The 64,634-nt window shown below is 48.2% G+C and overlaps 1 protein-coding gene and 1 long non-coding RNA gene across 20 annotated transcripts; both read right to left on the bottom strand.

Annotated features, from left to right (window-relative positions):
* Positions 1-14,114: 14,114 nt before the first annotated feature.
* Positions 14,115-60,925, bottom strand: AZIN2 (antizyme inhibitor 2). Of its 19 annotated transcripts, none has more exons than XM_082685701.1 (11): positions 50,259-50,404; positions 50,042-50,167; positions 49,169-49,351; positions 47,458-47,631; positions 40,476-40,648; positions 39,368-39,502; positions 38,455-38,620; positions 36,902-37,064; positions 35,601-35,713; positions 17,157-17,371; positions 14,115-14,602 (listed from the first exon to the last, which is right to left on the bottom strand). In XM_082685701.1, the coding sequence occupies exons 3-11, from the start codon at positions 49,271-49,273 to the stop codon at positions 14,464-14,466; spliced, it is 1,383 nt and encodes a 460-aa protein (XP_082541827.1). In that variant the 5' UTR covers positions 49,274-49,351; positions 50,042-50,167; positions 50,259-50,404; the 3' UTR covers positions 14,115-14,463. The 19 variants fall into 19 exon arrangements, 18 of the variants coding, with proteins under 18 accessions (XP_082541827.1, XP_082541821.1, XP_082541826.1 ...); XM_082685695.1 differs by having other exon boundaries at positions 35,601-35,866; positions 50,047-50,167; XM_082685700.1 differs by having other exon boundaries at positions 50,047-50,167.
* Positions 60,926-61,011: 86 nt separating this feature from the next.
* Positions 61,012-63,484, bottom strand: LOC309842209. Its single transcript, XR_014299559.1, has 3 exons — positions 63,157-63,484; positions 62,740-62,933; positions 61,012-62,020 (listed from the first exon to the last, which is right to left on the bottom strand). It is a non-coding gene; the product is annotated as an uncharacterized lncRNA (long non-coding RNA).
* Positions 63,485-64,634: the final 1,150 nt, after the last annotated feature.

Below are 64,634 nucleotides of genomic sequence, written 5' to 3'. Positions count from 1 at the left end.
AGAAGGGAGAAGTTTCCTGGGAGCACTGGGGGCTGTTTTGGAGTCCTATTGCTCAGCCTCACTCCCTTATGTCAAGAGCCCCAGAGAGGACAGGTAGAGCAAGCTGGCAGGTCCCACATTCTTCCTCACACCAGTACAACCCATAGAATGTGATTCCTGCTGTCTCCCACAAGCCAGCCTCTGCATCTCAGCCTCTCCATCTGGTAGAGGGGAATATCACAGGCAGTTTGCCAGGTTGGAATAGACAACACATAGAAAGCATCTGGTGTTATTAACATCACTTCTTTCACTTAGAGTCCACAAACATGGACCAAGTACCATGAACTTCTAAGTGCCAACCACTGGGGGGGAGGGCGGCTATTGGCTACTTGCCCAAAGTCACTCAATCTCTGGCTCCAAGACTGTTCTTGCCTATACCATGCCTCCTCCAGACCTGGGATCCCAACCTTGTGTGGGCACAGTTACTGAGGGCAGGGGCATAGCTTTGATGCTTCAGTCTCTTTGGCCAGATGCTGGTGGCTTACAGGCTGTAGTGATCATCATTCCCACCCTGTTGTCCTTGTCCACTCTGCTGATCATCAGCTGCATATTATGGAAGACGTGTTGCAAGTGGTCTCGGGTCCCCCACCCCAGCCCACAATCCCCATCGGGAGCCCAGGTAAGCCACTCAAGACTGAAAGACTGGAAAGCTTCCATTCTGTTTTATTCTCAGGCTCCTTGTGCACAACAATGAGAAAAAAGCCTTATCATGTGTGTATTGTCCAAATGTGTGACATGTGACCCTTAAGTCAAGAGAAGAAACCCCTTTACTCTCTTGAGGTAATAAGCAATAATGTATGAGCTAGATAAAGCCACACAGAGGTCACAGCCATGTTGTGTGGCCTCACAGTCTCTGCACCCTTGTCCAGGTTCTGTTGGACATTACTCACAAACTCTTGGCTCAAGGAAGCCCATTCTGCAGCCCCTATAACTGTCGCTCTGGGTGACTGTGAGATCTAGGTTGCCCTTGGCCACACACTGCCCCCTATCTCCCTGAAAATCTCCCTATCCTGACCTGGTGGGACCTCCACAGGGAACCTCACCAAGGAACAGGAAGTCCTGCTCCAGGGACCGGATGAGAGCATGTAGTTTCACTCCAGCTGGGCTGGGGCTTATCACATTACCCAAGGCTTGCTGTCCTTAGAATTTTCCACCTGTCATCTTATTTTTTTAAAGATTTTATTAATTTATTTGACAGAGAGAGAGAAAGCACAGGCAGGGGGAGTGGGAGAGAGTGAAGTAGGCTCCCTCACTGAGCAGGGAACCTGATGGAGGTCTTGATCCCAGGACCTTGGGATCATGGTCTGAAGGTGGATGCTTAGCCAACGGAGCTACCCAGGCACCCCACCACTTGTCATATCTTAAAACACCTCTGCTTTCCTGAGGTCATGGAGTTTCGGCTTGTTACATGGTTCTTCTGGAGAACATGGCCCTAAGCCCCTGACAGGCAAGTCTTGGATGGCATGGAAATTGCCAGGACTCTGAATCCCTGCCCAGCCTGGAGCCTCCCCTCTACCTTACCCACTGACTGATCTCTAGATTCTGAGGGGCAACAAAGGGAGGAAGCAGGTATTACATAGCTAACACAAAAGCCCAGAATTCTCACTAGTGCCCTAAGATCTCAGACATCTGTTCTTTCTGCCCAGCACAGGTTCACGGCTTTTTTCCACCCATTCAATGATAACCAAGTGTGTTGGGTGTTGTGGACAAATGAGACCCAGACAAGTGATCTGGTCTTGGAGCAGAATAAAAATAATGAGAAGTGCTTGGATGGGGTACAGGAGTTTTTAGAAGCATAGAGAAGAGAGACAATTAACCAGGAAGGGAAGGAGAGTTGAGATTTCCAAGAAGTGGCATCTTCACCAAGAACTGAAGAATGACTAGCAAATTGTTGAAAAGAAGGTGGAAAAGGTAACACGAAGAGAAAGCCCAATGTAGGGGTTGGCAAAATATGGCCCACTTCCTGGTTTTATAAATAAAGTTTTATTGGAACACAGTCATATCCATTCACTTGTGTTTTTATGACTACTTTTGTTGTGACAAATAGTTGTTGACTACAAATAGTTGTGACAGAGATATTATGGCTTGCAACACATAAAATATTTACTATCTGGCTGTTAACAGAAAAAGTTTGGTGACTCCTAGAGGTTACAGAACTCAAGCTGCCTTTTAGGAACATAATGGCTGGAGGGTAGAGGGAGGAAATATGCAATAAGCAGCTCACAATGAGTCCTTAATGGTTTGACTAGGAATAGACACATCTGATTTAAACTGTTCTAATCAGGGGCACCTGCGTGGCTCAGTCTATTTAGCCTCCAGCTCTTGATTTCAGCTGGGATCCTGAGATCAGCCCGACATCAGGCTCCGTGCTCAGTGGGGAAGCTGCTTGAGAGTCTCCCTTCCTCTCCCTCTGCCCTTCCCCGACTCATGCTTGCTCTCTCTCTCTTTCAAATGAATGAACAGATCTTTTAAAAAATAAATAAATAAACTGATCTAATCAGATTCTCTCTTCCTAGGAATTTGAAATGTGGAATGTAAGACCCAGAAATGGAGCTAAGTTACAGTATTGTCGTGAACCTCTGCTGATATGGCCCCCAGACTGGTTAATCAACAATTCCTTTGAGTCAAAAGCCCCTTACAATCAATTCCCCTAAGCTTTGAATTTTTGTTTCTTTTCAAAGTCAGTTTCTGTTATTTTTAATAACTTTAACTAAAATTCAGGGAGTGGAGAAAGATGAAACTGGAGGGGTATGTAGGTTTAATCAGCATAGTCCAATGTAAGTATAATATGAACCACATATGCAATTTCACATTCCCTAATAGACACACTGAAGAAGGTTAAAAAAAAAAAGAGTGACTGAAATTAATTTTAATAATATATTTTACTTCACCCAATATATACAAATATTTCAGTGTGTAGCCGATATTTTAAAACTGCCAATGAGATACTTTACATTCTCTTTGAATTACATCTTTGAAATCTGGGGCGTATCTTATATTTATAGCACATCTCAAATCAGACTAGCCACATTTTGAGCACTCCACAGTCACACAACGTTGGAGGTTAACATAATGGACGGCACAGATTTAGATCCTCAGGGCCATGGAGGGGCAGCTGACAAGTCCTGGCTTCATTCTGAAAGCAGTGGGCATCACCCAAAGAGATTCAAGCCAGAAGATTCATTTTAGGAAGATCATTCTGACTTCCTCTTAAAGAAAAGACTGGACAGGAGCTAAGGCTAGTGTTGGCGAGATCAGCTGGGAGGAGTTAAAGTCATCCAGATGAGAGATGAGAGATGATGATGACAGGCTTTGTGAACAGCAGCAGGAATACTGAGATACAACTGAATTCAAGAGATGCTTGGGAGAGAGACACAACATGCCTCATCATCACTGTTACCCTGACACACAAGCGCAGTTTCTTACCCGCACGCTTTTGCATATCTCCTCCCCACCACCCCATCCCAAATATTTCTCCTTTTCTCTCTGACAACCAAAGAAGTAAATCCTCCCAATTTTTAAGGCTGTAGTCTATGTTAATTACACATGCAGAATGGCTCACAGCAGGGAATCAATTAACAAATGTCTCCTTCCTCCCTCAAGAAAGTCTTTTCCAGGGGTGCTTGAATGACTCAGTTGGTAGAGCCTGAGACTATTGATCTCAGATTCATGAGTTCAAGCCCCCACATTTGGTGTAAAGCTTAAAAAAAAAAAATACTGAAAAAAACAAAGAAAGCCTTCTCTGAATGTTCCTGCCCACACCCAACCCCCAACCATGAAATAGTTGAAAGCCGGAAATATCAGTCCCCCTCCCCCAACTAGGTAGGCTAAAGGTCCTGTTCCTGGGAATTGTTGGCAACTCCAAGAGGTGCAGTGATTTCAGCTGCATCAGTGAAGGTAGAGAGTTGTATTGAACCAAGGTTATGGTTTTGCCAAGAGAATACAACAAACAGAAAAGAGACAAGAAGGGCACCTGGATGGCTCAGTCACTAGGTGTCTGTCTTCAGCTAGGGTCATGATCCCAGTATCCCAGGATCTGGTCCCACAACAGGCTTCCTGCTCAGCGGGAACCCTGCTTCTCCCTCTCCCAGGACCCCTGTTTGTATTAACTCTTTCACTGTCTCTCTCTCTTTCTGTGTCAAATAAATAAATAAAATCTTGAAAGAAAGAAAGAAAGAAAGAAAGAAAGAAAGAAAGAAAGAAAGAAAGAAAGAAAAGAGGCAGATTGTTGAGGGTGATTGTAAGGGAATGATGCTAAAGTTTGGCCCTGGGATTTAAGCTGTCACGGGAATCTTTAAGTGCTGTTCATAAATATTCCAATTCTTAAACCCCACCCCTTCACCTCATTTTTAAATGGGAAAATTGCACTTTTCTGTTCACTTGACATTAGGCATGGCCATGTGACTAGTTCTGGCCAAGAGAGAAAGCAGGGAGATTAGAGACCCTAGCTGAAGCATACAATTGACAACAAAACCCTCAGAGTTCTGTTTTCCCTCTGGCATAGTGACCAACATGACTTGAGATGTTGGCTTTTCTGTAAGCCTGGATTTCTGACTACAATAAGCAGGGCCCCCTGTAAACCCACAAGGTTCAAGGTGTATGAGCAAGAAATAAACCTTTATTGAGTTAAAGCTTAAAATGTAAATCTTAAATGTAAGCCTAAAATTTGGAGATTGGTACTCCATTACCACTTGGCCTATCCTGACTGATGTGGCTGGAAGAGAGAACATCAACAAACAGAGGAAATGCAAAGTATGGGATTACTAGATTTCCGTTCCTGGCCTTGAAGGATTGATGGATTCAGAAGAGGAGAGAGAATAACCAAAAAGATATGATGTGCTGCTTAGAAAATCAGATTCATGGCAAGGCCAATGGATGACAATGCGTGAGTGGCTGAGATGGAAAGAAGACAACATCTTTGAAGCAAGAAACTGAGAGGACAGAATGTTGGAAGGACCATCTCTGTGTCTACCGAAACCATCAAAGAATAAAACAGAAGCCGTGTTGGAGAAAGTGACAGCCAGAAACTAACTATGGTTTCTCTTCCCACAAGCAAGACATGAATGCCATGAAGGCAGGGACTTTTCTGCTCATTTTTGTGTCCCTAGTGCCTGGAACAGTGCCTACCACAGAGAAGGCACTTACTAAATATTTGCCGAATGAATGATGAAGATGAGAGTAGCACCCCATACAATTTGACAACGAAATCTAACTCAGGAAAGAGAGTTCCCTCCGGTCCTTGCTTCCTGGACTCTATTTTACTCCAACATTTCTTCCCCAGATCACAGTAGTTGTTTTCTCTTTGTCCATCCCAGAGTCTGCTTGTTGATCTACCTTGTTGTTGCCAGAAATCTTAAGGAACTACTTTTTAAACTCACCCCCATGGCCAACATGCAAGCAACTCTAGCTAATACCATCCCCCATGTTATTACCAAACACTGACACTATTCTCTCTTCTGCCTTCTCCCTCATTCCCACATCCAACTCCATTGCCAAATGTCTGCATTTATTCCCAGACATATCTCAAATTCGTTCCCTGCTCTTCCACCCCACAGCCACAGTCCCGATTCCAATTCTCATCATCCTGGCCTACAACAATAGTCGCCCTCTAATCTCTGTGCTTTCTCTCCTTGCTCCTCATCTTGCTATATTATCTAGTTAGTTATTGCTGCATAACAAAAAACTTTAAAATTTCATTAAAACTTAAAACCACAAGCATATTATCCCACAGTTTCTTTGGTTTGGACACCTGGTAGTGGCTTAGATGGGTACCTCTGGCTCAGGGTCTGTCACATGAATGCCATCAGGTGTTGGCCGTGGCCAAAATCATTCCAAGGCCTGTCTGAGGGCAGATCCACCTCCAAGATCACTCACGTGACTATTAGAAGTCCTCAGTTCCTTGTTAACTATAGGACAAAGACATTGGTTCTTTGATACATAGACCTCTCTACAGGACAGCTCATACCATGATATACGTCTTCCCTAAGAACAAGTGAAAGAGAGAAAAAGAGAGGGTACCCAAGACAAAAGCCATAATTTTTGTAATCTAATCTCAGAAATAATGATCCATCGCTTCTAACCCATTTTATTCGTTAGAATAGAATAGAATCAATAAACACAGTCATGGAATCAATAAACACAGCCCAGGGACGCCTGGGTGGCTCAGTTGGTTAAGCAGCTGCCTTCGGCTCAGGTCATGATCCCAGGGTCCTGGGATCAAGTCCCACATCGGGCTCCTTGCTCAGCAGGGAGCCTGCTTCTCCCTCTGCCTCTGCCTGCCTCTCTGTCTGCCTGTGCTCGTGCACTCTCTCTCCCTCTGTCTCTGACAAATAAATAAAATCTAAAAATAAATAAATAAATAAATAAATAAACACAGCCCATACTTTAGGGAAGGGAATCTCACCAGGGTGTGAATACTGGAGTTCAGGATCATTGGTGACATCTTAGAGACTGTCTACCACATCCTCTTCACTGCCTCCTAGGGAGCCATGTGAAGCACATAGCTGACCGTTTCTGTCTCCTGCTCAGAAACTTCTGTGGACTTGCTGGTACCTCAAGGACATAAGCTTCATAATATGCCCTGACCTCCATTGCATTCTCATCCTCCATCCAGTACTCCAGATCCCAAGAAAGGACTCTAAATTATCACACCGTTATTCCTCTGTACACACCATTTCCCTGGTCTGGAATGCTCCCCTCAACCTCCCCTGACTTTTCTATCTGGCCAGCTCCTACTCATCCATCACAGCCCACTGCTTCTGTCCTAACCTTAGCAGGCAGTTACATCTATCCCTAATCAGACCTCCCTGGGCATCCTGTGCTTTCCACTAACAGCACCTACCACACCTAATCATTATTATCCCCATTCATACATCTCACATGATCTTAAACTTAACATGTTCAGAAGATCATTTTTTAAAAAGATGTTATTTATTTATTATTATTTTAATTTAATTTAATTTTATTTTATTTAAGAGAGCAAGCAAGGAAAGGGAGGGACAGAGGGAGAGGGAAAAGCAGACTCCCAGCTGGCAGGGAGCCCACTGCGGGGTTCAATCCCAGGAACCCAAGGTCATGAACAGAGCCAAAGGCAGCGGCTTAACCGATTTAGCCACCCAGGCCTGCCAGAAGTTCATTTCTGCTGATTTTCATACTAATGGGATTTAGCAGATTCACCCTCTTAATTGGAGATGTACAGAACAAGTTATTGAGCTTCACCATCTTCATTGACGTTATTAAAACGCCCAGAGAGCAGCAATTTGGTAATAGGGTCCTACTAGATACATAGGCTACTGTAAAAGCAATTGTGGTCCCCGCAAGCTTCCACAGGGCTGGGTGAATAGGATTGAGAGTTTCCCCCAGGGCAGGCCGAGATGCTTCCCAGCCTGCCTTCAGGGAATACTATCTGTTCTGCCCAAGCTCTGTCCTATCAAAGACTTAGTCTCCTAAATCGTAAATTGAAGTAACCTAAGGAGTTGCTATATTAGCAAGTCAGATGAAATTTTAAGTGCTTTAAATGTTCGTTAACAACCGTGTAAGATAAGTGCAACTATTCCATTTCACAGACGCAGAAACCGTGGCAAAAAATCTGAACTTGCCCCAGGAAACGGGCAAGAACAACAGAATCATGATTCCAATACAGGCAGTGAGGGGTGGGGATCCGTCAAAATAACTTCACAGGCTTGTGCGGATTAAATGAAATAGAGCGAGTGGGGAGCAGGGGGGAGAGCAGGGCAAGTCACACGGTCAGAACTCAGAAATCTTTATTATTTTAAAACGTAAAAACAGCTGGTCCTCCAGGTCAAGGATGCGTTCAAAGTCCCTGGTTTTCTGCGTGAACTCATCAGGTGTCTCTCAGATATGAAACGGATTGGCAGGGCGGACACCTCAGCGTCCCAGAGCCCTACAGCAATCCGGTCCTTTCCTCTAGGATCCTCCCACTTTGTAAGTGAGGCGGAAGTAGCGGGTGGGTAACAAGCCTACTTCCGGTGTCACTTCGACCCTTTCTCGCCCGGCGGAGACCCGGTCGCCGCCTTCCCACGCCGCTTTCGTCCCGGGCTGACCCCTTTCCTGTGGGAGCCCCGCCCACGACGAAAGTTCGGTTTTCCATTGGTGGAGACTGGTAGCGGCGTCGGTCTTCCAACCAATGGAGTCCGCTCTCTCTTCCGTTCGGTAAAGCCAGTTCGTCCTCCGGGCCGGCAGAGAGCACGAGAGCGCAGGGCTCGAAGCCGAGGAGGCTCTCTGGCACGGAAGAGACGTCACGCTACCGGAAATCCGCGGCCGCCGCGGCTGGAAGCCGAGCGTTTGCGGTTTAATGAGGCCGTGGCGGAGAGAATGGTTTCCGCCCATGGTTTGTTCAGTGAGAAAACCGAGCTCCCGGCGGAAGGGCCTTGCACGAACTCACTTGCACATTCGGGCGAGAAGCTCTCCCGAGACCAGCGCGCTCGCAGGCGACTCCGCAGAGGGACGGCGCCGGGGGCGGGGCGGCCGGGGGGCCGTTGCTCCGTCTGGGGAGCCCTCGAGGCCGGTCTTGCAGAAATAGCCCCGTTTCACAGATGGGGAAAACGAAACCCAGAGACAGGCCGGGTCAGGTTACCAGCATTAGCAAATACAATGCAGGAAGCCCAGTAAGAGCTGAATTTCAGGTAAACCACAAGTAACGACTCTGTAAGAATAGCCCACATATTGTCCGGACATAACGTTCCCTTTAAAAAAAAAAAAAAAAAAAAAAGTCCGTCGTTTGTCTGAATCCGCATCTATCCGACCGGCCTCGGCCAGGATCACCCAGCTGAGTGGAAGAGTAGACGTAGCTACGGAGGCACCCTGTATGCGTTCCCTGCTAAGGCTCACCCGTGTGTCGCCCTCACTCCGGCTGCGTGCGATGCTGAGGTGGCCTGCAGGACCCCCAGCCCGTGCCCGTCCGTGGTCGGCACTCTGCGGGGTCCAGGCTGCTGCGGGGAAGCTGAGCTGAAGGGCCCAGATGCCCAACCTTCTCCCCTCGCCCTCCAAGACTAGTTTATTCAAAAGACACTAAGCTCCTACTCTACCAAGCGTAAACCCAGGCTCCAGGTGACACTGGCAGTTAGGAGAAGCTCCCTATCTTTGTGAGATTAACAAATGCAGAAAAAAATTACCTTGTGATCAGCAGTTCTGTTTCTTGGGGCTTTAAAAATCATTTTATTTGTCAGAGAAAGGAAGAGAAGCAGGCTCCCCGCTGAGCAAGGAGCTGGATGCATCCCAGGACCCTGGGATCATGACCTAAGTGAAAGGCAGACGTTTAACCGCCTAAGCCACCCAGATGCCCCTCAACAGTTTTTTTAATAGGGGTGGGTAGATAAAGGAGACTGTGAATGCTTAAAGAGGCATTACCTAGCCGAAAGGGAGAGAGCTAAGCTGAGACCTGCAGGATTCCTTCACTCAACAGTTACTTATGGAACAGCTATGTATAGAGCAGAGTCTAGGCACTGAGGCCAGGCAGTGAACAAATGTCTGCCTTTAAGAGCTTAATTCTAAATAAAATATATAGTATGTCAGATGGTGAGCTATGGGGCGGGGGTTGGCAGAGGGAGAAGAGTAAAGGAACAAAGGGGTTACAAAATGCTGTGGTGGGAGTGTTTGTTTTAGAGTGATGGTCAGGAAGGCTTCACTGAGAAGGTGACATTTGAGCAAAGACCTGAAGGGGTGACAGTGAGAGATCATGGAGCTATGTGGGGCTCTAAGGACTTTCAGGGATAATCTTGATGCATTTCTTAATCTCAATGCCTTCAAGGGTCTAATTCCTATAAAATGTGACTCCACCTAACATAGATGGGGCTGCCTTGTTAAGGGTATTTAGAAGAGGCCTTCCTGAGAAAGTGACATTTAAGGTGACCTTTAAAATGAGAAGTGAGCCCAGGAGAAGCAGAGAGAAAGCAAGGGCAGAGGCCTAGAGGCAGGAAAGAACTCTGTAAATGTGAGGAACTGAAAAGAGGGTACTAGGCTGGAGCATGGTGAGAGCAGAATGGCATCAGGTGAGATTGGAGAGATGGGCAGAGGTCTCAGGCAATTTCGCTTTTATTGGCATTACAGTGGGAATCAACTGAAGGGCTTTCATGGGAGGACTGACAAGATCAGGGTCAGGTTTCAGTAAGATCCCTCTGACTGCTAGGAGGCTGTATTGGATAATATTGCTGGTTGAATTTACACAGGCTTAGCTGCTCATCCCAGAAGTGCCAGGAAGAGGATTTACATTGGAGCAAAGTGTTGAGTGGGAACTCCCATCCTGTTGCCTTCCCTGTGGTTCCTTTACAACTGCATGAGCTGGCCTGGGCAGGTGGGCTTCCAAAGGGAGGGATGACACCCAGAGAGCCACAGTGTCCCTCCAGAACAGGCATAGACAGAGATGACAACTTGAATTGCTGGGATGTCCATAATGCTCCCTGGCAGGGCCTGCGTTAACCATGCTGGGGTGGGGGGAAGGAAGTACATGCTATCACCAGCCCACCAGCTCTTCTCCTTCTGCCTCTTTTGGCATATACTTCGAATTATCTTCTTAAAGATAGTGTCGTGTTTCTATTCCAGAAGCCTGTGGGGCTCCCTGCTGCCTACAGAATTAAGGTCAGACTCCTTATTCTCATTCAGGGTCCTTTATGACCCCACTGCACTGTGAGATCCTTGAGGACTCAGCTCTGCATCACCAGCGTCTACTACAGGCCACGGCCACTGCAAATGTTCAAGGAATTCCCTTTCATCATCATTTACTTAGCATCTAATAATATTCCAGGCCCTGAGCTGAGTACTTTATGCCAATAGCCCTCTGAGGGGAATATATTTAGCAACCCCACTTTACAAAGGAAGAAACAGATTCAGACAGGTCAGATGCTAGACTCATTCGCTTGTCCATTTGATAGATGCTTTTGGACCACCTACTCTGTTCTGAGTAATGAAGACCTAGCAGTGAAAAAAACTAAAGTTCTAGGTGCCAAACTCACATTCTGGAGGGGCTGACCAATGATGCACAGAAGAACATGTAATAGAGTGTGGTGAGTGCGGATAGGTAAGAAGAGAACCAGTTACGAGAGGAGAGAGAGCCTGGAAAGTGCTGTTTTCTAAAGAGTGATCAGAGAAGCCTTCGCCTGGAGACAACATTTGAGTAGATCTTGGAGTGAGCCCCACTGATAGCCTGAGAAGGTCATGTCAGAGAGAGGGGACCGCAAGTGCAGGCCCAGCATGGGGGTGATGTAGGGCGTGTTCAAGGAATGGAGGGGCCAGTGTGTCTGGGGAGGAGTGAGTAAGGGAGGAGGAGAGGGAGGAGAAGTAGTTGGATGAGGACTTTAAATGTTATTCTCGATGAAATGGGAATCCTGGCGGCGACTGGATCCATCTCTGAGCAGAGTGGGCGGTGGAGGGGCAGGAGGGGGCCAGTCCCTGGGTGAGAGGGGTGGCAGCGTGGTCTGGAAGTGGCCGGAGCAGGTCCGTGAACCTCCCAGAGTGAGCAGGTGGGTCCACAGGAGCAGCCTCAGGAAGCACAGATGGGTTGTGGGGAGGTGTTGAGAGGAGGTTGTCCCTTAGGTGAGGTCCCAGGGCAGGATGGGTCTGGCAGAGGCCGACAGGAAAGTGACCTCTGGGGCAGCCAGCATGGCATTCAAGTTCACTGCCAGTGGCTGGTTAGGGAGGCAAATGCCTGTGCAGCCTGGGCTCCAGGGACCCTGGGTCAGATTCCCCTGTTGAGTCCTGAGGGCCTTAACATCCTCCACCTGTTTAATACCCTTCTCCTCACAAAAAAATGGAAATGACAAACCAAAACAACTGAAATGACTGTTTATTATTCTCAAGCAAGTTACAGCAACTTCTGTGTTTCTCAGAAAAGTATAAATTTCACACTCTTGCTGCAAATGGAACGTGAAACATTTGAAAGGCTCCAGTGATAAATCTGTTCCAACTCTGTGCCAGCTGCTGTCACTTTAAAAGCCACAGAAGCCTCTCCCCAGCGAACTGGTCGTGGACAAGGCAATGAGTTATGCCTGGATCTCCCTGCAGCCAGCGCTCTTAGCAGCACATCTGCTGCCTTTGGAAGCAGATGGCCAGTTCCGGCAGAACCTGTGTCTGCCCTCCTTCCCTCTCCACCAAACAAGCATGAGCGGGTCCCGATCTGCTTGGCATCAAAAAGGCATCAAAACATGAGAAGTCTTCAAAACAGCCTCACGCACGAGGCCAGAGCCTGGCATGGTAAGATGCAAAACCTGGTGGTGCGTTGAGAACCAGCGGGCAATACAGGGACCCTGGCTGCTTGGTCCCTGTGTCTCTTGGGGTCCTGACCATTCAGCCTGCTTATTGTCAAAGTACCACAAACTAGGCTCAGCCCAGAAAAGGCATCTCTGATTTTGACAAGCACCCAGTTCACTCAGAACATGTTGCCTTGTGAGGGGACCTCAGAGCTAAACGCACGCTAGAACTGGTGCACCAGGTATGATATCGTGACTTTCAATAACAGACATGTACTTTGTTTTCATCCCCATTCCTGGCACGGAGATCCTAAAATTTCCTAAGTGACGAGGTGACAAAGGTGTCTTTTGTTATATCCTACCCTCCAACTCTGGGGAGGGAAGGAGGCAGGAGATCAAGTTCAGTCACCGATGCCAATGATCTAATCAGTCCTGCCAAGGTAATGAAGCCTCTATAAAAGCTGCACAGGACAGGGTTTGGGGAGCCTCCAGGCTGGTGAACACGTGGGGATGCTGGAGGACTGACGCCTGGGGAGGGCACTGGAGCTCTGCACCATCACCAGGGCTTGCCCCGTGCAGCTCTTTCTCTGGCTCTTCTGAGTTACATCCTTTCATCATAAAACAGGAACATAGTAAGGAAGGGGTTACCCTGAGTTCCATGAATCACTCTAGCAAATTCATTAAACCCAAAGAAGTGGGTTATTGGAACCTCCAATCTATAACCCGTTGGTCCAAACAGAGGTCACGACCTGGGCTTGGAGATCAGGGTCTGAAGTAGGGGCAGTCTTGTAGGACTGAGCCCCTGACCTGTGGAATCTAAAGCTGTCTCTGGGCAGATAGTGTCAGAATCCAGTTGAACGGAGGGACACCCAGCTGGTGTCGGAGAACTGCTTGGCAGTGTGGGGAAAAAAACCCATGTACCAGGCTTACCCAGACAGAAGCTCAAGTGAGGATATAAAAACCTTCATAATGATTTGTCCAGAACAGCCTAATCCACAGCGGTGGGCAATAGAGTAGGGATTGCCAGGACCTGGGGGAAGGGGGAAGTGAGGCGTGAATGCTAATGGGCACAGGCTTCCTCTTCAAGGTAATGAACATGGGATTGGACAGTAGTGATGGTTGTACAGATTCAGTATACTAAAAACCATGAATTCCGTACTTGGAAAGGGTGGGTTTTAAGGCATGTGAGTTTTGTATTTCAGTTTTTCTTAATTACAGAAGAAAAATCTTTCAGGGCCCCTGTAGCAGCTAGGGGAACTCTTAACATCTGATCTCCTTTGCTAAGCAGCTCACTCCCCGCAGGTGCATTGCCTCGGACCCCAGCAGTGACACTGAACTTCCAGTTGAGGAGACATCAGTATCAGGCCCCTCAGCACTGGACGTGGCAGTGCTCTGTGGCCAGCCCTGCTCTGGTAGTTATTGCCTGGATAAGCAATACCAGCCTCCCCATCTCTGTATTACTCTTACTGCCTTACATACCTGCAAGAACAGTAAGGGTGCAGGGTGTGTCTTCAGAACGTCTCTGACACCCATCTCTTTGCTCTTTGCCCCCCACATTGGGCCAGGCCTTAGGCTGGGTCTTGGGTTCCATAGAGGCCCCTCAACCAGCAGGGAGCTACAGCTCTAGGGCCGAAGGACGGCAGCTCTGACCCCCGCCTCAAGCCCTGACACCTCACTCTTCCTCATGACCCCAGGCATGGCAGCCGCTGCAGAGCACAGAGGTGAGTCAGAGAAGCCGGGTGCCACGGGAGATGCCCACACCACTGCTGGGTCAGGACTGAAGCAGAGGGCATGGGGTCATATGTATTGGGTGCGAAAGTCTCGCCCAGGCTGCTTTGTGAATTGAGCTGCTAGATTCCACTGGAGTATTAAAAAAAAAAAACCGAAATATTTATTTGCTTCATATTTACAAAGGTGGGAAGGAGACCAAGGGAGACCCCGAGAACACCCCACACCTGGCTGACCAGGCTCCGTGCGCTGCAGAGGAGGCAGACACAGCTGGAAGGGACAGGATTTATGTTGCATACTTGAACTACAGCGAGTGTAAGACTGGTCCTATTTACAGGGCAGAAACACTACAGGCGGAGCGTGGGGGGAAGCAGAGCGAGCACCAGAGTCCTGGCCAGAGGGTGTCCCTGCTTGCTGCTTTCCTCACGTCTCCCAGAGGCATCTCTGCAGCCCCGCTGGAGTTCTCCGGGGGGTGGGGGGGAACGGGGTCCGCTCACATGATGCTCGCCGGGGTGAAGACAGGGCCCACGCACAAGGTGTCTGTGATCTCCCAGCCACAGGACAGAGGCTTGCACATGCCCTCGGTGTCCTCGTCCTGCTCTGTAGGCAGCAGCTGCCCTCGAAGCGCTTCCCTGTGGGTGAGAGAGGGGCACTGGAGGCAGCCAGCATGGGGCCCCACAGGCCAGGAGCTCCTGAGAAGACCCCGGCATCAAAAGAGCCAGCCCCCTCTGTATATAGGGCTCCCCCCTGGCCCCAGAGAGCCCAGCCTCAGGCAGGAATGGGGGTGGGCCTGCTGACTTCTTCCCCCAGCGCTCTCTTCTCCCCTGTGGCCCACCTCCTCAAGGGAAATGGGACCCACATTTACTGGGTACTTACTACAGGCCACACATTGTGTGCCAGGCACCTTTCTTAGAGCATCTAGTTGTGTCCTCCCCCAAACCGCATAAGGGCAGCATTATCATCCCCATTTTACCAATGAGGAAATTGAGGCCGGGAGAGAAGTGACCTGCATAAGGTCACATCCCTAGAAAGTGGGAGAACTTCAACACAACTCACAACTCTCAGTCCAAAGCCCACACTCCTTATACCCCAGGCTTAGGACTTTAAAAAAAAAAATCATCTCCGGCCCCCCTCAAAAACTCCTACAAACCTACCTACCCAGGTTGATAAATGGCCCCACTGTCTGACCAGCTGCTCAGCCGCAAGTCCGGAATCTTGTTCCTTGCCCAATCCATCCCTGCTGAGCCCAGCTTCTGAACCTCCTGGTGGGTACCCACCTCCCAAGGCCACCACCATCTCTAGCCGGTCTGCTCCTGCCTCCTCCAGACAGTTCAGTTCTCCAGGAGGCTCATTCCCACCCTTGAGCCACCAGCAGCTCCGGTCTGCTCTCAGGCCCTGTCACAGCCCAGGGTCCCAGGGAGGCCTCCCTCTACGCTGACATGTTCACTTCAACAGGAAGTCAGTGGCCCGGCTCTTCTTTCCAGCAGGAGGCTCCCCAGCCAAGTCCCCTCTGTCTATCTCCTTATTTCTCAGAATGGGTTGGTCCAGTTTCTTAAAAGGCATCCATGACAGACTCCCTACTGCCTTTGAGTTCAAGTCCAACCTGGGCTTCCAGGGTCCTTCACCATCCAGTCTTCTGCACAGGCCACTCCAGCCACATGCAACTATTCTCAGTTCTTTGACGGCACTGGACTCAAACCCCCACATCTCAGCCCGGACCACCAACCCCCCCATCTGCCTTCCTGCACCTGGCTAACTCCTAGCCCTGACCACCCCGCCACCCTGCTGTCCCTCGCTCCCAAGTGACCTTCCTGCTTCTGCAGTAGCGTCTGTGTGTGCAGGTCACCACGCCGGCTCGAGTGCTCTCACTGCCCTGGGACTCGGCACAGAGCCAGGCTCTAAAGCAGGAGGTCTGGGCGGGGCTCCTTTGATACTTTCTGGCACAGCCAGTTTAATACATAAAAATGTTTTGTTTCTAGCAATGAATAAAGGGATTTCCTGCACCCCATCTCCCAGTGTTTGCTATGATGGAGCAGAGACGGGATAAGGAGCCCTGTGTGGTTGGCTTTTTCAGTTTTCAAACCTTGTCACAATACCCCTGATGTCACAACCGCTGCACTGGCCCAAACCTCTGTCCCTGGGGGGAGCAGATACAACAAAGGTCTGTTGACTGGATGAATGAAATGTGCCATTGAGACTGAGCCCCGTGAGGGCTGGGGGTTGGTAACACTGTTGGGGGGTGGGGTGCTCCAGCATCCAGCATGTCCTCCAGAGCACAGGCTGAGGCCCGGCATGGAAGGCCCTATGACTGCTCTGTCCCTCCCCACCCCCACAGCAGTCCCCTCACCACTGACCACACATCCCTCTTTGTGATAGCACTGATTCTGTGCAGTGGAGAGGAGAGGCCTGACGGGAGGGTTCAACAAACGTGACTTCTGTAGGGCTCGTGCCCCTCTTGCCTCACTGGATCCCAGCACCGGTCCAGTCAGGCAAGCAGGGGGAGTGTGGTGTGCATTTCCTGAGGAGGCTCAGTCAGCAGGCAAGTCTTTCCCAGGCCACAGAACAGCCCCCCAGCTAGTCTGCTCAATCCACGTCTGCCCCCGTCCCCTCTTATTGCCCCCAGGAGCCAGAGTGCCCTTTCTAAAATCCAAACCAGACCACGTCTGTCCCTCGCTTCTATCAGTCCATGATTCCCACAACTCAAAGCCCTTCACTCGGCCTTCAAGGCCCTTCGCAGATCCAGCCCTGCTCCCTCTCCAGCCACAACCAACTTCAGGTGGTTTCTTGAAGGCAGCGTACTCACTCTGTGCTCCTTCTGCCCGGAGCCCCCTACTGCCTCCTGCCGGCTGACTACCATATCTTCCTTCCTCTGGGAGGTCAGTCTGGGCATCAGGGAGGGCTCTCCGGTTCCACAGCCCAACCTCAGCGCCCTCCACCCCCGGCCCCCATATTATCAGGAGGCCCATCTGCTGCTCTGTGTGTCTCACAGGGTGCTGAGCTGCTCAAGGGAAGCTCTGTCTCCTTCATGGCCACGGCCAGGTGCCAAGCGCAGGCCTCACTTGGAATCAATAGCCAAGAGTACTCGTCAAACTGGATTACATGAAAACCAGTCTCAGATCTCAGATTTCTCGTTCCCCACCTGCTCCCTTCTCTTCCCCTACTGCCTTCTCAGCAGGGCCCCCTTACCAGGCCACCCGGGACATGGCATAGGTGACTCGGCAGGTCTGGGTCCCCCCAAGGAGGGAAGCCATGCCCACGGTGTAGGCGCCCATGTTCTCAAAGACCAGCCAGTCCCCTACGTGTAGTTGCGGCAGCCACAGGCCCTCAGCCACGCAGTCCTGGCCGTCGGCCACAGGGCCCCACAGGCTGCTGCTGTACAGGGGCTGATCCGCGGATGATTTCTGCAGGAGAGAGGCACAGTCACATTCAGCTTTCCTCGGCACCCTGAGCACAGCCTGAGCACTCCCTCCCTCAAAAGCTTTCCATGGCTCCCATAACGAGTACAATAAAGACTGAAGGGGCTTCTAGCCTGGCGTTTAAGCCCCTCCTCCTCCTCTGCATTCATTGCCTCCTACATTCTGAAGCCACAATGCCTGGTCTTCAATCCAGGCTCCAACACTTACTAGGTATGTGATCTTGGGCAAGGTACTTAATCCCTCTGAACCTCGGTATGCTCCTTTGTAAAATGGAAATAATTATAGTACCTAACTCATAGGGTCACCGAAAGGATAAATGAGTGTGTGTAGGGCGTTTAGACCAGTGTCTGGCACGCGACAAGGGCCCAGTGAGATAGCGCCATCATTATCGTTATCATTACTTCCTCTCTGCTTTGGTCCTCACTGACCTATCTGCCACTTTCCAGACCTGGGGTCTGTCCACATCTTTCCAGCCCTTCCCCCTCCCTCAAATTCAGCGTGGCCTCCGGGCCCAGCCCTGGGGCTTCCTCTTCTGTGAAGGCCTCCCAGATGCCTTCATTCCATGCCAGGCCCTGGCGCGGGAGCCAGAAGAACACAGGTGAGTTTGACCTTCTCCCACCCTCAGCTCTCAGTCTGGGGAGGAAGATGGGCCTCCAACAGGTAATCACAGGGTGACCCAGCAGAGGTCACAGAGGACCCCAAGGGGTAGACAAAATTCCTCCCATTTCAGGAAAACCGAGGCTCTAAGAGGTTATGTGACTTGCCCAAAGACAGAACTACAAATTACATAAAATTAAAATTTTTTTTCTTAGATGACTTAAAAATGCAGAAAAGCAATCTGTAACACAGACCATTTGCGGACAACCAGTGCAATTTGTCACAGTGTGAGATTCTGCCAGGCAGGTCCTAGAGGAGGAGTCCTGACTGAAAGACGGATACGAGAAAGCCCTGACTGTGCCCTGGAGTCCTCTCGTCCCCGCTGCGCTACCATGTTCCATTAAGCCAGTTGCTCTGGGCTCCTAGGGAAACCTCGCTTCCCATCCCAGCCCTCCCCCTGCTCTTCCCTGAGGCCCCAACCCTGCCAACTCCTAATTTTCCTTTATATCTCAGCTACAACAGCTTCATGAAAGCCTTTCCTAAGGCTCCATGCCCCCCCAACCAACAAGCTTAGCCTTTATAGCATTTGTCATAATTTATAATTAGGTATTTGTGAAATGTATCTGTTCAGGCCTGTCTTCCCTGTCAGACTCTAAATTCCATGACCCCAAAGATCATGATCATCTCGTTCACCCCCATCTCCCCCATTCCTAGCAGTCTGGCATAGAGTAGGTGCTTTTTTGAATAATACCTTTTAAATGAATGAATGAATGAATGAATAGGAAATATGTGAGTGATGAGAAAAAGAACCAGAAGAAAAAAAGAAAAAAAGGGGAGGGAGGGAGGGAGGGAGGAAGAAAGGAAGAAGAGATTAATAGAAGCCCTCTGAAGAGTCTAGAAGGAGGTAATGGAGAAGACCAACAGGGGAAAAACAAAAAGTATTACAATACCATAGCCAGCCACAGGAGTGAGTAAAATTGAGAAAGAAAAGCCACAGGTTGCATAAGCAGAAATAATATTCATGTATATGATAAAAAGCTAATAAGCCATTAGTCTCATTAGTAAAGAAAAGCATGCACATATTAAAGTCAAAAATTCAAGCTATCCATATTCATTGATTGAGTCATTCAACAAATACTTTTTGAGCACCTACTATGTGCCAGGCTTCAATCTTGGAGCCAGGAAGTATATATTCTAGAAAAGGGAAACAAATATATCCTTGCTCATATAACTTAACATTCTTGTTTATGAGATTCCTGTTACTAAGTAAAATTAATCTCAGTTGCTCTGAATTATTTCCCTTAGCTCCACTTCTTAAAAAGCATTAAGCTAACTTTTAAAGCTTTTGGGAGGAAATACTATATAAATGAATCCATGAGGATCCTGAGAAAAGAGGTTCCAAAGTTTTTTTCACAATAAAGAAGAAAAGACACCCTTGTGTTACAATAAGAGTTCTCTTCTTATTAGTGACATAAATAAAAAAAATTTAACTTCACAGGAAATAATGCAAAGCTACCCTTTTGCTACTTCAAGCCCCGCCTTGGGATGCCTGGATGGCTCAGTCAGTTAAACTTCTGCCTTCAGTTCAGGTCTGGATCGCAGGGTCCTGGGATCAAGCCCCTATTGGGCTCCTTACTCGGGGGGTGGGGGGGGAACCTGCTTCTCCCTCTGCCTGTCACTCCCCCTGCTTGTGTGCACTCTGTCTCTGACATAAATAAATAAATACATCTTTGTCTCCTCCCCCTCCCCTGTCTTTAAGAAAAAAGGAAACCAAAAAAAAAAAAAAAAATCTGCAAAATAAATATTCTAAAGGCATGTGGCAACAGGCTTGTTAAGTCTTAGCTCTTTTTATGAGTCTGGAAACTGAGTGGAAACGGACAAACACCTGTCAAAATACAAGCTGCCCAATCTATCAGGCCCCTCCCAGAGAGAGGGCAGGGAGTTTACAGAGCACCCCCACCATTGCCTCACACCCCATCTGGGCGACAGCTGCAGTCCCCATTTTACAGATGAGAAAAGTCAGAGAACGGAAGTGACCTGTTATAGGTTCTGGAGGGAGTTAGTAGCAGAACTCCGAGTGGTCCCAGGCAAGGGGCCATCCAGCTGCACCCAACTGGGTGCCCTCCTCAAAGAGGCCCAATAAATTAGTGGATCCACACAAGAAACAAGGCCAAACATTTAAAATATCATCTGGCCCTGATGGAGTCCTTAAGTAACTCCCCAACTTTTAAAGAATAAATCAATAATCTCTATTCTACATAAAGAGCACAAGAATATTTTAAAAACAAAAAAATGGAATGAACAAAGGCAGCACATACAAAGGGGGAAAAAGAACAAAAACATATGGTCAGAATTTAACTCGTGAACATACAGGAAAATCTAAAATGAAACCATAACTAACCCAATCTGCCCTTGTAGCCAAAGAATCACCTTCAGTGATTTTCCTCTATGTGGAACAATACAGACAATTTACCTCTCTCTGGAAGACAGGAACAATGTGAGCCAGGCCACCACTGGCTTCATCATAATATGGAAAAGAGGAATCTACAATTCAAATCTCATTTTCTCAGTATGTGTGAGGGTAATATTCTGTAGCCTATAGCATCTATTCTTGATTAAAACTACAGACAAAGTCAAACCCTGCAATGCAGAGAGACTATTTAAGGTAAAGAGCGAGTCCAACTTAATGGAAAGTCATCAGAATGGCCTCATTTCAGAACCAGAACCAACCTTAGTAATTGAGTTCAACCTTTCATTTTCCTGATGAAGAAACGGGAGAAACAGGTTCAGGGAGATTAAGTTAACTTGCCTAAAGTTACTCGGCTGCTATATGGAAAAGCCAGGACTCGAGCCAGACTTCTGGCCAAGACTTCTGACTTGACAAGCCAGACTTCTGACCCAAGTCTGATGCTTTCTGTCACCATTCCTACGTTATATATCATGTTTCTTTGGGCAATAGCTACTGGGGGGGGGGGGAGAAATGAAAAATATAATATATAGGAAGTGAAAAAAATATATAAAATGCAGATGACTTGTTTGCCTACCTGGAAAATCCAAAGGGAATGGGTAGTTTGGGGGGGGGGGGGGGAATCAGTGTCTCAGCATGCAAGTCATTGTCTCAGCTCAGAAACACAGGGAAATGTTTCCACTCACAATAGTAATGAAAGCATTATGTTATTAAATTCTTGGATGTACTTGAGCCACAATAACTTATTCAAAGAGAATAATAAAACCTTAATGAGAGAAATAAAATACAAGAGCTCTACCTCTCCTAGCTGGAAAACGTTAATAAAGCAAAAAAGAGAATGCTCCCCAATTTAATAAATAGATTAAGTAGGCTACCACTAATTAAAATCCCCAAGATATTTTTCTGAATGGTAGAAGTGGCATGATAAAAGAATAAATGTGAGCCTATCAAAGAATATAAGTAATAATGACAGACTCAATTTTTGTTAAATATTTAATTCCTACAAAAAATTTTGTACGTGTAAGATATAAAGAATAACAATCAAATGAATATCTGTGTAGGGAATGTGGGTGGCTCAGTGGGTTAAGCGTCTGCTTTGGGCTCAGGTCATGATCCCAGCGTCCTGGGATCGAGTCCCGCATCAGGCTCTCTGCTCAGCGGGGAGCCTGCTTCCTCCTCTCTCTCTGCCTGCCTCTCTGCCTACTTGTGATCTCTGTCTGTCAAATAAATAAATAAAATCTTTAAAAAAAAAAAAAGAAAGAAAGAAAATCTGTGTACCCACCACCAGCTAAATAAATATAAAATTTCCAAGATCTTTGAAACCCCCATGTGACCCCACCCCAGTGACATGCTACTTCCCTAACCCTTCCAGAGGTACCCGTTATCCTGGATTTTGTTTTCATTACTCTCCTGTTCTGTTTGGCACAGTATTTATGTAAAATGAAATTTATGTAAAATGAAACCATAGAGTACGTAATCTCTGCAACTTGCTTTTTTTTACTGTTGAAACGCACATTCCCAAGATTCATCCAACTGAAATATGTAGCCATAATTCACAATATGCTGCATCAAATTCATTATATGGAATACACCGTAATTTATTTATCTATTACCCTGCCAACAAACATTAATGTTGACTCCAATGTTTTATACTAAAAAAATTTCTCCTGTGAACACTCTTGTGTATTTCCTCAAATACGCATGCCAAGAGTTTCTTTACAACACATATCTAAGAACTTGCTGGAAGGTAGGGTACACACATGTCTAACTTTATATGAATAATGCTAACTGGTTTCCCAAAATAGAAACACCTGTCAGTGTCTAAGAGATCCAACTACTCTATACCCTCACCAGCTCTTGATATTGTCATGCCTTTAATTTTTTTCTAATCTAGTCAGTAGAAAATGATGTCTCCTTTTCATTTGAATTTGTGTTTCCTTGATTACCAGAGAGGTTGAGCACTTTTTCAGTTTCTATTTGGATTTCCTCTTCTGTGAACTGCCTATTAAAGCCTTTTGTCTATGTTTCTATTGCTTTCTATTTTTTCCCGCTTTTCTTCTTTTTTTCTTTTCTTAAGATTCTTCTGTAAGAATCCTTCATAGAGGGGCTCCTGAGTGGCTCAGTCAGTTGAGTATCTGAGCTTTTGGCTCAGGTCATGATCTCAGGGTTCTGGGATCGAGTCCCACATCGGGCTTTCTGCTCTTCTGGGAGTCTGCTCCTCCCTCTCACTCTCCTCCTGTGTGTGTGCACGCTCTCCCTCTCAAATAAAAAAAAAATATTTTTAAAAAAAGAGAATCCTTCATAAATTCTGTGTACTGATTCCTTATCCAGTTGTACATGTGTTTGCATATTTTCTCCCAGGGTCTGATTGCCTCTTTCCTTTCATTAACAGGTGAACAGAAGTGCTTCATTTTAATGTAGACAAATATCAGTCTTTTCCTTTTTTGGTTTGTAAGAGATTCTTTACTCTTCTTCCCTGTTTCAGGGTCAAACAGATATTCTCCTATATGGATTTCTGGGATTTATATTCACACATGCATTGAGATGGGGATTCAATTTCATTTTTTGCATTTGGACAATCAGGTGTCCCTACATTATATATTAAACAATCCCCAATGGTCTGTTTTGCAAGCCCTGTCAAAAATCAAGTTTCCAGATATATATATGGGGCTTTCCTGTGCTCTCAACTATATTTCTTGTCTATTTTTTAAATGCTGGTGTCTAAACTAAACCATTTTAATTACCTTCAATGTTGGCAATTATATCATCTACTTCTATAGATATATATTTCTAATATATAAAATTTATTATCCATTATATTATCTATTTATTATTTATTTGAGAGACAGCATAAGCTGGGGGAGTGGCAGGCACAGGAAGAGGAAGAGGAAGGAGTCTCCCCACTGAGCAAGGAGCCCAACGTGGGCCGGATCCCAGGATCCCAGGATCATGACCTGAGCCAAAGGCAGACACTTAATGACTGAGCCACCCAGGTGCCCTGAATATTGTTTTTAACCCCACGAATTAAATGTTATTGGTGGTGGAAGTGGTGACAGTCAATGATCCTTTGGATACACCCACATATTTAGCTATCTTTGGTCACCATTTCTTCTTGCAACACAGACCATCCTTCTGGAGTCATTTTCCTTATGACTGAAATATATCCTTTAGAATTTCTGTTAGTGAAGTTTTGTCTCTCGCTCTTTGCTTGTCTGAAAATGCCTACATTTCATACTCATTCTTGAAAAACAATTTTGCTGGATACAAAATTCTAGGTTGGTATTTAAAGCTGCTATTCCAGTATCTCCCACTTTCCACTGTTATAGAGAAAAGCTCTAAGTCTGTCATTCTTCAATAGGTAGTCTATCTGTCTCATTTCCCTCACTAGTTATAAGATTTTCTTTTTGTCTTCAGTATTCAGTTTTACTATTATTTGTCTAAGTGTGGGATTTGTTGGGTTTCCTAAATCTGAAGACATGTCTTCCTCTCTCCCATTCTATTGACTTTCTGCCAGTTACTAACTTTTGGCCTCTCAGTCCCCAATCCACCCTTCTTTGTCTGGCTTTGTAGTACTAGAGCTGAACATTCTTTGCCAGTTAGCTCTGTGTTAGGCTTTGTCAACAGAGGTTGCTAGAAGGACATCGTAAGGCATATCAGGAAGAAGAGACTTTCTCTCTTTAGCCTGCTGCTTTCTGTGTGGCCTCCATGGCTCAGCATAGGAGAGTCTGGCAGCCTTCACCTCAGTTCAGCCTTGAACTGAATCTTGAACCCTCCAGCAAGCTTCCCCTCCACTCAGAAGCAAACCACCCCTATGATCCAGTTGTGGTGGGCACCCTTAGACAAGTTTCTTTGCCACTGATAGGCTGTGTGTCTCTGTGATGTTCATGGCCTTTCTTCAAAGGTTTCAACCTCAGCCTTGGAGGGAGGAGCCCTCCTCCAAGTTGCTTCCTTGTTCACTCTCTCTTACTAACAGCAGTAACTGCTTTTGCCCCTTTTAGTAATTAACCATTTTTAAAGTTGACAATTCTTTATACTGAAATTCTTTATACTGAAATCCTGTTCAGATTACTGGTAGGGTTTCTGTATCCTCATGCAATCTCCCCTGAAACTATAATTAGACATTGTGTCTGATGTGTGCTTATTCTGTCTGCCACTTCTTGTGCCTTTCTTATTTTTTATCTCCCTGTCTTTGTGCTACACTGACATCAGTTCTTCAGCTCTATCTTCCCATTATCTAATTCTCTCTTTAACTGTCTCTAATAGCTTGCTTACTCTGTGCACTATTTCAATTTTCATGTTTTTATTTTTAGGAGTTCTATTTAATCCTTTTAAAAATTTGCTGGTGGGGCACCTGGGTACTCAGTCGTTAAGCATCTGCTTTGGCACAGGTCATGATCCCAGGGTCCAGGATTGAGCCCTGCATTGGGGTCCCTGCTCAGCAAGAAGACTACATCTCCCTCTCCCACTCCTCCTGCTTGTGTTCTCTCTCTCATTGTGTGTGTGTCTCTCTCTGTCAAATAAATAAATAAATAAATAAATAAATAAATAAATAAATAAAATCTTTTTTTAAAAAGTCTGCTGGAGAGGCACCTGGGTAGTTCAGCTATTTAAGCAGCCAACTCTTGATCTCAGCTCAGGTCTTGATCTCGGGGTTATGAGATGAGGCCCCATGTCGGCATGGAGCCCACTTAAAAAAAAATCTGCTAGTTCATATTTTTATATTTGCTTATTCTTTGTTCACACTTTCTTTTCTTTTAAGAGAGAGCACACATGCTCGCTTCGGCAGCACATATACTAAAATAAGAGAGAGCACAGTGGGGGAGCAGGGGCAGAAGGAGAGGGAGAAAGAGTTTTAAGCAGACTCCACACTGGGTGTGGAGCCCAATGCAGAGCTCAATGAAGAGCTGATCCCATGACCCTGAAATCATGACCTAAACTGAAATCAAGAGTTGGAGGCCCAACCAACTAAGCCACACAAGTATCCCTTTGTCACAATTCCTTATTTCTTTAAACATTGTAAACATTCTATTTTATCTTTAACATCTGAGAATTCTAATACGTGAAATAATTTCAGGTCTGGTTCTGTTGTTTATTACTTCTGCTGGCTTTCCCTCAATGGTGACCTGTTTCTTTGTGTTTTGTGATTTTTGACTGCTAATTCATGTACTTTGGCACTTTATTTGTGGGAATTCTTAAAAGTCTAGGCTAAAGATTTCCACTCCAGAGGGACGTGTTTGCTTCTGCAAGATATAATACATTCTAGCCTTGAGGTTTTTCAGACAACACAATTAATATAAATTTGGGCAACAAACCCAAGAAAAGGTTAGCTTAGGGCTATAAAGTCTCAGTTTTGTGCCCTCTCCCAACCACTACCAAGATCCCAAAGACATGTGTTTTTTTGCTGTTCTCTTCTGTGGGGTAGGTGTTTTTCTGGTTTATCCTTACACTGATGATGGACCTTTGGGGGTGGTTCCCAGCTTACTGCAAGGGATCCTATCAGAGTCTCCATCCTGACTGAGCCCCTAGGAACCCACGCAGCTATCAAAACTAAAGATCAATGCCACAAGGGTTCAACATACACTCCCAGAGAGAAAGCCAGTTCCAGAGTTAGGTTTTCTCTCTGAGTTAATGAATTCATTTACCACATATTTGAATAGTCATAATTTTACATGTGTGGGATACACTAATGAACAAAGTAGACAAAGTCCTTGTCCTCAACATATTTACAGTCCATCAGGAGGAAGGTAAATAAAATAAAGAAGTAAGTTATATAGTAAATTAGGAGATAATAAATGGTATTGAATAAAAGAAAGAAAAGAGCAGGGGGAGGGGCAGGTGGCAGGATTAAATAAAGCATAAAGCCTCACTGAGAAGTTGACCTTCAGCAAAGATGCAAAGGAGGTCAAGGAGTGAGCCTGTGTGGTACCTGGAAGAAATGTGATCCAGGCAGAAGGAAAAGCTGGTGCAAAGGTGCTAAGGCAGGAACGTGCCTGGGGGAGCTCGAGGAATTGCAGGGAGGCTTCCAAGACTGTGATGGGATGAGCAGGAGGGACTGTGGTGAGGGAGAGAATCTGAGACGAGACAGGGGCTAATCCCAAAGGGCCTTAGAAGCCCTTGGAGGACTTTGGCTTTAATTTGGAGTGAGACGGGAGCCAGCACAGGGTTTGGGGCAGTTTCAATAAAACCTGATATGATTTGACTTACATTTTAAAAGAATCCCTCTGGCTAGTGGGTGGAGAATAGGCTGGCTTTTACTCTAAGTGGAGATGCCTGCTTTCACTTAATTTTGACCTCTGAAGGATCCCCCGCTTTCTTGTAAGTCAGGATGCAGTTTTCTTTGTTGTCAGTGGGGAGGCTGTTCAGAGTATCTGGACCACCACATTGCTGGAAATAGAAGGCACCCCACCAGTTTTCTAAACACAGCACAAAGCTATTTCCAAAACACTATGGAATAGGCTGAACAAAGAAAAAAAAATATCAAAAGGACAGGATAAAGACCAGAGATGAAAAAAATAAAACTAGTGTACAGTACGGCAAAGCAGTAGTAAAACAAAAAGCATTAGAGATCATTTCTTAAGAATTCTTAAGAACTGGGACGCCTGGGTGGCTCAGTTGGTTGGACGACTGCCTTCGGCTCAGGTCATGGTCCTGGAGTCCCGGGATCGAGTCCCACATCGGGCTCCCAGCTCATGGGGAGTCTGCTTCGCTCTCTGACCTCTCCTCGCTCATGCTCTCTCTCACTGCCTCTCTCTCAAATAAATAAATAAAATCTTTAAAAAAAAAAAAAAAGAATTCTTAAGAACTAACCAGATCCACGCCTGACAAATGCTATTACAATACACAAGACAGAGTCACACTTTGTAACCACAAATCACTAGAATAAAATACAATAGCAATTAAGAAAGCCTAACCCTGTCAACAGAGAGAGGGGATCCGGATAGAGTGGAGTGATGGAAGTTTGTATCCTGAATTTTGGTTCCCAAGATTCTTATAAAATTCCCAGGGTACTTGCCCCATCTGGGTCCTTCCCCACACCCCACTCTAGCCTGCATTGAAGAGGTGCCAATACATAGTTACTAAATTGTATCTTTAACCCTAAGTATATGACATTTTAGACCACTCAATGAACATTTAAAGTGTTTATATATTAAAAAGTCCACCTAATATATCAGTATTTAAAGAAAAACACATCTCCCAACATACGTTTTTTTAAAATTAAAAACAGTGTGTACTATGACACTTAAAAAAAAAAAAGGAATCAAAGTAACTTTTAACAATAATCATCTCTGAATGGTGGGATTAAGGGATCTCCTTATATGGCTGTCTGTACTAGATTTTCCTCAATAAATATTCTCTCTCTCTCTCTTTTTTAATTTATGGGACACTTGACAGATCTGCATGTCTTCCTTGCACAGGGCCATGCTAATCTTCTTTGTATCGTTCCAATTCTAGTACATGTGCTGCCAAAGCGAGCACAACACATTCTATTTCTACAATGGAAAACATATGTATAACATAAAGGCGGTCTATAACCCGCAGAGCACAAAAGGTGCAGAGGAACAAATTCCCTCCCTATTAATTGCAGAGCACTTAGTTAAGACACATGAGAGTATGCTGAAACTTCTAGGAAGGAAAAACAAAAAATCACAAAACTCGAATAAAACCAACAGACTGATGAAAAAGCTACTTATGTCAAATACTATATGAAAAACCCACACATATGCATATGCAAGTTCATCTTCACTTGTAAGAAAAAACTCCAAATTAGGTAAGTGGAGAATATAAAAAGATATTGACAACAAAGGAAATAACACAATAAAATGCTTTATCCTTGTCAAGAAGACAGAAATGAAAGAAATACTGAGATATATACCATTTCAGATAAATTAGCCAACCAGAAAAAGTCACAGCATGCATGGATAGTGAGCTTATTATGAAATGAGTGCAGCTGCTAACGGTATAGACTGGGCCAAGCTTTGAGGAAAACAATCTGGCGATATGTATCAAGAGACCTAAAAAGGCTCCTATCTGTTTACCTGGTAATCCTATTCTAGGGGCTCATCATAAAACAGTTTTTTTAAGGGAACCCACTTTCATTGTGTAACTTGAATCAGCCACACAGAGACTCACAAAGTGCATCCTAGGCAGAGGTATGACTCATGAACACATGAATGAACATAACCAAATATTAGCAATGTCCAGAGCGCCTGAATGGCTCAGTCAGCTGAGCGACCAACTCTGGGTTTCAGCTCAGGTCATGATCTCAGCGTTGTGGGATCGAACCCCACATCAGGCTCTGCACCCAGCAGGGAGTCTGCTTCCCTTCCCCTTTTCCTCTGCCCTTCCCCCTCCTCCCTCCAATAAATAAATAAATTTTCAAAAAAAAATCAGCAATGTCCAAATGCCCGGTGGTGAGAAGATTTTATCTGGAGGCAACAATTTCATAGGAAAGTAGCGAAGAGCTTGTTCTCTGGTGACACCCAGCTAATCAAAAACAAAGAGGCTATGCACCCTACCCCCAGGCACCTCACAGTCTGCAGTATAAAAATTCTACTCTTTATTAGCTGTGATTAATACCCTTTATAAAGCTGGGACTTTGAGTAAGTTGCTTCACCCCCCCATGCCTCAGTTTTCTCACCTGTAAAATGGGTCTGATAACAGTATCCCCCATGTAGAAGTGTTATAAAGATTACGTGGGTAACGCCACATAAAGTGCTTTGTACAGCAGGTGCTACAGGAAGTGCATAGTGGCTTCAGCCGCCACCACTAAGCGTGAGGCTCACAGCCACATGCCACTTGGTGTGTCTCATGGAAGAGGGGTGACATTATGAATAAATTAGGGTAGAGGACCGCAGAGCTTCTCCCTCCTTTGTTCCTTTAAATTTAAGTTGCTCCCATAATTTTTTTTTAAGATTTTATTTATTTGAAAGAGAGACAGACAGAGAGGGCATGAGTGGGGAGGAGAAGGAGAAGCAGACTCCCACCAAGCAGGGGCCCCAATGAGGGGCTCAATCCCAGGACCCCGAGACCATGACCTGAGCCGAAGGCAAGTGCCTAATCGACTGAGCCACCCAGGCGCCCCACTCCCATAATTTTTAAAGACTGATTCCATTCCAACATAGAGCATCTACTATGGGCCAGGCCCTGTACTGCGGAAACAATTTCTGCCCTCAAGGGGTTCTCAGTATAGTGAATGACGCATTCATTCATCCTTCATTCAACGAGTAGTTATTGAACACCTACTATGTGCCAGGCACTGCGCCAGGTGCTAGGAATTCAAAGGTAACGAGTAGACAATGTGGCCACACCCACAGAGCCTGTGCACTAGCGGGGAAGGCAGATGATAAGCAAGGAAACAAAACCCAATAGGAATAATTACAGATTCTGATGCATTACGAAGATAATAAACAAGGTGACAGTATTATCTGATAGTGAGGAGCAGACGCCCTTGAGAATGAGCCATCAGGAAAGGTTTCCCCAAAGAGGTGACATCCAACCTGAGACATACCAGAGGAGAGTAAGGAAGTCATCTCAGGAGCAAGGGGAAGAGTGTTTGGGCAGGTGAATACAATAGTTCCTAAGTCTGAAGGAGCTTAGTTGTTCCAGGAGCAGAAAGGAGGTCACTGGGACTGGAGCAGGTGAGTGAGGGGCTCAGTGGGGACTGATGCAGCTAAAGACATGGGCAGGAGCCCTGCCAGCCAGGGTGAGGAGCCTGGATTCTATTCTGAGAGTAACAGGGAGCCACCAAAAAAGTTTTAAGAAGAAAAGAGAGATGATCTTTGGGTACTTAAAAAAATCACATTGGGGACACCTAGGGGGCTCAGTTGGTTAAGTGTCTGCCTTCAGCTCAGGTCATGATCCCAGGGCCCTGGAATCAAGTCCGCATCAGGCTCTTTGCTCAGCGGGGAGCCTGCTTCTCCCTCTCCCTTTGCCTGCTGCTCTGCCTACTTGTGCATGTTCTCTCACTCTCTCTTGCTCGCTCTCTGTGTCAAATAAATAAATAAAATCTCTTTTAAAAAAATCACTTTGTCTACAGTGTGGAAATTAGATAGTAGGAAGCAGGAGTCAGGGTGAGAAGACCAGTGAGAGTGCTACACTAGCCTAGGAAGTGGGGTGATGGCAGCTTGCACTCTGCCCTGGTGGCGGGGAAGAAATTAGATGGATTCCAAGTGTATTTTGGAATTGGACTGAAAAATTGCAGGTGAACTGCCTGTGGGAAGAGAAGAAAGCAAGAATCAAGAATACCACCAAAGTGTTACCACTTGAACAGTTGGTTGGCTGGCGGTGGTTTCCTAGGAGAAAACTTTGGGAAGGAAGAAGTTTGGGTTGAATATCAAGAGTTCATTTCCGAACAAGTTAAATTTGAGTGCCTGTGAAATATCCAGCAGAAATGGCAAGTGGGTAGAGGGATACACAAGTCTGGAGCTCAGGGGAACAGTCCAGACTAGAGATATAAATTTGAAAATGATGAGACCATTGAAGATATTGAAAACCTCGGTCTGGAAGAACTCACCTAGGAAATTCATGTAGGCAGAGAAGAAGATTGAGAATGGAGGTCTGAGAGTCAACATTCAGGGGAGTGTGGGAAAGTGGAGAGCGAAGGTGGGAATGACCGAGGAGGAGGCAAAGCTGAGAACAAGAAGGTGGAGAAAGATCAGCTGCTGAAGACAGAAGTGCCACCCCTGGGCTGGCCACGTGCAAGGAACTTTCAAGAGCATCTTCTGTACAGCTGCCCAATCTATATTCCACTGGAAAGGTTCGAAGAGGGAGTGAGTGCTGAGGGAGCAAGGGTAGCAAGTGCAGTCCACTGGCTGGAGAGGTTCAGATGCAAAGAGCAGACACTGAAGGGAAGGTCACAAAGTCTCTGACAGAAGAGAAAATATGTGTGTCCAATAAATACACAAAGAGATATCCAACTTCATTAGTAATCAGGGACATGCACATCAAGACAGGAGAAACCATTTCACATCCATTCCACTGGGAGAATGTTGAAAGTCTGACGATGCCGAGCGCTGGGGAATACGCGGATCTACCCAGCCTCTACCAGGGGTGGGGGATCACCAAGCAGTACCACCACTTTGGAAAACCATCCGGCATGATCTCATGAGGCAGAACAATCAGGTGCCCTATCTATACCCAGCAACTCCACAGAGTCACAAACAAGAGTATTCAGAGTGGCAGATCTCACAGTAGCGAAGACCTAGAAACAGTCCAGCGCCTGGAGAGGAAGAGCAAATGGACTGGCCGCAGCATGCTCACCCACGGTGTGGGCCTTAGGGACACACAGTAGCAGTGACGCAGCTTAGACTGCGACAGTACACTTTTCAAGAAGTCCAAAAATGTTGCATACATCATAACATCCTTTTTGCAAAGTAAAATAAAATAAATTATAATACGTTGAGGAATAAGCTTTGATGTGACAAAACGTGAAAGAAGCCAGATGAACGGCAAACCAGCTCATGACCAGAGCCTGGATGTCATTAGTCATAAAAGAAACACAAGTTGAAACCACAATGAAATGTCACCTCACACCTGTTAGGAAGGCTGTTATCAAAAAACAAAAGACGACTGGTGTTGACAAGGTCATGGAGACACTGGAACGCTGTTATGCCGCTAGAAGGAATGCCTCATGATGCAGACGCTTCCTGGAAAACAGGATAGTGCTTATCAAAAAATTCAGTATGATCAAGCCATCCTACTGCTGGGTATTTATCCAGAAGAACTGAAATCAGGATCTCTAGGAGGGATTAGCAGTCCCATATTCATCGCTGCACTGTCAACCGCTGCCAAGACCTGAATGTCTGAGGATGGATGAATGGAGTCTATCCTTACAATGGATAAAATGCAGTCTATCCTTACAATGGAATATTATCCGCCTTATCAAAGGAGGAAATACTGCAGCATTCACAGCTGCAGTTAATGAACATGGAGGACACAATGCTAACTGAAATGAGCGAGTCACAGAAGGACACACACTGCACACTTGGTTTATTTGAGGTATTGAACAGTCAAACTTGTGGAACAAAGACTAGAAGTGTGGGTGCCAGGGGCTGATGGAAGGGGGAACTGGGAAGTCAATAATCAATGGACATACAATCTCAGCTCCACAAGATGAACAAGTTCTAGAGATCTGCTATACCATGTGTGCCTACAGATAATAGTAATGCATCATACACTTAACCATCTGTTACAAGAGGAGATTTTATGTTAAATGTTCTTACCACAATAGGGAAAAAAAACTATATCAAAAAAGAAAAAAGCCATATGGAAAAAATGGTAACAGTTGAGTCAAAACAGTGGGTACTTTCCATGGGAAGAGACAAAAGGAATGTGGCAGAAAAAGAATAAATAATGTAAGAATGGTTATTTCAGTAAAAAGAAAGACAAGTCCTCCCAGGAAATGTTTTTAACCCTAAAACTGATTAGGAATCCACCTGAAACCATGAAATTGAACAACCTAGTTTCAAAGAAATAAATACAGGGCACAGAACAACATAGTTGATAGCACCAGAGGGAAATCCAGGGAATCCACCAATCAGGAAAATCCAGAATGCAAGAAACTTTAGGACCAACAACTCAGTTTCATCAACAAATAATTAAAACAAAAAATAAACAAACAAACCAGGAGTGAGTTTGGGGAAACCAATAGGTTAAGGAGAGACATTGGACCAAATGCAGTATATGGACTTTTTTTGGCTGCTGCTTTCAGCAAGTCAACTAGAAAAACCATTTATGAGGCAGGATGATTCGGGATATTGTTTATTTTTTTTTTAAGATTTTATTTATTTATCGGGGGTGGGGGAGAGAGCGAGCACAGGCAGACAGAATGGCAGGCAGAGGCAGAGGGAGAAGCAGGCTCCCTGCCGAGCAAGGAGCCCGATGTGGGACTCGATCCCAGGACGCCGGGATCATGACCTGAGGCGAAGGCAGCTGCTTAACCAATTGAGCCACCCAGGTGTCCCGGATATTGTTTATTTTTAATTTGATAATGGTATCATGACTTTTCTAAAGTCCTTTCCTTTTAAAGATATGTATTAAAATAATTTTTTTAAAGATCTTTTATTTATTTATTTAACAGAGAGAAAGAGAAATAACAAGTAGGCAGAGAGGCAGGCGGGGGGCAGGGGGAAGCAGGCTCCCTGTTGAGCAGAGAGCCCAATGTGGGGCTCGAACGCAGGACCCTGAGATCATGACCTGAGTCAAAGGCAGAGGCTTAACCCACTGAGCCACCCAGGTACCCCAATATACTAAAATCTTTTTTAAAAAATTCCAATAACACTCGTTCTGTACCTTTCTGTGCTTTTCTCACAACACTGTTGAAGCCTGTATACTGCTCACCACTTGCATGCACACACACACTCAAAAACATACACACACACACACACGCATACAGACACACACACACACAGGCACACACTCCCGTACCCAGCAGGACAGCATTTTCAAAGTGCAGACAATTCTGTCTCACCTACTGTCCTGTGCAGGCCTCAGGAAGGGGCTTTGCATAACGAGAATACTCAAATGTTTCTTGAGTTTTTAAAAAGAAAGAAGAAAAACAAACAAAAAAGAGCCAGGTAGGCTCCAGTAATAAGAAGTATACTTTGAACCAAGGACTGATTATGTTTAAGAGGACTTTCTGTGCCTGGCGTCCAAACACAAAGTCCTGGGGAACGAAGAGCAGGGATGCAGACCTGCCACCAAGACTCATGAAGGGGACCTTCCTTGGGGAAGGAGGTGCAGATGTCACTGCAGGCAGGCCGGGTCCCTCTGACACACGCCCAACACAACAGTAGCTCATTTACTGAGTGTGTGGTCATCTGTCTCCACCACCAGTCAGGGGCCCCACCCTGGATCTGGTCACAGGGCTGGACCTGGTAAGTGGTTGACAAGCCCCAAGGAAGAAACTTCAGTAGCATCCAGAGGAAAACAGGACTGATCACAAAGCAGGTCAGTAACATTCTGGGGCCCAAGGCAGGAATATCAACCAGAGATTCATCAAAATAGAGACCCTGGATGGGGGGGTGTGGTAATGAGCTGGGCCCACAGTCCTGCTCATCTGAGTTACTGATGAAGGGAATGGGGCGTGGGTCACGGACGGCTTGCGACAGGAAGAGGGGTACTGGAAGGCAGATGGGGTCTGGAGGGGGTCAGGACCTGGGAAGCAGCTGCTGCCTGCTGTGTGACCTGGGGCGTGGCTGGCCTAGGCCAGCCTTGTCCTTTCTCAGTGCAGTAGGATGTGGGAAACCACAAGAATGCAGGCAGGGCTAGCGTATCACGGGGGAAAACTGAATTCCTGAGCACATCAGGGAGGCTTACTCAGACTAGCTAGAGGAAATCACATTGAACAACCCAGCTCTGGAATGAGGATATACTCAAATCGTGGCATGGGCACGTGGACGTAGGCATTGGGGGGGGGGGGCTCCTTCTGCCTGTGACAGATAAGGGGCAGGAAAGGCTACACAGAGGAGCTGACACTTGAGTGGGTCTTGAAAAATGAGACAGAATGGAAAAAGAGAGACAAACAAAAACACACCGAGTGCTCACGATGGTCTAGGTCCCTCTAGACACTGAAGTTCCCTTCCAGAAAAAGGGCCACACAAAGGCCTGTAGATGTGAAAATACAACAGTGTGTCTGATAGTCTTTCCCCTCTCTGTCCATGCCTGTTCCCTGGTCACCCTGGAAAAACCCATCAATGATGAACTGTTTCTTTTTGCTTCTAGAAATTCACTCTAGGGCTTGACCAGAGATGGATGTCAAGATGTGCTCAACAACACTCAAAACAGCAAACCCACCATAGGTTAGATGGGTTAAAATACTACGCAGTCTTCAAAATGCAAGTTGTCAAAGGTGAACTAATGGCATGGAAAGAGCTATACCCCATAACAAGTGGAAAAACAGCAGTTACAAAAGAACACAATCCAACTTTATTTCTGAAAACAGAGTACATTTTTTTAAAGACTAAGAAGAAATCTAATGTTCCAAGAGTCTATCTCTACATGGTGGGATTGGGTGATCTTCATCATCCTGCCATTTTCCACAATGAATATGTGTTACTTTTTAAAAATTAGATAAAAACACCCCCCAGAATGTTATTTAAACACACACATACACACACAATTGAAAACAGGCCCACGTTGGGGTAGGCTCACCTTCTGCAGGATGGGGGTAGGGCAGGTGTTGTCAAACAGGACTGAGTTGAAGATCCCATACACGCCCTCACTGAGGTGGTACACGATGGTCTTGGGGATGGAACCACTTTCCTCTGTGGGGAGGGCAGGGGTCAGGGGCAGCACAGGCAGCAGTGTGAGGGGGCGGGAGTGGGGTGCTGGCACAGTGGGCGGCTCAGCAAGGATGATGGGTAACTGAAGCCCAAAGGCTGCCCCTTCCTCAGCTCTGGGGTGGGTCCTGCTGCCTCCTATGACAGACACAAGGTTCATGTGATGCAGCCTCACCCCTGCAGCTGGGCACCCCTGCACAGACACACTTCTGGCCTGCAGCTGAGCCCCTGGACGCCCCAGCAAAGGCCGAAGAGCAGCCCACCCAAGCTCGAGACCCCAAGAGGTTAAGCTGCTCACTCAGAGGCATATGATATGGGGCAGAAATGAGAAAGCAGGTCTCCTGGCTGGACCAGATAGGGTAATGAGCCAGATTTATAAAGGAAGCCAGAAGAATGTCATCTCTGCACACACACACACACACACACACACACACACAAGACATTCTACCTGGGGCCCACCACCCCTCCCAATGGATTCTCAGGGGAAGACACACAGACCTCAGCTCTCCTGCCTGGGACCCCGGAGCAGAAGGAGAAGCCCCAAGACCAGAGCCTCTGATCCCACTCACTCAAGGGGCTGCTGGAGGGACTGATCTCTCTGGAAGGGCAGGAAAGAGTGCCGACGTTGCAGTGTGGGCAGAGAACCCTGAGTCAGCCCAGCCTGAACTTGGATCCAGGCATTGACTCTACCAGCTCTGTGACTTTGGGCGAGTGACTCAACCTCTCCAGGCCTATGTTCTGTCATCTATAAAGTCGGCTTAGACAATTATAGGTTGTCATTAATTATTTTCCTTATGTTATGAGCAGCAGTAGGATGAGTAAGAACCTGTCCTTTAGAGAGCAGACAGATATGGGGTCGAATGCAGGCTTTGCTTTTTACTGTTAAGCAATTCACTTATATTCTCTTTGGCTCTCAGTTTTCTCACCTGTACAATTGGTTAATAAACTATCTGTTCTCCCTAATGTTGTTTTGACCTCAATCTTCATAAAGTATAAACATACATAGGAAATACTGACACCAAGTATCTTGAGGGGGTAAGAGTGGATATAAGTTTCCCTAAGGCAAGGATCCATCCTCCAGACTCTCCAAGCCCTAAAACTAGATCTTGCTCAGCCAGCCACTGTCCCTAGCTTCGGGAAAAAATGGGGCTCTGCTGCCCACCTGGAACCTACCCTCCCTTCCAGGCTGGTCCAGAAGAACCTCCTTCTTGGCGATGATGCTGACAGCCAAGGTGAAAGCCGAAGTCACGTAGTAGCGCCCCAGCCTGGCAAGGATGTCCACGCCACAGCCCTCTGGGAAGTACAGGTCCAAGGCTGAGTTGATCACAGAAGCAATCTGGTGGGACAGGGATGGGGAACAATGACATGTGTGAAATGTGGGATTTACATACTGAGGACTTGCTATAGCTTCAAGTCTATTCCTTGAAAGCTTCTTTGATTTCAGAAAGAAGCATTTGGCAGCTGCTAAGGCCCCAACTGGTGACTGCGGACAGGTGGCCGGGAAGGCAGGATGCAGACGGAGCAGGGTCAAGACCCTTACGCTTGTGTCAATCAGCTTCCTTAACATTCCCAAATTGGGAAAAGGTGTTCTTTTTTTTTTTTTTAATTTTATTTTATTTGTTTATTTGACGGAGAGAGATCACAAGTAGGCAGAGAGGCAGGCAGAGAGAGAGGGGGAAGCAGGCTCCCTGCTGAGCAGAGAGCCTGATGCAGGGCTCAATCCCAGGACCCTGGGATCATGACCTGAGCTGAAGGCAGAGGGTCAACCCACTGATCCACCCAGGTGCCCCGGGAAGAGGTGTTTTAACGTAATAGTTGGTACTCAGGCTCTAGAAGCCCTGATGTATATCTTTCTTTCATAAGTGAACAATCTGTTAAAGGACACGTTTTTCACAGAAAATATAAGAACAAAGATCAAAATCACCCTTAATTCTATCATCCAGATTGTTAATAACTGTTAGCTTTTTGGAGTAGCTCCTTTAATTCTTTTTCTATACAAACACAGTTTTTTATTATAAATATGATAAGGCTCAAACACAGTTTTTTATTATAAATATGATAAGGCTATACATGTTTTATAACCTGTTTTACGCAACAGACTCTGGGAATGACCTCACAAGGAGGTCATATGAATGTACCACCATTTAACCAATTCTCAAGTGTTAGATGGACCACAAAAGTCCACTGGGTTTTTGTTATGAACAATGCCACAAAGCTCCTCTTTGAGGCTAACTCTTTGTGCCCGTGGGGGATTATTTTCTTAGGGTCAGTGCTGATGTGAGCGCCCAGAACTTGGCTCTTACTAGGGAAAGGCGACCCCTAGTGGTTGCAGTGGGGATTGCTGGGGGACATTTTTCTGGATTTCATCTCACATGGAAGGAGCAGACAGGTGGGCCTTTCTTTTCCCTGCCCTCCCGTTTGATTTCTCATCAGCTCACCTAAGACAGAATAGAGCAGGCCAGGCCCTCATAAAGTTTCAGGACTTACGCAAATAGGCCTGGTTAACTTCAAATATGCGCATGGACTAGTGTCAGAGAGAGCAGGGTGTGTTGCCAGCTCTGCTGTACACCAGAAAGTGACCTTGAGAAGCCTCAGTTTGCTCGGCTGTAACATGGGGCTAATAATAAGATGATCTGGGAAAAGCACCTAGCACAGCATACAGCACGTAGGACCCACTCAACAGCCCTGGGCACACCATCCCCACTTCCCACACAGTCTAGGGTTACCTCTTCGAATCTCACTTTGGCCCCCTCCAATCCAGGGAAGCCACCACCAAGGTCCAGGAGATGCATCCTGTGGCCCAGCTCAGCGCCCATCTCAAACACAAGCCGGGCGTCTGCGATGGACTGAGTGTAGGCGTGAAGGTCAGGACAGCCGCTGCCAACGTGAAAACTGGGAAGGGAGGAAGACCCTCGGCTTACATGCAGGGCCCCAGGTGCCATGGCCGCAGCCCAAGCCAGGAGCAGCCTTGGGCAAGCACAATGGGCATCGTGCCCATTCTGCAGATACAGTGACTGAGGGCCCCAGAGGTTAGATGCATTGCCAAAGGTCATGGGGCAAGTGAGGTGTGGACAGGAGACTAGATCCAAAGTCCTTTGGCACTTGGTGTCCCTCCCATCCCTTCATGCTGCCACTGGGGCTGAGTCCCCTGGGATGAGGAGCAGGGCTCAGAGTCAGCCGTGTCCATAGGTCCCTCCCAGCCAGCACTGTGCTTTAGTTTCCCCAGCTATAAAGTGGAGTTAAGATCCCACAAGGCTGTGCAATAATGTACCTGACGCATTTAGCACAGTGCCTGGTGTATCTTAAGCACAGAATAAATGACAACTATATTATTAGGTCATTATCATGACTTCTTCCATATCCCTGCGTGCAAAGAGTCAGAGCAAAGGGGTGCATGGTTCCTGCCAAGCCAGGTCCCTCCTAGGGCCTCTGGGGACAAGATCTGGGGACCATGGGGTTGAGTGAGTGGGACACTCCGAACTTTCTTTCCAAAGAGAGGAAATTGTCCAATGGCAGGATTCTATGCCTGGGGACAGGCCCTCCTTGCAGACCCTGAAGGAGGATCTCATAAGAGAACTGATTAATTTCTGGGAAAGAGGCAGGGGGCTGGCAGGGAGGGTGGGGTTTCTGGGCACTCACCTCACCCCCACTACCTCCACGTGGCTCCTCTTGGCGTTTTCAAGCAGGTGTCTGCAGGATTGCAGCGACGCTCCGAACTTGAAGCTCAGGGGGCTCAGGGAGTGACGGTCATCAGTAGCAATGCCCAGAACCATCCTGAGGAGACATGCAGCACACCTCTGCAGGGGGACCCCACCCCCCCACCCCAATTATATCCTCTCGGAGAACAGAGACATAAGCTCAGAGCCACCCACCCCAGGGCCCTGACCCCTTCCTGTACCTGCACTGCCAGTCAGCCTCTGGAGCCTGTCCAGTCCATTCCCTAAACCTCCCTGGGCCCAGCCCCACAGCCGCTGCCCTGGCCCTGACCTCTCCAGCTCTCCCAGGCAGCTCCACTTCCTCCAAATCAGCCTCGACACCAGCCAGGCTTTTCCAACTTTTCTTGTATGAGGGGAACCGTTTTTTAAACACAGTCTTATTGAAAAACCCGATATCAAGTGAAATCAACAACGTGGAAGATTCTTTGGGTGAACCAGAGTGGTTCCCCATCACCCCAAGGTGGCCCTCCCTGGAGCCCCTATGGCATCAGGTGACCACGAGAAAGCCAAAGCCAGAGCAAAGCATCCAGCCCTGACCCCCACCAAAGCCCACATGCATCAGGTCTCTGCCCTGGGACTGTGACCGACCAGCCTTCACAGCTGCCCTCTGCCCTCACACAGGGTTTGTTCTGGCCACCCCAAATTTCTGTTCATTCCTCAAACACCCAAGGGCCGCTTCTGACTTCCTCGCATTCTTTGCTGAGCAGTTCACCCACATACATCGTTGATCGGGCCCACCTCGAAGGCCGCCTTCTTTGCGCTGCCTTCCTGACCAACCCCCTCTTGCTCCCTCGGCCTATGACTTTGACCTCCAGAATACCGCAGCTTTGCTGTGCCCAGGCCGTCACAGGTATTTCTGCCCCGGTCCTCATCAGGCCCCAGCTCGCTGGGTCTGACCCAGGTGCGCCCACCCCAGACTCCTGGGACTATGGCCCGGGCCAGCTCAGGGTCCTCAGCTCCAGTGCTCCCCCTCCCTCCCCCTCTGCCCTCACACTCAGCCCAGCCCTCCCCACGAGCGGTCCTCAGCTTACCTGGCACTGGGGTAGCCCTTTACCACCTTTGCCAGCTCCATCTCGTTGTCAAAGCTCAGCAGCCGGACCCCGTGCTTGGCGGCATACTTGATCTGTGCAATTTGCTTACAGGGGTTGGCGTAGATGATCTTACTGGCAGGGACGCCAATATGCTGGACCAACTCCATCTCTGCCTGTGGGATCCCAAAGGTGATGGTGAGGAGGCTCAGGGTCTACCGGGCCCACAGAAGTCGAGGACGCACAAATGAGGGGCAGAGTCATAGCATGCCTGGGGAAGTCCCTAAGAAGTGGGCTGCATTTTTACACAACAGATATGCGAAAATCAGGACTCATGACAGTTCGCCATTCTTTGACAGACAAGGCTGCCACAGACAGCTGGGCAGGTGGTGCACTGTACAACCGAGGTGAGGGAGGTCCCAGTCACAGAGAATCCATGGTAGATTTATATAGTTATTATAACTTCCTGGCAGTAGAGCATCTTAGCCTCACAAAGTCATATATATATATATATGATATATATATCATATATATATTCTAATTCACTGAAAGACATTACATAGAGTCATGATAGGCCTAACAATAGGCATGATACATTTTCCTGACAGATTTAATATTCAGAGTATTCCTTGGTGGGGATACCTGGGTGGCTCAGTTGGTTAAGCATCTGCCTTCAGCTCAAATCATGATCCCAGGGTCCCTGCTCAGAGGGGAATCTGCTTCTCCCTCTCTGTCTGCCCCTCCCCCAACCTGTGCAAGCTCAAGTGCTCATGCGCTCTCTCTCAAATAAATAAAATCTTAAAAAAATATATTCCTTGATGTACTGGAAAGTTCATCAGACCAAGAGTCCTTTTGACAGGTCATCCCACATCCCAAGGCCCGCTGTGTGCATGGCGCTCTGCTGGGTGACTCTGGTCAGCCCTTCTCTGTGAGGGGCTTCCTCTTCCTCACCTTTACAGAACACAGTTCCACCAGCTTGCAGCATTAATGATACAGACAATGCTGATGAGAGCAACCACTGTCACTGAGCACATACCACAAGCAGGCACTGAATGAGATGTCAGAAAAAGGGCCAGAGAACAAATAGTTTAGGTTTGGTCAACCACAGAGGTTCCTTTTTTTTCTTTTTAAGATTTTATTTATTTTGAGAGAGGGAGAAAGAGGACCTGTGTGCTCATGGGCAAGCCATGAGCAGGGAGAGGAGCAGACGGGGAAAGGGACAGCTGGGCAGAGGGACAGAGGGGCAGAGGGGGAGGAAGAAAGCATCCAAAGCAGACTCCAGGCCAAGCACAGAGCCTGAGGCCAAGCTGGATCTCATGACCATGAGATCATGACCTGAGCCAAAACCAAGAACCAGGTGCCCAATGGACTGAGCCACCCAGGCGCCCCAGCAATAGAGGTTCCCTGACATCTGCTCAACACGAAAGCAGCCAGAGAGAGGGCCCAAGTGAAGGAGCACGGCTGTGATCTGACAGAACCTGACAGAATCAGGCAGTGGCCTGGCTTTGATAACCATCCATCATCAGCCAACCCTTGCTTTGGATTCACTGCTTTATCTACTCCTTGCACTAATCCCGTCAGAGGGGGGCCGACTCCACTCTAGAGAGAAGGAAACTGGTATTCAGCGGAGAGACACAGTGGACAGGGGGCAGAGCCAGCTTCAAACTCAGGTCTGACTTTCCATGATGGAGGGCAGGAAAAGAAGAGGAAGCCAGCTCTGAAAAAATGTAGGAGACACAGGGCCATTTTTAGCCATTCTGAGTTTATAATAAGTCTCCAATTTAATGTAGCAATTTTTCAACATGGGGTACTATCGTGCATTATCTCGCGTGATACCTGTAACTGTCCTGAGACATATGCATTGGCCACACTTTACAGAGGACCACATGGAGCTCAGAGAAGCCCATGTGCCTGCGGAAACACTAAGGAAGAGAGCAGGAGGGAGCTGGAACTGCTGGCCTCACAGCTGTTTTCCAAAGACCCTGAGTCCGAGTGGACATGCAAATGTGTTTCTGCTCCTGACTTCACATGAGGAGGAAGCCACGGTGGCAATCTGGGGCTTGTGATCTAGTTATAAACACACAGTAACGACTGTTATTCACTGAAGGATTTCCACAGGCCAGCCATCGCCTTAAATATTTTCTATTCATTTGTATTTAAGTCTCATAATAATTTTATGAGGCAGGAAGCAGAGGCTCAGAAGTAAAGTGACTTGTCCAAAGTCACCCAGCTGGTAAGCGGCCAAGCTGGGACTCTAACCCAGGACTGTCAGACTTCAGCACACAAGCTCTTTACCACAGTACTGCGATGGAGAATTCAACCTCAAAGCAGACAAGTGTTCCTGGAGCATCAGTTGAGATGCTAATAAGAAAACAAGTGGTGAGAGAAGCAGAAAATCTCTGACCCCATGGAGCTTTCTTGGGTTGGGGCGGGGGCAGGCAAGAACCCATGAGCACTGAATGATGAAGGAGTTACAAACGTGAGCAGAGCATGGGGAAAAGGCACGGGATACTAGAGAGCCCAATGGGGGACCTGGATGTGAAGAGTCAAGGACAGCCTTTCTGAAGGTCAGAGAGTGAAGCTGAGCTCCACAGGAGGCCTCGTCCAGGCCCAGAGGGAAGGAAGGAACTTTCTGGTAGCAGGAAGAAGGTCCCGCCGAGACCCTGAGGCAGAATGTGCTCAGCCTGGTCGAGGACCAGGGGACCCTGGAGTGGCCTGGGCAGAGAGAGCACCGTGGGGGGAAGACAAGGTGTCAGGGAGGTGGGCAGAGCCAACAGGGAGACCGAGAAGGCTGATGTGGATTTATATTTTATCCTGCGACTCAAGGGAATCTGTTGGAAGGGTTTCGAGGAGGGAAATGGCGCAGTCAGATTTGCACTTGAACTGCAAGGTTTAAATGCACATCACTGGCTACCATGTGAGTACAGACTCAGGAAGGGCTGACAGGATTCTGTGGGGGACTGGTGGCAATCTCCCGAGGTGAGGGAACAGATGGGAGAGAGGTATTCCAGGGGCAGGGCTGGCAAGTGTGGTGGTGGCTAGCTCGTGGGGCTGTCTGACTCCACGCCCAGCAGGCCCAGCAGCCCTTCTCCAAGGGGAAGATGGTGAGAGTGTTGGAGCACACTGGGTTCTAGGTGACCTGTGGGATCCAGGCAGCCACCGGATATAGAAGGTCTGGTCTGGAGATCGAAATGTGGGAGGTGGTGGCATACTAATGGTATCTACAGCAGTGGGAGGAGATGAAATTCCCTAAGAGGCAGGAGAGTTTACAAGAGAAAGGGAGCCCGAGACAGAATCCAAAGGCACTCTCCCATTGAGAGAGAGGGAAGTCGGGCACCCAGGACCTGCAGAGAGGGGAGGAGCAAGGATTCATCCAGAAGGGGAACAACACCTAGATTATATAGTCTTGTCACGGCAAACCTTATCTTGTGACTCCTATCCGTACAGAAGGAGGGTGTCAACTCTCACAGGTGCGGGGCGTGGGGAGGGGGGTTGAGCGGGGACCAGGGGTTGGGCAGGAAGGGTAGGTGCGGAGCAGCACTCTCATTCCTCTCATTTACTTCTGAAGTCTTTAAACTAGGAACATAGGTTATTGTTGAGTGTTTTTAAAAAAAGAATCTGTCCCAAATGGAAAGTAGCTCTTAGTGCGTACAAAGTTCCTGTCCTGCAAGATGAAGGAAGTTCTAGAAATCTGCCAAACCATGTTTACAATCAACCATACTGTGCTGTACACTTAAAAATGTGTTAAGAGGGTAGATCTTGTGATAAGTGTTCTTTTTTTTTTTACGATTTTATTTATTTGAGCAAGAAAGAGAAAGAGAGAGAGCACATGTGCTCACACAAGCAGGAGGAGAGGCAGAGGGAGAGGGAGAAGCAGACTTCCTGCTGAGCAAAGAGCCTGACATGGGGCTCGACCCCAGGACCCGGGATCATGACCTGAGCTGAAGGCAGATGCTTAACCGACTGAGCCATCCAGGAGTCCCTCACGTTAAGTGTTCTTACCCCAAAAACGAACAGTCGTTGTGTTGAATGTTGCTGAGAGTCTGGATAATAAGAGAACCAAAGAGTGCCCCTGACAAGATCTAAATGCATCTACACGGACAGAGCTCCAACCTGCCAAGCTTAAAGCTATTGAGACACAGTCCCCACCACATAAACATCTTTTATGTTTTGTATCTTTTCTATGGATCATATTTGTACGTATTTTTTAAACACCATATACCCACCAAAGTCAAACAGAGATAATGGTGATTATCTCTAGAGACACAAAGCTGATGGCCTACGTGTGGGCGTGAATGAATCAATGTATTCTTCAAATAATTCAAAACGCATGTTTAAAATCAAGTGCTTACTGAGTCTTGGGAGATCGCTGGGGAAGTTGGTAAGAGATTCCTCAGAGTAGTGAGAGTGGAAATGGGGGCGCATGGCTCAGATGTCGGGGTTAGAGGAAAGAGCCAGGTGCACACACACAAGCGGGTGTAGACAGCTCTGTTTGGCCATGGAGAGAGAGCACGGGACTGCGCAAGAGGTTGTGAAGAGTCCCTGGAAGGCTTTTTAAGATGGGAGGATGCTGATAGAAACAGAAAGAAAAGGCAGAATGGGGGCAGGGGAGATGACATTAGGTCCTTGGGAAGGTGGGTGGGTGGACGAGAGCCCCATGCAAGGCATGGCCTGTGCCATTGACCTATCCATGGCATAATTACACCCAGCCCACCGCTCACACCAGATCCTAGGTCAATGTTGGCCAGGGGCATGGTGATGTTAAGTGTAGCCACTAATGATGGCCAACCAGAAGAGGGCAGTCTTGGCCTTTCAAGAAAAGCTGTGCTTCCCAGAGCCACCTCTCAGTAAGTGGGATCATCTCAACTGCAGGGAGGGAGCCATGGCCCCCTCTCGGCCCTGGGGGTTAGCAAAGGCAATCTCCTCACCAGCTGGGGCCCAGCTCTGCCATCCCCTTCCCAAGGACATGGATAGATACAGCAAGAGCTGGAGACCCCACACTACCACTGGCCACACTACACACGTGGCCACTCCCTAGTGAGTCACTCACGTCCTGCGCCCCCTTCCTGGTCTGTTAACTGCTTTCTCACAGGGCTATTGTCAGAATCAGGGTAGTAATAATTACCTCACAGGGTTGTTGCAAGAATAAAATGAGATAACGTACAGAAAACGCTTGGCAAAATGCCTGACAGGACAGAAGCTCTCAACAACAGAACGCACTTTTAATGTCCCTGTGGACTTCAAAGTCTAAGCCCTAACGCCCCCTCTAACTCTGCTCTTTGGAGGCCAGCTCTGAGGCCAGACGGTCAAGCACAGTGTCCCACCTCTCGGTTTCCAGATGCATAGGACCTGTCAGAGGGGTTGGCTCCTTTTCTTCACCCCTAGACCAAGAAGCCTGGAAAGGAGCCCCTTCCTCTTCTCCCAGAGCTGAACCCCGGCATGGCAGGCCTGCAGGGGGACGTCCGGGCTCTGCTACCAGCAAGCTGCGCACAGTTGGCCCCAGTCTCCTCCACTGTAGAATGGTGATCTCTCTTCTACTCTCCTCACAAGCTTGGCGCAAGACACGCATGAAGCTAGGTGTGCAAAGGAAGAGCTAATGCCAAGAGGTTTTGCGATGACGATAGGGAGAGCGACTCATCTATCACTCAGAGCATTAACATTGTCTTTGAGAAAAGACTTATTCTCACCATCCCACCATGCTGCCCACCTCCTTCCCACCCAGAATCCCTCCACCCCTGTCACCCTGCCCAGGCTAGCTCTCCTCCTTTCTCCTCCCAGGGTCCCTTTCTAGAATCCTCCTCCTCCTAACACCCAACCACACTGCCAGCCAGGATTTCAAAGGAGTTCCCCTCAAAACAATCAATACTAACCATTAAAAAAATAACAGTAATGACAACCTCACAAAGCAACGCCCACCAGGTTTGTTCTCACCTCAGGGCCTTTACACTTGCTGTTCCCTCAGCCTGGAAGCACATCCCCTAGTTATCCACCTGGCTGGATCCTTTGCTTCCTTTGGGTCCGTATTTAAATTTCAGCAAAGCCTTCTCTGGCCAAGCTCCATGAAAGTACAATCTTCCTTCCTAACATTCCCTACTTCCCTTCCCCACTTTAACTTTCTCGCTAGCAATGACCACCTAAAACAACATAGATTTTCATCGTTTCACTTGTTTGTTTTTTAGAAAGCAAGTCCCATGAAAAAGGGCCGTTTTTGTTTGGTTTGGTTTGTTCACTTGCTAAATCTCCGCTTGAAATGTGCCCTCTGGTAGGTGCTCAAAAAAGGTTTGCTGAATGACTAAATGTGTCCAGAGTGGTACTCTGAGAAACTTTATACGCTTGAAGGCTGTCATCAGCTAAGGACAGGGAGAAAAGAGATGAGCAAAGAGTTCAACCCCCAGACGACAGAGCCTGTCTTACTCAACACTGGATTGCCAGCCCTAGTTACACACTGACCCGCACACTGCAGCCAGATGACAGAGAACGACACTAAGTAAGCAGAGTAAATCTAGAGAGAGCAGGCGGGGAATTCAGACAACAGTAGTCATCTCATTAGAAAGGCAGCAAAATTGGCAACACAACAGAATTCTCAAAGGACTAGTTGAGAAAAGGTACTGCCACACGTTACTAAGACTATAAAAGAAAAAAAAAACGATAAGAAGGTATTTTTGTTTTGTTTTGTCTTGTTTTAATTAGAGGGATACCATGCAGAGCTCTAAGCCAAGAAGCCTGAAAATCTCCATGAATAAGGTGACTCATCTACATACACACACACACACACACACACACACACACACACACACACATACGGGTTCCCATTGAGAACTTCCATGCTTGTTTCTCCCTCCCTCATCTCTTCAAGCCCTCTTCCAAGTGGGTGGCCTGTCCCAGGGGGTAGGGGCCAATGGCAGCACTCCGGCCTCCTGTGTGCTGACCCGGCAGCAAGGGTCAGGAAGCAGTGGGGTTGGGGTGGGGGAGGATAGGGGCTCACCTTGTTGGCACAGCTGAAGCCCAGCCCCAGCTCAGCCAGGACCTTCAGCACACCTGGGCTGCTGTTGCACTTGACCGTGTAAAAGGGCCGGACTCGGGGCAGGCACTTCAGGAAGCAGAAGTGCTTCCTCACCACAGCACCCAGGTCGGCCACGAAGAAGGCAGCAACATCACCCTGTGCAAGAAGAGTGAATGTGAGACCCCCCCTGCTTAGCTCCCTCCTGGTGCGTGCCATCTGCCATCCTGCCGGGGAACCTGACCCAGGCCCCACTCTGGCCACCAAGCCGCCCGGCTCTACCTCTTCCGGTCTCTGCAGAGAAGGCCGACTGCACTGGGGGTTCTGGGATCTGGCTCAAGTCCCCTTTTCCCCTCACTGCAGCTCCAGCCCCAGCTCCACACCTTCCGATCTCTCGTTCCCATCATGCCCTTGGCGCAGAATACCCTTGCCCCCACTTGGATCTGGCAAATTCCCAGTCTACCTTCAAGATTCCCCTCACAGGCTACCTCCCCCGAAACAATAACGCCACTTTAGGGCTCTCGCTGCATGTAACACATGCTTTCAAAGTATCAGAGCTGTATGTACATTCGTTTTCTCCAGAAGAAGATAGATTCTTTGCAGGCCAAAGCTACAGCCTGCAGCCCATGGCTTTCCACATGTAGGTGCCCACTGAAGCCTTGCATGAGTCCCACCTCCACTGCAACCCCTGCCTCTGAGCAATGGGTCACCACAGATTTGTTGAGGGCAAAACCTGTACGAGACTCCGGGTGAGAAAGCATTTACTTCAGCCCTCCCTGGAACAGCTTCCCTTTTACGCTACACTTTTTTACTGAACCCCACTTGGTGTCTGGCGTGATGCTAAGGGACACAGGTGACCAGACAGGGCTCTGGCCCTGAAGGCGCTTGGGTCTTGAAGGCAACCAACCCTCTGAGCAAGGACAGGTCCGTTCAATAAATGTTCTCCCGGAGCTTCTCCACAACACGGTGGAGGCCACAGAGAAGAGGAAATACAAAATCGGCCCGGGAGATTAGGACAAAGTGACACTGATGAGTAATGAGGAAGGACAGAAACAGGTAAGAGTGAGACAGCCTGGGAGAAAGGCATTCCAGGCAGAGAGAACAGCCTGGGCCGAGGGGCGATAACAGCACACAGTGTCATCAGGAAGCAGCAGTGGTTCGGCTGGGATCAAGCATGATCCGCTCTGGGCAAAGCCAGGCGGGTGCGGGGCTCCAAAGGCAGAACTCTGGCTTCACCTTGCAAGCAGTTGGGGACCGCCCAACAATTCTGAGTTTGAGCATGGCTGTGATGGGGTTGGGGGGTGGACTAGTGAGAGGAGGCAGGGAGATTAGTGGGCCCCTAGAGAGATGAGGTCTGAACTACAAAGCCAGGGCCCAGCAGAGCACCCCCGGGGGGCGGGCTGGTGGTATAATGAGCTTGGTGGTGCCCTGGGGCGGGGGGCGAGCCAGACTCCCCTGTTTCTGACCTAGAGGGTGGGGTAGATGGTGGTGGTGCTGTTCATCAGGGCAGGGCAGGCAGGAAGGACAAAGTTTGGGGCAAAAACAAGGAAATGGGGGTCAAATGAGCCCATCTCGGGCAACAGCAAAGACTGAATGCCAAATATGAAGGAAGATGAGGACCCAAGGAGTCCTTCCAAGAAAGGCAGCTCGGCCGGCATGGGGAATAAGAGACCCAACCCAACTCCCCATCCCTCACCGCGGTGGCCTGTGAGGCCCCCAGAGTGAGCTCCTCCAACAGGTCTCGGGTGCTGAAGCCCTCCTCCACCATCACAAAGTCTGTTTCGCTCAAGTAGCCAGCCATGCCGAGGTGGAGGAGCCGTTTCGGGCTGGATGGAGCCGCTGCCCCGCCGCCCCGCCGCCTTAGAAAGTATGCAACACACTGCAGGGGAAGAGGGAGTAAAGTGAGGGGGCTTGCTGGAGGGCTGCCCTCCACTGTCCCTCTGACCTCCCCAAGCCGGGGGCCCCAGTCCTGTCACACCCCACCACCAGCTCAAGTCTGGAGAGCTTAGGCCCCCTGGGAAGGGTGGGGACGACCAGGAATCCCGGACTGGGACAAGGCATAACATGCCTAGATGTCACTGCCTCTCTGACCCTCAGTTTTCCCATCTGTAAAACGGATGGATCATTTTAGAGATCCTTTCTAGTTATGAAATTCGGGTTTTAGCAAAAAGGGAAAGGAGAGGGAGCAGGAAAGCCAAGAAGCTCATGTGGGGAAGTTTTCAAGGGACCCCCAGTTTTGACCACCCCAACTAAAGAGACTGGGGGTGGCCCCACTAAGGAGTGGCCCCACTAAGGAGTCTCAGCCCCATAACAGGAGCTTAGATTCGAGTCCCCCCTCAGCTCCGTGACCTTGGCTATGCCCTGTCACCTCTCCGAGCCTCAGTTTCACCGTTTGTAAATGGGGGGGGGGGGGGGCTGGCGGGCAGGTCCTGACGTGCCAGGATTCTAAGCGTGCATGGGGCCACATGGTGGGTAGAGGTCGCGGGCTCCTGGGCGGGAACCGAAACCTGAGGTTCTGCCCGGGAGAGCCCTCCCGAGTGCAGGGCCAAGGACCCGCCCCCCACATCACCTTACCAAGCCCCGTCCTCCTTCGCGGGGGCCAGAGCCAGGCGCGCTGCTAGGGGGGGTCGCCGGTGACCTCGAAACTTGTGCAACACCCCAAGGAGGAGTGGCAGTTGCGGAGCCGAGGCCCCTGCTGAGAGGAGGCAAGGGGGCCGGGGGCAGGTCAGCACTGGAGCCGAGGGCGTCCGCCCCCGGAGGCTCCCCGAGCCACTCCCCGCACTCGCCTTAAAACGCATTTACACGGCTTCGGCCCATAGGTCTCCCCTGCGAGTGAATCGGATCCTCGGCGCCTCCGCTCGCCCGCTCCCCCCGGCTCGGGCCCCGCGGCCTGCGCCCCGCCCGCCCAGCAGCCACCGACCCCACACCCCGCCTGCCCCTGCCGCCTGCTTATATAAGCCCCGCCCAAGCCCCGCCCCTGACGCCCAGGCCCCGCCCCTCTCGGCCCCCTCCGTAGCCCGGGCAACCGGGTGCCGCCATCCCATTGGTCGATTCCGACATAAAGCATTCAGCTCTGCTACCCTGCTCCGCAAACCTGAGTAAGCGTCAATCCTCCCAGCCGGGCTGCACAGCTACCCCACACTGGGAAGTGGGAACTGCAGAGCCGCCACCTCAATCCGGAGCGCCTACACGCTGGGAAGCTTAGGTCCTGGATCATGGATCTTAGCGAGCGGGCAGGAAGCCAGGAGGTTATCTATTTGCTCTGGGAAATCTTCTCTGACTACCTCCTCTTGCGGGTGCCTCTCTCCTCTCCTCTTGGTGATCTCCTCATTTTATCCCTCAAAGCCTAGGTCAAATGTCATCTCCTTGTGTTACTTTTCTAATAAAATCCTTCTTAATTACCTCTCCCAGCATCTTCTCCGATTCCTCCAACTCAAAACCCAGCTTCAAAAACGTGACTTTCCCAGCTCAGGGCAATCGCTCCCTTCATCCCACCTTCTGAATCTGGCAAACTCCTACTCACTTTCAAATAAAATGTCTCCTCCAAGATGCATTCTCTGACTTCCTCTCAACTCAATGCATTTTTTTTTTCCACTTTTACACCTGGCAAACTCCTGCTCACCTATCAAAGTACAGTATAATGTGACCTTCCCTGTTGAGCATCTATGACTTTCCTTGGCTGGAGGGACAATGGAACTCACAGCGGTTATATCTGTGTACACTCCTCACTCATCTGGCTCTTGTTACCTAGAGCATGAGAATCCTATTGTTGCTTTACACTTCTTGCTTGGTTACACTTCCCAGCTATTGTGTGATCTCCCAAGGGCAGGAAATGAGGGCCTGACTCCTCAAAAAGTATCCAGTGCCTGCTGTAAACAAGCGTGCCAAAGACGATTCAGTATCTGTGTTATTCAAAAACTGCTTCCAAAGTCCATCTGAAACAGTGATTGTACAAGTATAGCCAGGACATTCTTTTTTTTTTTTTTTTAAGATTTTTTTTATTTATTTGTCAGAGAGAGAGAGGGAGAGAGAGCGAGCACAGGCAGACAGAATGGCAGGCAGAGGCAGAGGGAGAAGCAGGCTCCCCGCCAAGCAAGGAGCCTGATGTGGGACTCGAACCCAGGACGCTGGGATCATGACCTGAGCCGAAGGCAGCTGCTTAACCAACTGAGCCACCCAGGCGTCCCTAGCCAGGACATTCTTATGAAGGAAAGAAGGGGGCACCTGGGTGGCTCAGTGGTTTAAAGCGTCTGTCTTCAGCTCCGGTCATGTTCCAAGGGTCCTGAGATCAAGCCCTGCATTGAGCCCTGCATCAGGCCCTCTGCTCAGCAGGGAGCCTGCTTCCCTTCCTCTTTCTGCCTGCCTCTCTGCCTACATATGATCTCTGTCTGTCAAATAAATAAATAAAATCTTTAAAAAAAAAAAAAAGGAAGGAAGGAAGGAAGGGAAAGAAAAGGAAAGGTAAGGAAAAGAAAAGAAAAAAAGAGAGGACTTCTTAGACCAGATATCAAAATATTTTATAAGCTATAGTCTTTAAAACGTGTTGCTGTGCAGGAAGAGACAGCAGAACAGAACGGAGTCTAGAACAGTCTCATGCAGATTGTAGAATCTGATAGGTAATGGCAGCATTTCCAATCCGTGGGGCCAAAGGGCTCTTTGGTCTAACATAACGTGTGTTTATGTTCTCTGTCGGGCTGTAGGCTTCTTGAAAGCCAGAGGCACTTCTTGTCCTGCTTCAGTACCTCCCTAGGGCATCATGCACAACCTAATTGGAAGGCATACATATGGTGTAGACCGTGGGAGTATGGAGGAGCCATTTTCTGCTCCCTACCCAGCCTGACCACATGACTGCTGAGTATCCTTGGTTGGGTCATTCTGCTTCGACCAAGGTTCCCTTTGCCTAGCTTGGTTTCCCCACTGTGAACTGAGAGGGTTCAAACTGAGTGAGTTCTCTAGGCCCTTCTGCCTGGAACCGTCTTGCTCTCTATGCATTGCAGCAGCCTTTCAGGGGCACTCCTCTTGACAGGATGGGTCATCGGCAGGTCCTTGCAGGTCTGTGCTCTGAGAGATTTGTAGTCATTTGCACCGTAAGATGAATTAGTGACTGAGGTCTTCCTGAGACTAAGCATCCAACTTAGCTATGGCAGAAACCTCAAAAGGAGCCCTCAAGAAAAGGTGACAGCAAGAGAAGGGTATGGACACTCCAACAAACTGGCTCTATTTTGTTTTAATTATTCATTGAGCTGGCTGTATTTGGATGCCATGGTCTAAGTCTGCCTCATAGCTCTTGTCATCACCTGGTACATGGTTAAGTGCACAGTGGGCCCATTCAGTCTTCTTACTGAATGAATCAAAAAAGGTAAGAAGGAACAAGCCTGAATCCACCCTATCCATTTGTAATTTGTCACGGGTTAGTAGTCAGAGCAGAAAAATCTGTATCCCTGGGCTGGATACAGATAAGCTGTAGATTTATCTTTTTCCCTCCTGGGTATGTGATGTCACTGAATCTCCATGACAACCCTATGTCATAGGGGCTATAATTGTTCGCATTTTATAGATGACGAATCTGAAAACTCAGAGAAGTTCGGTAACCTACCCAGGGTTACATCACGAGTAAAGGGGGAGCCCAGATTTAAACCCATCCATCCCAATTCAGCCTTTATGCTTTCCTGCCAACCAGTGCCTGAGCATTTGGGCCCCAGGTCACCAAACATCACCCAGTCATCCTGCTGGCATCCAGATGAGAGGCTGGTTGCTCCTCTTCTGCCAGGCTCCTGTACCACTATTATCCCTGCACAGCCCTCAGAAACATGTTGCTGAAGCAGGACAAAGAGCCTCTCTTCTCTGGCCAGGATCATGTCAGTCAATTTCAACCCATTCCTCCTAAACCAATCATAATTATAGTCACAACCACAGCAGAAATAAAAATGCCTTACATGTGTTGAGAACTGGAGAGTTTACAAAATACTTTCTGGTTCATCATTTTATGCAGGGTTCCCAATGCTTCACGGGATTGGACATCAGTTCAATTTAGGCTTGGCTGAGGAAAATAAGAGGACAAAACTCCCAAAGCAGGATGTCTGGGTGGCTTAGTCGGTTAAGCATCTGCCTTCAGCTCAGGACATGATCCCAGAGTCCTGGGATCGAGTTCAGCATGGGGTGGGGGGCGTCCCTGCTCAGCAAGGAGCCTGCTTCTCCCTCTGCCTGCTGCTCCCCCTGCTTGTGCTCACTCTCTCTCTCTTCCTGACAAAGAAATAAATAAAATCTTTTAAAAAAATTTCTCGAGACCATAAACAAACACAGGTCTGTTCTGCTATACAACGTTGGAGGTGGGCAGTCAAGTCTGGTGTGGCAGCTCCACAAGGTCATCAGGAACCAAGGCTCCTCCCCTCTTCTAACTCTGCCATCCTCATCTCCTGGCTTCTGGCTTCATCGCCCAAAATGGCTGCAGGAGCATTGCCAGAGCTAACATTTAACCAGTAAGACCAACTGATCGGTGCCCATCTCCCTGTTATTGTTCCCAACGTTAAGGACAAGCGCTGGATGGTGCGGTCACCAGGAAAGCTAGCTCGGGTCGCCATCACCAAATCGCACATTTGTTAACTTCCTAGGGCTGCTGTACCAAAGTACCAAAGACTGGGTGGCTTAAGACAACCGACATTTGTTGTCACAGTTCTGGAGGCCGGAAGTCCCAAATCAAGGTGTGCCAAATCGGCCGTGCCCTGCTCTCTCTCTGATGGTCCTAGGGGAGACTCTTCCCCTGCTCGCAACACTGTCTTCTCACTGTGCTTCTTCACACCATCTTCCTGTGTCTGTATCTGATTCTGTGTCCAAATTTCCCGTTTTAATAAGGACTCCAGTCCTTATATTGGGTAAGGACCCACCCAAATGACCTCATTTTAACTTGATTTACTTATGTAAAGAGCTTATTTTCTTTCTTTTTTTTTTTTAAAGATTTCATTTAAAAAATAATAATAAGATTTTATTTATTTGGGGCACCTGGGTGGCTCAGTAGATTAAGTGTCTGCCTTTGACTCAGGTCGTGATCCCAGAGTCCTAGGAAGGAGTCCCACATTGGGCTCCCTGCCCAGCTGGGCATCTGCTTCTCTCTCTGCCCGTCCCCCCCATGCTTACTCTCTAACTCTTTTTTCTCCCCCCAAAATAAATAAATAAATAAATGAATATTTTTATTAAAAATTATTTTATAATTATTTATTATTATTTTTTTTATTAAAAAATATTTTATTTATTTAAGAGAAACAGAGCAAGAGGTAGAATACCGGCAGGGAGGAAGGGCAAGGGGAGAGGCAGAGGAAGAGGGAGACACAGGCTCCCCCCGGCTGAGCCGGGAGCCTGATGGACTGGATCCCAGGACCCTGGGATCATGACCTAAGCCGAAGGCAGATACTTAACTAACTGGACCGCACAGGGATCCCTATTAGTCCCATTTTACAAATGAGAAAATTGGGGTTAAATCCTTTGTCTAAGGTCACACAGCTAGTGAGTAATAGAGCTGGGACTTAACTCTGGTCTAGCAAACTTGATGCCTATAAGACAGGCCCTGGGAATGGGGCAGGAAGCCAGAACAAAGAAGATGAAGACCAGGTCAAGAGCAAACGACAGGAGACCCAAGAAAGTCTGGAACTGAGAGTCAGATGCAAGCTGACCTGGCAGAAAGGGCACGAATGGCAAATTCCCAGGAGGGATCAGTGAGATGGAGACTTTGAAGCAACCAGAAGCTGGAAGCAGCCTTCGGCATCGCAAGAGCAGAACTGTCTTCAAGTTCGGGATGGAAACCAGTAATACCAGTAGCCACCATGGATTGAGCGTACTACAGGCCCCAGGCATGGTAGTATGCATTAATGATAACATGGCCAGAGTACTTGCCATCACGTGGCCTTGTTGTAAGATGGATATAACCCCTAACCTCACAGCCGCCTGATGCAGTGTGTGCCGTGGGTATTAGAGGGGAGGCAACACGAAGGAGAGGCTAATCTCAAGGACCCAAAACGAGCATGAGGCACCACCAGGCTACATACATTTCCTCCATCCTCACAACAAGGCCTGCAAAGTGAGAATTACTACCCTCATTTCACAGTGGAGGAATTTGAAACCCAGAGAGGCCAAGTGATTTTCCCAAGACCACACAGCAGGCAGACGGCAGAGTCTGGACTCCACCTCAAGGCTCTACAGTGAGGAAATTAGAACCATGGAGCCCAGGGTCATGTGGGAGCAGACGTTGGCCCCCATCCGTGGGAACCCAGAATTCTAGTTATGAGTGAGGTGTTGTATCCCCTGACACAGAGGCAAGTGGGACAGAGGCCCAGGGCAAGGCACTGAGGAGGTGAGGTTCGAGTGTGGTGACTGCCTGTGGGATTATCATCACACCCCTTCCCTAGACAAATGAGGTGCTGAGATGCTGAATTTGGTAGTTTGGATCTCTTTACGTTTATTTTCACTCTCTTTCAGGCTGAACAGAAATGTGAAAAAATAGTAATAGTGTGTGACAATTAAGGAATTCACACACCCTCTCTCAAGCCGGACCTGAGTCATTTCTGACAAATGTGATAGGAAAACAACAATAACCAAATAAAACTACTCAGGGGAAAATTCTTTCTCCAGCTGCCGTCCCTGGAGCCACTGGGAGGGGATGAAAAATGCTGTGGCCTCTCCCACCTTCTCCAGCGGCTCTCAGATGGGAGCAGATGCCTCAGCTTCACCCCAGAGTTTCAGTTTCGGAAAGTCAGGAGAAGGCTTGACAATATGTATTCCTGACAAGTTCCCAGGGCATACTGAGGCTGCTGGCCCAGGGACCACACTTTGAGAACACCTGCTTCAGTGAACTTGAGGCACAGCCTGCAAAGAGGTCAAAGCTGAGTACTCTTCTTTTTTTCTTTTTTTTTTTTTAAGATTTTATTTATTTATTTGACAGAGAGAGATCACAAGTAGACAGAGAAGCAGGCAGAGAGAGAGGAAGGGAAGCAGGCTCCCTGATGAGCAGAGAGTCTGATGCGGGGCTCGATCCCAGGACCCTGAGATCATGACCTGAGCCGAAGGCAGCGGCTTAACCCACTGAGTCACCCAGGCACCCAAGGCTGAGTACTCTTAAAAGAAGGGCATCAGGTTCTCATCCCCAGCGGTAGAATGGGGCAAAAACCATCCTGGGCTGAATGGTTGTACCATCTCTAAACAACAAGAGAACACATTTCAGGGGTGGATAAGCTTAGGTCCACTTCCTGGCTGTGTGACCTTGGCAAACTTACTTATCCTGCGTGAACCCTCCCTTTATTCATCTGTGACCTGGGCACAAGCATGCCTACCTCCTAGAACAGGTGTAAGGAATTCACGAGGATGTAAAAGCTTTTGCCTAGTGCCTGGCACATACATTCACAAATGCATTCTAAGTGGTAGCAATTAATATTATTACCCCGAGCCAGGGGTGCAGGAGGTCAGAAGAGAAAATCTGGAAATGTATCAGAAGGACCCTGCTGGGGCAGCATGGGAGAAGCAGCTCCACAGGGAGCTTTGTCTGGGGACATGGGCTAAGGGACACCTACCAGGGGTCAGAGGCTCAGGGAGAGTCAGCCCAGTGTGAGTCAGCCCAAGAAATTGGAACCGAGGCCCATCATGCCAGCCTGACGCAAGCTGGGCCTCTTTCTAAATTACCGTAGTAGTCATGTTCTCCTCTGGAAAACTGCTCACTCACCCCCAGGCAGAGTGGAACCAGGCGGCCATGTCATACTTCAGGGCGCTCTGTTCCCCTCCCCGACTGCTGACTAAACATTCCCACATCCTTAGGCCTCCAGTGAACGCACCAATCAGAGACATGGAGACTGTGTTCAGGTGATAGGTCAGAGTCAGGGTCAATGAAATCTACTCTAGAGGGAGCCAAAGGCTTCTACTCACACCTGGAGTCTGGGAGATACTCTGGGTCCTTTGGGTAGGCTCCTTCACAGAGCTCACATAGCAGTCCTTGATGACATGGACACCAGGCTTCTTGCCCTTGAAAAGCACAGTGTCACTTCCTCTGCATTCTGTTGGCTAAAGTGGGTCATGGAGCTGTCCCAGATTCAGCGTGGGATGAGGCTGGTTCCTCGGGGCTGTCTTGGGAGCCTAGCTGCCCCAAAAGCCATCCAGTCTCTGTACTGCCCACTGCCCTGACTCTGAGTCGTGCTTGTCATCTCTAGCCTGGAGGTCTGCAATTATTTTCCAAGTAATCCCCCTGTACTACTCTTCCCTCCTGTCAATCTAGTCCCCACACAGCCCCCAGCATGTTATTAAAATGCAAATAATGTCAAAATGCAAATTAAGTCAGGGTCAGATTTCTCTGTTGCTAGTGGGATCAAGTCCCGGATCCTTGACAACACCTGCGAGGACCTCCGTGAGGGACCCAGCTCCAGCCTCCTCTCTGCCCAGCTCCTCACTCTCCCTGCCACCACCATGGCCACTGTCCCATAGCTCCTCCAAACCACTTCGCCCATTCCTTTCCTGGGGCCTTTGTGTTTGCTGGCCCCTCTGCCTGGAACACTTTCCCACCTCTTCACCTGCCCCATTGCTACTCATCCTCTGGGTTTCTGCATAAATGTCCTTTCCTCAGAGAGGCTGTGCCTGACACCTGGGAGCAGTCAACACATTTTTTTGTTTTTGAGAGTAAGAAAAAATCCCACTCACGCCGGCTCAAGCAAAAAGTAAATTTCTTTTTGCCTCATGCACCGAAGCCACTGGAGGGCAAAACGTTCAAGTGCAGACTTTGCTTTGGGTCTCAGCTCTGCCTTCCTCAGGACTGGTTTCCTCCCCAGGTGGGCTCTCACCCCACCACCGGCCCTGGACCCCAGAACTGTCTCCTCAGCCCTGTCTTTGATTGGCCGGGCCTGGGTCTAGAGCTACTCCTCTCCCCCAGATAGGAGATGGAATCAATATGGAAGGAGACTGGGGAGAGGGTACTTCCCCAAAGGAAAAATAGGGTGTTGTTACCTAAAGAAGAGGGATGCAGGGGTGCCTGGGTGGCTCAGTGAGTTAAGCCTCTGCCTTCGGCTCAGGTTATGGTCTCAAGGTCCTAGGATCGACCCCCGCATCGGGGCTCTCTGCTCAGCAGGGAGCCTGCTTCCCTTCCTCTCTCTCTCTCTCTGCCTGCCTCTCTGCCTACTTGTGATCTCTGTCAAATGAATAAATAAAATCTTAAAAAAAAAAAAAGAGGGATGCATCCTAGGCCAGTAAAAAACCACCAATGCACTCCCTTTCTCCCTTTGTGGGTACTCTGTTCACTTCATACATTCGGGCACTTTCTCTCTCTCTCTTTCTCTCTTTTTTAAGTAATTAAGTTATTTTTAAGTAATCTCTACACCCAGCATGATGCTTGAACTCACAACCCGGAGAGCAAGAGTCGGGCGCTCCACTGACAAAACCAGCAGGGTGCCCCTCGGGCAGTCTTGCCTTAGGATCCTCCCACAGGCTGCTCCCTCTTCCTAAGATGCTTTTCTTCTTCTTTTTTAAGGAATATAAACCTTTAAGGCTCCTGGGTGCCTCAGTCAGTTCAGCATCTGCCTTTGCCTCAGGTTATGATCCCAAGGTCCTGGGATGGAGTCCCCACCAGGCTCCCTGCTCAGCGAGGATCCTGCTTCTCTCTCCCTCTGCTGCTTTCTCTCTTTCTCTCTCTCAGGCAAATAAATAAAATGAAATCTTTAAAAGAAAAAAAAAAGAATAGAAATTTTTCAAAACAGTATTTTATTTTGAAAATTCATACAGAAATTTTCTAAAAATAATATATACCCTTCAACCAGATTCCCCAAATATTAACATTTTGACATTATTTGTATCTTTCTTTTTCTATGTGTACATGTATATTTATACAAGTGTGAATATACATGCATATTGTGTATCTATATCTATGTGTCCCTGTAATTTATTTTTTCTGAACTGTGTGAGAGTAAATTGTAGACATAATTTCCCTTTATCCATAATACATCAGTGTGTGTTTTGCCAGGAATGTGCTTTGTCCGGATGTCCATATAACTCACTTGGATGTGGCACACCTCACCTTCTTCAAGTCTTTGATCCAAAGAAACCTCCTTGTCGCGAGCAAAACCCCTGCATCCCGCCAGGAGGTCGAAACGTGTAAAGAAGAGATAGAGAGATGGATATGATGTAACTCACTTGATCTTTATTGGGACGAGGTCCGCACCACTATCGTGGCCCGGTCACGGTCCGCTGACGTTGTCACAGAGAAGGAGATGTCGCCTCCCAATCTAGACAGAGAGGTCACTGCAGAAGTTGAGACTGAGAACCAGCGAGTGGTCGGCAACAAAACTGTCGGGGCGTCGGTAGCACCGGCGATGATGTCCTCCTGACAGGGAACTCGCTTCACCTCAGTCCAACCCGATGCCTCTTTATATACTGTGCTAAGTCTCCTTCATAAACATATTACATCACTTGTTTTCCTTATGCTTACACACCAAAAACATACACACGTCGTAAACATGTTTTGGTCTACGATATTTCGCACAAGTTAAAATATTTACAACTTGTTACTCCGCGCTAATCTTATCACTACACGCATATGGTCTAGGCTTACTTGCTATGTGGTATTTGCTATGAGGTTAGTTTGTTATCACTACACGCATATGGTCCAGGCTTACTTGTTATGTGGTTAGTTTGCAATTTGTTCCTGTTTTTCATTTAATAGGGGTTTGCACTTACTACATATTATTTATTCATTCATTTATTTATTACACTTTATTTATTAAAGGTTCGTACTCACTACACTCCTCAAGGAGGCTGACGCAATCCACCTTGAAAAGACATCAACCCACGCCCTCCATATGCAGTTTTCATTCTCAGGTCTTAGCCCCTCTTTGATTTTTCTTCTTTTACACCTTTCACTTTCTAGGTTAGTTGGAATTTATATATTGTCTATGTATTGTAAACTTTATAAGGACAAGGATCTTGTGTTCACTGAAATAACCCATGTCCTAAAACAGTACTTAGCAGATAGCAGACCGTCAATAAATACTTAGGGAATTAACAAATGAATGAATGAATGAATGAATGAATGAATGACTAGGGCAACCTAATGTCACAGCAAATGAGTAACAATGCTTTTCAGCAGGTCCTGCCACAAGCCAGGCGCTGTTCTCGGAGATGTTCTTTGATGTCCTCTGGGGCTGCTGAGGCTCTCAGTGGGACCATCTGTGATGCTGGTTCCATAGCCCCTGGCCATTGTAGACTTGACCCAAGACAAAATTAGCAGATCTCAATTTTGCCATTGTTACCTTTGACTTCCCTTTCTCTCTCATTCCCCTCCCCCAAAGCCATTACCCTGTTATGCTTCTCCCACAAGGTGACAATTCCCCTCTGTGTGACAGAGGCAGGGCAGTGCAGTAGAAAGAGCCCTGGGCTGCTGGGGTCCTTGGAAGAGTCGCTTCCCTTTCTGGATCTCAGTCCCCTGCTCTCCGTGATTCCCGTGATCTCTGAGATTCCTGGCTCTGGAATATGATCATCACCAACCCCCCCACCCCTCCCACCCCCCCCCACACTCCCAAGCTCTTTATATCATCGGTCTGGGGAATCTGGGTTGAGATTGTGGCCTTTTCTCTGATGGAGGAATGCGCAGGGGATTTCTCTCGCAGAGAACAGATAAGAAAAGTATTTCCAGGTCTAGGGTTGCTTCCTGGCCTCTCAGTGGGGGAACTAGACAAATCCAAATGGGAGTCTAAAGCAGCCACGCCCTAGTAGCTCTAGGATCCAAGGCAGGTGGCTTCAGGGTCTCTGTTTCCTCCACTGTAAAATAGATTCAGGAATATCTGATATGGTGGGAAGAATAAATTAAAAGATGCACGCCAGGCGCTTTGCATATCACCTGTCACATAAGAAGTGTTCCAAAAATAGTAGCTGTGATTCGCTTCTGAGGCCTGTGTGGATTCCTGCAGGTAGACCTGGGCATGAGGCCGGGGGGTGCAGGCAAGGGATGGAGGAATATTTCTGGAGTCTTCTCCCCACAGCAGTTGCAGGCTGGGTGCCATGTGCAGCTGTTTCGGGGCTGGGGCCGGGGGTAGATGCCGTGGCTATGTTGGAGACACCCATTCCTGATGTCTAGACAGAGCTCCAGGCCGCTCATCTCCCTGTTCCAGACACTGAGCCCAGAAGTCTGAGTCATAGAAAGCACTTGGAGGTCCTCTGGAAAGCCAGCTGGGCCAAGCACACTTAGAAGCTGTTCTCCCCACATGTTCAGTTTACTGAAATATTGTATTCATCACTTAGAGCTCCCGAACAAATAATTCCCGAAATGTAATGGCTTAAAGCACTAAGCATTTATCATCCCACACAACTTCTGAGAGGCAGAATCGGAAGGCTGCTTAGCTGGGGGACCCTGGATCAAGGTCTCTCATGAGTTTGTGATCAAGCAGCAAGCCAAGGCTGCAGACACCTGAAGGCTTTGACTGGGACTGAAGGACCCACTTACCGCAAGCTCGCTCACAGGGCTCTTGGCAGGCGGCTTCGGTTCCTCTGCTACACGCCCTTCTCCATAGGGATGCTCAGCACAGGGCCTCTTCTAGAACAAGCCATATGAGGAGAGAGAGAGACTAAGATGGAACAGCAGCGTCTTCTGTAGCCTAATCTCAGCAGGGACTCACCATCCCTTCTGCCATATTCTATGAGCCACGGAGACCAACCTGACGCCATCCAAGGAATGGGGTTTGCCCTCGGGCGTGCACACTGGGAGGCAGGGGTCCCGGGGCCTATTTTGAATGCTGCCCATCACAGGTATGATCTACATATGATGAAATTCACAGATCTTAGGTGAACCCCTCAGCTGTAACAAGCAAATATTCTCATGTGACTCACACTCCTATCAAGATTTAGGCTATTTTCCCCACCGCAGACCATTCCTCATCCTCAGAACACTCCACAGAAGAGCCACCACCTCCTGCCTCTTCCCAGTCCCGCCCCCCCACCCTAAATGACTACTGATCTTGAATCTATCTCTGTATAATCATAGTTTCACCTGGAGCTTTATAAACACTTATTCGACATGCCCTTGACCTGACACCAACCACTTCACAGCTCACGTTTCACCTCCCACTAGACTGCAACTGGCTCAGGAACGGAGGCTATATCTGCCTTATTTCTGGGTCCCTAACATGAGCTCAGCGCCTGGCAGGCAGTAGGTGCTGGGAAATGTCCCATCCTGGGATCTGGAGATGTGGCGTGTTGGGAATTAGGGGACACAGGGAGAGGAGGGGCAGGTCAGGCTGGACACCGGCCAGAGACCTGTTCACTGGGGCCAGAAATCACCGCAAGACCCAGCATCCTCCGGTCCCAGGAGCTCAGACGGCTCTCCGACCAGAGGCTCCGGGACAGAGAAGGGGTTTCCATCAAGCAAATGCAGAGGGGCAGTGAGCCCAGGTCTGGTACTCTGGAGGTCACCCTCTGGATGCTGAAAAATTTGCTGACTGGGGACAGGTCTGAAAAGAAAGTAAAAATGGATTTTCCTTTTCTTGTTTCTCCTGCCCGTTCACCCAGCAGCACACCTGACAACTAGCCCAAACCCTCAGGCAGAGTCCAGCCCCTTCCCCTCACACTGCTCACACTGGCCTTGCCCTCAGCAGGGTCCTGAGGAGACTAGGGGAAAGGCTCCAATGCCCCGTAAGCTTTCTGGAATCCCAGGGCCCTAGAGCCTGGACTTACCGGTCAGGGTGCTGAGTCTCCGCTTACCACTTCCAGCTATGTGACCTTGGTTGGATTACTTCCTGCTCTGAAAAGGCAGGGAATCCTAATTCCTAGCTAGTAGAGGGGTACAAGACTAACTGAGGGAAAAAGGTTAGCACTGCGGCTTGTAGGGAAAGGGTGGCAGGCCTTGGCAGGAGAAGGTGACGTGTGGGACCTTCCCTGTTTATCCTGAAAGGGAAACAATCCCCAGAATCCAGAGCTGAGAAGAAAAGGTGTGCACTACCCTGCCTTCCAAGTTCGGAGGATGACTCCCAGGACTTGATAGGAAAGGCCATTTCCTATCTTGATCAAGTCCTCCCAGGACTTGATAGGAAGGACTGGAGATGTGTCGCTGGTAAAAAGCCACGGATCCCTCCCTTCCTGAGGGCTGGACCAAGGGACTGGCTCCTCCCCCCGACGCAGGGCTCCAACTGTCTTTTGCAAAGATGGCCGCTATTTCTCCCATCCCACTTGTTCTTCTGCAATGCGACCTTATCACTCCTCCATCAAGAGAACCAGTGAAATCCCTTCCTCTGGAATCTGTACTAGCCTTAGTGACTCACCTGTAACAGCGGAATACAGCAGAAATTACCCTGCTCGACTTGGGGACAAGGCCAAACGTTCTCTCAGAAAGCCCACTCTACAGACACTCCTTCTAGTGGCCCAGCTACTATGCTGTGAGAAGCCACACCACATGGACAGTCCACATGTCGGCCCTCCAGGTGACAAGGCCAACAGAACCTTCAGGCCATCCCCACTAAGGCTCCATCTCCCCACCCCAAGTAAAGCAGCCTCCAGGGGATCCCAGCCCCCGCCATGTGAGTCTTCTCAGCTAAGGACACAGACAGACATCCTGGAGCAGTGTATCAGTTACCTAATGCTGCATAACAAATGATCCCAAAGTGTGACAGCTTCAAACAACAGTTAGCATCTGACACAGTTTCTGACAGCCAGGAGTCCTAGAGCAGCATACCTGAGTGGTTCTGACTCCCACTCTCTCATGAAGTTGCTGTCTAGCTGTCTGCCAAGGGCTGCAGTCATCTTAGAACTTCTCTGGGGCCAGAGAAGCCACTTCAAAGCTCCGTCGCGTGGCTGCTGGCGGGAGGCCTCCATTCCTCTCCAGATGGGCCTCTCCATGAATATGTGTCCTAACAGCATGGCAGCTGGCTTCCCCCAAGCGATCCAAAAGACAGATCCGCAGGAACCCCAATATATTTTATAACCTCACCTCGAAAGTGACATATGATCACTTGTGCCATATTGGACTGCCACGCAGACCCACCTTGATACAGAGGGGGCGCAGACTAACATGCAAGGGCGTGAGTACTGGGAAGCATCTCGGAGGCTGCCTACCTCCACCAGAGTCCAGCCATGCCCCTGGCATCCTGTCAAATTCCTGGCCCACAGAACCTGAGGGGATGCTATTTGTAATTGTTTCTGCCATGAAGTTTGGGGTA

This window comes from Mustela nivalis (genome assembly GCF_964662115.1).
Source record: "Mustela nivalis genome assembly, chromosome: 10".
Taxonomy (NCBI): domain Eukaryota; kingdom Metazoa; phylum Chordata; class Mammalia; order Carnivora; family Mustelidae; genus Mustela; species Mustela nivalis.
Note: the sequence above shows the minus strand (reverse complement) of the source record. Positions and strands in the feature narration are given on the sequence as shown.

Coding starts and splice junctions, on each gene's coding strand:
- AZIN2 (XM_082685684.1), bottom strand. Junction 38,621..39,367: donor GTGGAGGTAGTGGGGGTGAG/GTGAGTGCCCAG, acceptor CTCCCTTCCCAG/TTTTCACGTTGGCAGCGGCT. Junction 14,603..17,156: donor GCCATGTCCCGGGTGGCCTG/GTAAGGGGGCCC, acceptor TCTCACCCACAG/GGAAGCGCTTCGAGGGCAGC.